This window comes from Oxyura jamaicensis, chromosome 1 (genome assembly GCF_011077185.1).
Source record: "Oxyura jamaicensis isolate SHBP4307 breed ruddy duck chromosome 1, BPBGC_Ojam_1.0, whole genome shotgun sequence".
NCBI lineage: Eukaryota > Metazoa > Chordata > Aves > Anseriformes > Anatidae > Oxyura > Oxyura jamaicensis.
Window position 1 is genome coordinate 98,016,943 of NC_048893.1, and position 72,089 is coordinate 98,089,031.

Genomic DNA, 72,089 nt, shown 5'->3' on the forward strand with positions numbered 1-72,089 from the left:
TTCCCTTGCTGGAGCCTTAAATATGCCCCAGCTGGAACCAAATCTGAAGGTCACCTATGTGTTGGAACCTGTCAAGTTACCCACAAAGTCTAGTCTGGCTGTTTCACACTCCAGAGTGTGAAAAGTCCCCAGTTTGTATGCAAAGGGGCAGTGTTTGGGGGCCCACTCGGCAGCTTCCTAGTTCCTGTGTCTCCATGGGCAAGATCGGCGGCCTGCTGATCCTCAGCCATCTGGCAGCTACGTGGCAGGAGCTCAGCCACCCGCAGCCGGGTGGAAGAAAATCTGTTAGTAACTCAGAGGTGCTGTGGTACCTCCCTGTAGGTCGTATAAATGGCTTGAAGGAGTATGTCCCTAAATTAATTTCTCTGCTGCAAGTCATTGCACCAGCCACCAGCTGCAGGAGTGGCTTTATGAAAAGTTGTAATGGCAATCAAATCCAGCATGTACTGGGAAAGGTGACCTATGCATAAGTCTTTAATTTGAATTCTTTTTTCAGTTTGTGGTAATGTATTTATTTATTACAAGAGATGCTAGCAGTACAGTGAAACAAAATGAATTCTATTTCTAATATATCTTCAGAGTCCCAATAGGGTAGATTTTGAATCACAAAATAAAGAAAGGATATGTATATATAATGTATAATGGTATACTCTGTTTTCCCCCCCTGTGGATGAGATTTATGGTAGGAAAGCAAATGCTAGCTTGCTGGAAAAAGTGACCAGCCATGCACTGGATAGCACCTATTCAACTGAGGGGGAAATAGCTTTCCTTTTAACTAAAACTTCCTCTTTTATTTGTGTTAAACATATGCATTAACTCAGTAGATTCTGTGCAGCAGGTTATAAATTATATATGAAATAAAATAAAAAAGAATCCATGCACAGTGCACACAGAGAATACAAAAAACTGTGCAATTACTGCTGAGCTTTTATGCTTGCTGTAATATCAACTCAGATGAAACCAAAAATCCTCGCTGCCCTTTTTCTTCAAAAGTAAATGGGGCATGGCTTTGTTGTTGTTGTTTTTCCCCAGTCCAGGAGGCTTCTTTGTTTTTCTAAAATACAATTTATCATTGCAGATCTTCAGAAAGGCAATTAAAAGCTGAAGGCAGAAGCTTTGTTCAGCGCCAGGGGTTCAGGTGACCTGAATTCTGTTCCTGAGTTGACCGGTCATATTCCGCATTATCTGTGGGGCATACGACTTTGTGTCTGTTTTATCTTGAAAAAGTCTGCAGGGTCTCTGTCTTTTTGCTTTTTGGTGTGTGTCATCTGTCACAGTGACAGTAGCAGTCCTCTGGAGATGTTTGTTCACCACCTTGCAGGTAAGAATGGTGAGATACAGTCTTCAAATGAAATATTTCAATGGGAAGGTGTTACCTTGAAAAGAGCCTGTAAAACTACTTGTTTATTTCAGCTCAGGAAATGGCGGTGACTGTTCACTTCAGAATCAGGATGTTTTCTTCCTCAGTATTAGACCTGCATTCATGTAGTTAGTGGCAGCACGGGGCATTCAGTGGGCGCAGATTTCCCTGCTTCCTTCTTCTGTACCTGCAGACCTCTGGCTTCACAGAAAGCGTCCCTGATCTGGAGGGCAGAACCCAGCATGCTGACACTTGACGGCTGTGCAGTCTTGGTGACTATTAGGCTGCCTTCAGCTTTGGCTATTGAATTGTGAGTTTTTTTGGAAGGTTTCTTATCAAAAGCAATGCAAAGATAGTAGAGGTTGTGTGGCAGAGCTCTGGGACAGATGCGTATCTCCCAGGCAAAGAAACGCTGTTGATAAGTTTGTTGACATCTGTGACCAAGGTGACAGGATTTTAGAGGAAGAGCAGTGAGGTATTTCTCTTGAAACTCAAACATTCTGGTTCAGCTTCTCACTTTAAAGCTGTGTCTTCCATTAACACTACAGTATTTACATTTACTGCCTTGTCAGCACGTACCACTCTGGGAAGAGCAGCTGGACTGCTCCTTCCTGCGTGCTTATGGCTGGCACGTCCCAACTTTGATTTAATGACCGCCTAGACTCAGACTAGAACTTGACTGATGATCCTTTATGGCAAAAGATATGATCAGCTTCCAGTGGTATTGGTAAAAAAGTCATAATTGGCCCGACAGCAATTCTCAACCATTGCAAATGATGAGTATTGATATGGCTGGATTAAACAGGAATCTTCCAAAACTTATAACTGTATCAAATTTCGTTATGTTTGGGATGCAGTGATACTGTCTTTCTGTTGGTTTACATTTGTCACAAACTATTTCAAACAGAAACTTTTATGTGATAGGGTTGGGGGCAGGGAAAAACATTTCAAACATTTTGTTTGATAATGCTTGTCTTGGTCGCAGTAGCTATTGAGAGATACCTAACATCGTATAGCTGCGTACCAAACGCTACATGATGAATGTGACTTCACTGACTTCCATTCTGCATCCCAATTTCAAAAGGCAGCAATTGCAGAAAGGGACTGTAGCTGTAATCTCAGTGATCCAATGGAAATGATTTATTTATAAGGCCAGATACCATGCCTTACCATCTGGCATTTAACTGAATACACTGAGTACAGTCAAGATTGATCTGTGTTCACAAGAATTTTATATAGTGGGCGGGCTAGGAAACGGGGAAAGTCTGCAGTACAGGAGTTGAGCACAGTGCTAGAGGAACCTCCTTGTTGAGAGGCTCACTGAATGGAAGGCAAAGTAGGTAGAAAGTGGTTTACAGTTACTGCTACAAAGGGTTTTGTTTGTTGTTTTTACAACCTTTCTCCTCAGAGCTCCCTCAAGGAAGCTGAGCAAGAAATGGCACTTCTGATGGCTGCCAGGAGGTTTGGTTGCAAACCTCAGAACTTGCAAGTGAGGGAGCTCTTCGTTGATTAACATTTTTTCTTGACCCACCTCATTCGGCGTGGCTGTGGCAGGAACTGTGCTGCAATTCTCAAAATCCCTTTCTTGGCTGTTCAGCATCAGTTCCTTTTCCACAGCGCCAGTGTTTGTCAAAGCAGCATATATCTGCCTTAGATTCCCAAAAAAATTAACAGCCCTGGTCATTCCCTTCTCAGCCTTAGTTCTCAACATTTGTTGTGCCACCTGCAGTAAAAGTATTTTTTCCTTCCCTTTCTTTATGGACAGACTATGCTGTAGTACCTAGGGGAGTCTCTCCATTTCTCCCAGAGAAATAACTGGACCAGCCTGAGTATAAACAAAAGATGAAGTAAAAGAAATAAATAAAATCTGAAAGGTGTGTATGCTACTGTAGGTTACACAGAGACTAGACTGGGGGAGGGAGTTTAATTTCATGGGAGTGTAAAAGGATATCAGAGAAATTCACTCAAGTGCCAAGTAGAAGAATAAATATTTTCAAAGACCAGAAGTCTGACTGCACCAAAGCTAGAGTTATATTAGTTTTCTCACCCTTTATTGTTCATTCCTTCTCCATGCCAGGGTTTGTGACTGTATGGCTGTTGAGTGAAGGCAGTATTGTGTTGCAGGAAAACAATAACCATATGGTAAACTGGAAATGAATATAATACTGATTTTACTGATACGTTGATCGGTCACTGATTGTAACGGTTTATAGTCACCATATGATTTGACCTTGTATTACGATTTTTTGGCAGAAGCTAACATGCTGAGAATCCTTATTTGGATATTACATGTTGAAAATGCTGAATAATACTACAGATATTAGTTGCTGGGGTTAGCCTAATTAAATGTAAAACATTATTTGCATAAATTTTTAGTTTTTTGTTCACTATTGCAATACTTTGATTGTAGCTGTTGTCATGTGTAAATGAACTCTGCTGAGTATGAAAATAAGGAAAAAGAGGAACAGACCGGTCACGTTATCATGTCATATCTATGAGGTTTAGCAAGAATACAGTATGGATCACAGACATAAACAGTGTAGACTTGGTCATGTACAAAGCTATTCCAGCTCCAAATTACCACTGGTAGCTACAAGCCAGAGATCAGCTGGAGATCAGCTGTCTTCCCTCTGCCTTAATTTTTTCTTATTACAGTATCTTTTCTCTCTAAAGATTTTCCAAGTTGGAATACCTATTTCAGAATTTGGGAAACAGAAATGTGTGTTTTAAAACTAGCGATAAAACACAGAGTGGCACGGCTGCTGTTATGTCCAAAAAGGTAAATGCTGTCTTCTTCAAACAGAGGGGCCACTTCTGAGCTGCCTAGAGAGAACAGTCACTGCTCTGTGCTAACATCTGAACCATGCCTGAGCTCTGCTGGGGAGAATCTTTGCTGCTCTGGGCCGCCAGGTACCATTAACTTACTAGCATGGATGGTTACTTGCTGGGGTAGAGGTCCCTGTCCTAGCAGCATTCTGCTTACTGACATAGATATGGCTTTCCCACTTAGAGATGCTCAGGGGACAGGTCTGACTGTCGGAACTCTGTGAGGATGAAGGCTTCTTGATGTCTACAGTAGGATATCATGCCTCTGTATGAATACCCATGTCAAAATTTATCTGGAATTCATTGGTGATACTAGAACAGAGAAGTCATAAGCTCAAACCTGCTCGAAAAGCTCTGCCCTGGTTTTGTGGTGAGTTGCTTTCTCACCTTGTATTCCTAAGAGGTGGGCGTGATGTAGTGGGGCTGTGCCACACCTCTCACATCTCTTGCTTCTCCGCGAGACTTCTGCACTAGACTGGCAGCCAAAGCAGGCACTAGTTCTTCTGGCTTTATGCTAACAGGCAGCGTGGTTTTCCCTGCTGGGTAATCAAATAGCGCCTTGGGCTGGAGAATAACAGAGTATCTGGCTTTTTTGCTTACCCCCAATTCTTCACAGCAAGTGTCTGTGAAATAATGGAAAGTATTATGGAGCAATTTGATTTCATGATTTGTTCATACTGATGGCAAAGTGTTCCCTAATTATATAATAAACATCTGTTCTGCTTGATTAAGTATCCTCAGAACAGACCATTTCAGAGAGTCTTCTTTCACTTGTTTAACCAATACAAACATCTTAATCTAGTGTTTTTTAGTGGTCCCTGCAATCTGTGCTGACCTTCGTTTGGCAAAACTGAAATGACAGCAAGGAAAATAAATTATTGAAAAGAAAAGGTAGCTTATAAAGCCTTTAAACTATCCATTGAGCTGAAGCACAATAGCTCAGTAAGAGGATTTAGAGGCTACCATGTAGTCTTGTGGAAAATTCTTGTGCTTTTGAAAAACTCAGATTCGATCTGTGTACTTCCCTGAGATCAGTAACCATAGCTAGAACGGCAGCAAGTTTCTAGCTCTGAATGCCCCAAAAGGAGAAGGGGTCAATTCTTTGAGTTTTGGGCTTTCTTCTTTCAAAGACTGGAGCTGTGAGGGGAAGGAAAAAAATACAGGAACTGTTTACAACATTGAAATGCAGCACACACTGTTAGATCAATGCACTGCAATGTTAAGGTTCTTTTATATGGAAGCCTACAACAGCCCTGCTAGGACGCGTTACTGATGCAGCAGGGTTGGGGTATTTATTCTTTTATGTGCTTCACCAGGAAAGTCCTAAGTGTCCTGAAAGCAAAGGGCAATCAATAACTCATCAGACGTAACGTAAAATGGAACTAATGTTCAATCAATTAGCTACCATAACCATTACATGAAAGTACTAAATTGAAATAAAAATGGTTGAGGTGATTAAGCAGCCTTTTAAAAGCACTTGAGGTGGGGAACTACTCTGTTTTAACTGGTGGCATATTCTGACAAGAAGCTCCTGTCAATATTTGCCAGAGATGCATGGCTTCAGATATTAAGCTGGTATATTTCCACAAATAGTTTCTCAGTATATCAGCTCTAGCATATTGAGTTCATTTCAATACCAGAATTAAGAATTTGTCATCTTCATGTATACACGCCTTGGTTCCTGAATCTGTTGCTGACATACCTACATGTATGAGAAACACAATGAAGATAGAAGGTATAGTAAGATCTATTCCTTCAAAATAATTCTTATTCTGTATATTAGCATCAATTTGCAATGTGCTTAGCCTGTGCAATACCTATGAGAATCATTTGAAGGTTTTTTTGGTTATAGCTGAGGGATATATTGGTCCTTTTTCTTTTCTGTTAAGCATCACAACTGAGGGATTTTAAATATACCAACCAGTTTAACTCATTTTGTCGTTGTCCCTACCCCTTTTCTTTTGAAGAAAGATCTCATAGAATCTCCAGAACAAAGAGAGAATTCGAGCACATTGTTTACTTTGTCTGTTGGACAGTTTCTGGCCAAATGCTATTTTCAGTTATGATCTAAATCTGGGATAACAAAGATTTTTATTGCTTCTGTATAATGACGTTTACTGAAAGGTTATTATGGTTGTTCAAAAATATTCTGTCCAATTGTTTAGCAGAAAATCAACAGTTTTCAAAGTCTGGGGTTTGAGGTGCCTTTTTTTCCATAGTAACTCTTTTGTGAGTAGCTTTGATATTCATTATCAAAAAATTACAATGATAAACCTGAATATTTTCCTTTTACGTTGAAATGCTTTGGTTTGTTTGAGCTGCCATAAAGACCTGTGACAGCCATGAGGCAGTTGCCTTGTAACACAGATTAGTTGCTGAACTTCATACACTTGAGGGAGACAAAACAAACAAACAAACAAGCATCTTCCCTCCCTCAGAAATACCAGTTAAACCTCTGGTATGAGTAAGAATCCTGATCTAGCCAGGCTAGGGTAGAGAACAGGCCACGGCATTTCCAGGTCCCATCATTTGAGGAGTGGACCTTGCTTTCTACAACTGGAAATCACATGACAAAATGCAGCTCCTTTGGTCGTGTTGCAAATGGTACCTTAGGCCAGCCAAGTCCACCATCAATGGAAAGTTTCTATTAAATATTACCTTGCAATTTCCATTTCTAATTAAGTTCATGATTTACTGCGGCTACACTGCCATTAATGTAATTACATTTCAGTGTACAAGAATTATGGTAAATAACAAGCATGGAAGACTAAGGGCATGCATCCCATCCCTGTTAGCATTATTTTTGTTCCGCAGTGATGTTGCGCCATTGTAGGCAGTTTCTGTCTCAAGACAGATAACAAGGATGAGAATTAACTCCAGGTCAGCAATTCAGGAGGTCCTCAAGGTGTTGCGTTGGAAGGGGAGAGAACTAGGTTCCAGTTTGTAGTTCACAGGGAGGAAATGGAAGGCAGTGGTAACCACTGTTGCTGCATTTTCTCTTTCTGACTGAACACCTGTGTTGTCCACATGGAAGCAAACCCAGAGAAGACTGGGAGCATCTCTGCACCTTTAAGCAGCTGCTTAAAGGCCATTGCTAGGACTTGAGTGAGAGCTGCCTACCCCTAGGGCAGTCAGGGCATCAAACGGAGATCTTTCACTTGTTCAGTGAAGGCTGTGTACTAGATAAGATGTCAAGACAAATCTTGGTCCCTGTCAGCGTGTACATAGGTACCTTGTATCTGAGGTGTCTGTTTTGTCTGGTGGACTGCAGAAGGAGCCTATATCCTGTAATATTGCTAGGGTTGGATAGCTTTCTAAAAGGTCTCCTGCTTCTCAGCCAGAAAACACGTTTTCCTGTGTTATGCAGAAAGGAAGATTGAATAACGGCAATGATCTTAAAAGGTACTTAAAAAAATTACCTTGTATTGAAGGAGGCGGAGGGTTTTTCAGAGGGGCTATCAAAATAGAAACCTTCTTACATGTATTTATTACTGCAGAGAAAAGAAGGTGTCAAATAGCCAGGAAGCTCTGATAACTGTATTTTATTTTTAGAAAGCTAGCATCTGAACTATTCTACTTTTTTTTTTTTTTTTTTTCTCCTCCTAGGCTTAAATAAATATTTTTGCCCAGTGAACCTTCTTTTCTCAGGCTATCTTTCCTGAAACGCTGCATATCCCAGAATGTAGATTGGGATTATATTTATGTAAAAAGGGCAAGGCATGATGTGTGGGCATATGGCTACTGTTTCATATATGGAATATTACCCTCAGCAGCGTTAACATTCCAGCTGCAAAGATCATTCATGCATATGCATAGTCCTCCAGGAACAGTAAAGGTAGGATTATTGTGTGTGTCTGAAAGTCTTAATTAAGAGATTTCAGCAGGGCGAATGGTAGGTAAAACTTATTACAAGCATCACTTCAGTAGTACATCTGTGAAAAGCTAGGTTATGCAGGAGGTGGACTGTATAATTACAATGGTCTAAAGACTTATGAAAAATGTTATCCAGTATTTATTGAATAGAGATACATAACTTGCATTTTTTGTGCAAGGTGAATAAAGAGCTGTATTTGGACCTCAACCTGCCTGATGAATATGGACTTTTTATTCTTCTGATACACATGAATGAATGGAGTCAACAGCAGAAAATGTGAGCTTTTTTAACAGGAGAAGTGCAGGAAGGCATTTAATTAAATTAAAGCTCAGGAAATGTTAAATCTTTGAAAAGAAATACTTTTTCTAGGCTCCATGTAACTTGTTTTCATCACTTCTTGAATGCATTTTGTATATAGGTGTATAACCAAGCTATGGCACATAGCTAATCAACAGATATGTTATCTACTTTGCAATATGTGCTAACTGCAGTAACTTCTCAACTGGGAAGCCTACTCTGTGCTTGGGGCAGTGTGGTGGCATCTGTAGCCTGCAAAGGGCTGACCATAATTAGGGTCCTGTGGTGTTACTGCTGTCCTTGCTGATGCAAGCAAGTTTGGGGCAGCCTTCAGAGGGCAGAAGTGCTTGAACAAGACCAGAATTTTTCTTAGTGCAACCGTTGCCTGGCATGCTCCTGTTCTGTGTTTTTTTTTTTTTTTTTTTTTTCCCCTTGCTGTGACTTTTTCTGTGGTTTATGTTATGTCTTCCTAGATTATCCCTATGGAGTTAAACATTCCTGAAAGCATGTGCTGAAAGCATCATGTCTTCTGTTGCCTCTGCCTATAGCAAAGGAGTAAAGGAATACCAAGAAACAACAAAGTATCCTGATTCCCTGCCTTTGTGCAGAAAAGGGAGAAACCTATCATTCATTGCAGAGCTGGTCATGCTTGTCTGGTTTAGCATGCTGTGCTCTCCTCTGCTCTCATATAGTAACCAGGTAGATTTGCTTTCTCTCTGTGGTTCAGTTCCTGAAGATGGGCACCAAGTGCCACATCTTACTACAGTACAGCAGCATGCCACATCTGCTAGCACAAGGGACATGACACTGAGATGAGGTTTTGATTCGTGCCAATCTCCAGTTAAGTTCAGGTGTTTCTTGCATAGCCAGTGCTTCTAAGGCACGTCCTGTGGCCTTTGTTTTGGAGTTTCTCCACAGAGGTATTGACTGCCCTCTGCCTACCTGTCTTCCTCAAAGGGATTATGACTTGAAGCAAGTCATGAAAGACATTGCAACAGGAGCAGCAAGGTAAGCAAGGTCCTTTTCTCTAGCTCTGCCTGAGCCAGGCAGAGAAAACCTGTCTGCCACATGGGCTATCAGAAGGGCTAATAAACCTCACCTCTCAGCTACCAAGGATAGCTTGCCAAGCTGCTTATGAGACTAGTTCTGTATTCTTACCTATTTCAGTCTCTTTTGTGAAGATGATGCGTCCAAGGTGATGGGAAGCCTGCAGTTGTGTGGGCATGCTGGATGTTTCATTGTCTTGCTCTTCATATGGGACTCTTGAACTGGAAGACCAAATTCTCTCCTTTTGGTAGGTACTGACTTTTCTTTCTCTTACTTCTCTTCCTTACTCAGCAATCTAAGGTGTTATTTTGTAATGAAGGTCCTACTAAGAACCTTTCCAAACATCACATTCCAGAGGCAGGATGACTTCTCCAGTATATGTCCTACACATTATTCGTGTGCTTTGACTGCTATTTCAGTGCTATGTGCAGATAATCCAAGGGCATATTAACGATATGAGAGTAGGATAGTATATATGGGACAGACTATCCATATAGCTATGGGACACGTATCTATGGATTCGTGGTGCATATATGAGGGTGTTCTCCCATGTGCTGGAAGGCTTTCCCACCTCCTAAAGGTTTTCTACCTTAACGCAAGTGAAGATGGCTCTGCCTGCTGCATCTCCCTTTAGGCAGTGCAGACCCCTCTGGAACTGTTCCGGAGAGCATGGGCAGGGACGTTGCAACAACGTCTGCTTCTGAGTACACTACGTAGGTCTCTTTCATGAAGGCATTTGTGCACCTCTTTACTGCAAATCAGCTTCCTTTTGGTAAAGGTGGTCTGAAGTGTTTTTCACCTTTTGAAACAGTTTTCCTATTCTTCTTCTAGCATGTTTTTAGAAATCTCTACTTATCGATGCTCAGTTTGTTGCTTTGCCTTATTTTAATGGAATGGTATTCCACATGTAGCAGTACACAGTTGATTGCTACATTTATCTAGGCTTCGTTTTTGCAGTGGTCCGTTGACGCACCCAAGAGTTCCAAGTATCATGTATTTGTGAAAGCATTAGGTCAAGATAAATTGTTTTGAAATGCTGTACAAATAATGATCCTGAAAACTGTATTTCTCTGGGTTTATCTGTGCGTGTGACAGCTGTGCTAAAATAATCTGAGAGTAGTCCTCTGAGTGAAGTTACTGCTCTCAACATTCCTGACAAACAAAACAATTTCTTTCTTTAGTAGCAACATACTCCTGTTTTATTGTGTCTCATTCTTGGCAGCAGGAATGGGTTTTGAGGGCATGACACCTCAATGAGATCCTGTAGCGCATATGACATTGTGACAAATGGCTACATTGCCGCATAGAATATGACAGAGACAGTGGCACTGTTCCATGGCCAGCACTGCATTAAGAAATAAAAATAAAATCTTTTGCTGGAAGCAAACAGCATAGTCTTTAGGGACAGACCTAGAAATCTTCAGGGGAGCTCTCAATTTTTGAAAGTCATATGCAGCTCTTTCCATACTACCGTGCTTGATCCTACACTTAGAGGAAATCTCAGTTTCTGCAAAAAACATTTTTCTTTATGTTGGTACAGTTGATTTTAGGTTGCCTGTTACAAGTGTAACAAAGAGGATCATTACTGATGACGTTACAAAACAAGAGTCTGTGCTGACATTTGTGGCATATCACTGCCAATAGGCATATATAAAGATTTACTGTTTATAGCAGTGTTAAGCTATGATGCTGTGCCTCCAACTCATGGGAGCTATATATTTTATTCTTTAATGTTCATTAGTGTTGTAGGAGGCTCAGATTTTAAAAGGGTTTGCCTAGGTAGGTTGTCAGTTGGTGATGAATGTAATTGGTGCAGTGAATCTTTCTGACAGCTCACAATCATAATTACTTTCAGAACATCAACAGAAGAGCTGTAATGCATGGTTCATAGCATTTAGCTGGTGGTTTGTGCACTGGTGGGCTGTTTTGCAGGTATATCTACCACACCAAAGTAGTTTTCTGTTTTCTCACATTCTGTGGCATTCTACCTCTGTTCAAATTACATGTTCCCAAAGATACAGAAATCACTAGGATTACCTGAATGTTCCTAATATCTACAGTTTGCTGAAAACAGAATCACAAAATCATAGAATTGCTGAATGGTTTGGGTTGGAAGGGACCTTGAGGACTACCCAGTTCCAACCCCCTGCCATGGGCAGGGACACCTCCCACCAGACCAGGTTGCCCAAGGCCACATCCAGCCTGGCCTTGAGCACCTCCAGGGATGGGGCATCCACAGCTTCTCTGGGCAACCTGTGCTAGTGCCTCACCACCCTCTGAGTGAAGAATTTCTTCCTTATATCTAATCTAAACCTACCTTCTTTTAGTTTAAAGCCATTGCTCCCTGTCCTGTCACTACCCTCCCTGACAAAGAGTCCCTCCCCAGCTTCCCTGTAGACCCCCTTTAGTTACTGGAAGGCCGCTGTAATGTCTCCCTGGAGCTGTCTCTTCACCATTCTGAACAACCCCAACTCCCTCAGCTTCTTCCCATAGGAGAGGTGCTCCAGCCCTCTGATTGTCCTGTGGCCCTCCGTTGAACCTGCTCCAACAGGTCCATGTCCTTCTTGTGCTGGGGGCCCCAGAGCTGAACGCAGCACTCCAGGTGGGGTCTCACAAGAGTGGAGTAGAGAGGGAGAATCTCCTGCCTTGACTTGCTGGCCATGCTTCTTTTGTTGCAGCACAGGATACAGCTGGCTTTCTGGGTTGCAACCAAACAGTGTTGGCTCATGTTGAGCTTCTCATCAACAAACAGCCCCAGGTCTTTGTCTTCAGGGCTGCTATCAATGTGTTCTCTGCCCAGCTCATATTTGGGCTTGGGATTGCCCCAGCCCAGATGCAGGATCTTGCACTTGGCCTTATTGAACCTCATGAGGTATGCACAGGCCCATCTCTCAGGCCTGTCCAGGTCCCTCTGGATGGCATCCCTTCTCTCCAGCATGTTGACCTCACCACACAGCTTGGTGTCATTGGTAAACTTGCTGAGGGTGCACTCAATTTAACTGTCCCTGTCATTGACAAAGATGTTAAATAGTGCTGGTCCCAATATTGTCCCTCGTGAGGAACATCACTTGTTACTGACCTCCAACTGGACATTGAGCCATTAACTGCAACTCTTTGCATGCGACCATCCAGCCAATCTGAAGGAACTCTTGAAGTTCAAGAATGGAAAATGCAAAGTCCTTCATCTGTGGAGGAACAACCCAGGCACCAGTGTGGGCTGGGGGCTGACCTGCTGGAAAGCAGCTTTGCAGAAAAGGACCCGTAGAGAAGGTATGAAGACGACAGAGCCAACCTATTTTCAGTGTGACCAGTGACAGGATGAGAAGCAATGGATACAAACAGAAACACTGGAGATTCTGTATCCAAAATGTCAGGAAACGGGTATATTACTGTGAAGGTTATGGAGCACTGGCGCAGGTTCTGCAGCGGGGTGTGGTGGCCTTGGAGATGGTCAGAGGCCCTCTGCACATGGTCCTAGGCAGCCTGCTCTAGGTGGCCCTACCTGAAGCAGTGGGGTTGGACCAGGTGACCTCCAGAGGTCCCTTGCAACCTCAGCCAGTCAGTTCAGGAAAACACTTCCCAATTCTGTGGCAGCAGTGCACTCAGCACCCTGTGCCCACGTTTGGTCCCCCACAAAGTGATGCGCAGACACTCTACAGCATTTGATCACACAAGCACTTTATTGGCATCAATGTATATGATGAAGCTCCTGGAGGGAATCTCTTGGGAACTCTTTCCAAGAGTTTGGGTGGTCACTGCCTGGAAGAAGTTGAGCAGTCCAGCTGTCTGGGAGGCCGGGGACACCACCATCCATCTCCTCAGGTACCCTCTCGTTGCCTTTCCTCTCAAGGAAGTGGTCGAGGCGTTTCTTCTCCAGGCAGCAGCAGAGGCGCCGCAGGAGGTCATCCAGGCGCAGGGGACAATCTTTCCTGCGCCAGGCTTGCCAGGGCTGTGGCTGTCAGGTGGTGAATCACAGCTGTCTTCAGGGCAGGGGGGAAAGCCTTCGCTCACCAGCATACGGGCGCGGGTCTGCAGATGTTTGAGGTGGAAGCTGTGGGGTTGGGCATGCCTGGCCGTGTGCCCGACAGACTGCATCTCTGCCACAGCGCAGCTCTTGGGCGGCGCCGTGCTGCTGGTGAAGCTGGCCGTGGCTACTCCAGGCTGAGGAAGGTGTCCGAGTTGTCTAGCCGCACCCCAAGCGTGATCTCAATGGAGAGGGTGCTCTCGGAGGCGTTGGCCAGCCTGAGCTTGCAGGAGCGGCGGGAGGGCAGCACCGTCAGGCGGCAGTGGCGTGACTGCGGCAGGAGCTCCCAGGCTGCTTTCACTGAGTTCTGGAACCAGCGGGTGGTTTCCTCCATGTCCAGGTAGGAGCCGGTGCAGAGGGTGCGCAGCAGGCTGGGCTCCTGTCTTCTCCTCAGCTCGTCCTCGGGGTGGTGGAGGAAGCACAGCATGTCCCCCATCAGCTGCTCCCTCGCGCAGGCGCACTCCAGCTCCACGCGCAGGCCGGGGTTCTTCGCTGGCGTCTCCCCCTCGGCGCCCAGCTCCGGGTGGAAGGCGTGCCCGGGGGGAGGCCTCAGGGGCACGAGCAGGCGGTACAGGACGTTGTCCCCCCGGGCACTCCAGCCTTCGTGGAGGCAGCCCACGCTGATGGCTGGCTGCAGCCGTGGCTTGAAGAGAGATTTCCCGGAGAGTCTTCGGCAGGCCCCAAGAAGCTCGTCCACCAGCTCCTCCACCACCTTGCACTTGTCGTCCATGTACGGCGCTGGCCACTGGGTACGATCGGCCCAAACCCTGCCCAGATCCCAGGTGTCATTGGTGTCGCTGCTCCCTTCTACACCATCCTTATCCTTCTTCTTCCTTGCAGAGCTGCCCTGCTTGCTGCTGCTGCCTGGCACACGTCTCCTTTTCCTGAGCCACCGGCAGAGCCCGAAGAGCAGGACAAGCAGGTCAATAAAGGTCCAGAGCTGCCACTGCTGCAAGGCAGTGAAGAGCAGGGCTCCCAGGGCCACCCCGCTCTGCTCCTGGCTCCTCTCCTCCATGTCGTGCAGCAGCTGAGCCATGCCTTCAATCAGCTGCTCCGCATGCTGCTGCATTCTCTCATTTACATCCGCATCCGTATCCACATGATCATCCACGAACCACGGCTTCTGGGCAATGCCCAGCACGGCCAGGGCGAGGAAGATCAGCCGAGCCATGGCTTGCAGGAGGTGCGAACTGCACTCACCGACAGCCGAGGCCACAGTGTGGTGGCACTGCCTGCTGCTGGCCCTGATGACAGCTCCCCCGCTGTGACTCGTCCTTTGTGATGTCACAGGCACCACAGCCCCATCACGGCAATCCCTCTCCCTCTGCCTCTTATCCTCTCCTCTCTCCGAAAACATTGAAGAGAACCGGCCCTAAAACAGAGCCCCGGGGAACCCCACTGGTGACTGACCATCAGCATGATGTATTCTCACTTGCCATAACCTTTTGAACGTGACTGTTGAGGCAGTTGCTCACCTGTTGTACTATGTACTTTGCTATCTGTATGCTGGATGTTCTATCCAGATAGATACTGAGAGCAGCAGTATTGATTTTTTTTATTTTTTTATTTTTTTTTCTGGAATCTAAAAATGATTACATCAATTGGAGAGATTAGCCAGGTGACTTCCGTAGGTCCCTTCCAGCCTCAAGCTGTCTTTGGTTCTGTGATGTTGCTTCTTGGGGCCTCTGGAGGGGAATTGATGAGGAAAATAGGATAGCATTCATCATTTTGATACCCTGCTTTTGTCTTACGTGTACAAGGTTATCTTCCTTAAAATATCTCTATGCTTTTTTGTTGATATTGTTGTTTGTTTTTGTTATGTTGTTCTATGTCACTGAGTTAACACTCAAACTCAGTGGTACTTGGGCTGTGTACACAGACTCAGATGGCTCACGAAGCATAAAAAAGGTAGATAGATGTAAAAAGATACGTTTTTTTGCTTTTTCTCTAAGTATTTGCTGTTGGTGTTCTATTTATTTTTTTATTTTTTCCTGCAGTTTGTTTACTGAAACATGCCAAGGTATGTGGATTGTGTGTGTTGTCCCCCAGATATACTAGAAAATGTAACTTTTAGAATTTGGAACGTGATGCACTTTCGTGGACGTTAAAATGTCTGGTCATTCAGTACCGCCACCATTCCTTACTTACGTAGACGTGACACCCACACAAATAGAATGTCTAGTGCGGAATGCCTTTGGTGTACTTTGTACTCCCAGTCGTGAAGATCCAGACCAAAGGAATTCATTTATTGCTTATTGCTGTATTTATTACTTAGTATTACATGTTTTTTTGTTGAACACACAGTCTTCACTTGATAGAATATAGAACACCTTTCACAAACGCTACAATGATGAGATCTTTGCTCAGTACTCAAGTATGCGAACATCATAACAATTCTCAAGGAATTTCTAGCTAGGCAGCTCTCCAGTTTTCTGTGAGGAAACATCCAATCAAGTAGTAGCTGCTTTGCATTCAGGAATATACCAAGTCGTATCTGATTTTCTGTAAAATTTGGGTTTCATAGGTTACTGCTCTACACCAAGTTTTCCCCTCTGTTGTTGAATGAGCACAGTACTCTGTCGTTTTCTTTTGATTTGCCAATATTTTCTACTGTTGAAAAAATGTACAGACATGTAACGTATCACTTTTACTGAGCTGATGTGATTTCACATCTGGAAATAGCATGTAAAATTATCATTTGGTTTAATATGAACTAGAAAATAAAATATCTTTTTTGCTTTCGTATAAGAGTGATTAAATCCACATATAGTTTTGGACAAATAGGACCCTTTTGTTATGGAATTCCAATAGGAACAGAGGTGGCAGTTCTGGGCTAGCTGAACCTTTGGAGCACCAACCTTCAGAGCTACCCCTCTATTTTCCGTCGGTCCCACCACTCTATGAAATGTCCACTTGTCTTGGATTCATGGACATCCTGTGAAGCAGCAACAGCTGCTCAGTATGCATAATCTGTTCTTCAGGAATTGTGATCACCAGTTTATGAATACCGTACCCAAGAACAGCCTGTTCAAGACCAACCTACCATGTCTTCAAAATAAAAGGAACAAAGGTTGTCACAAAGAAGGTGCATTGGGACAACAGAAACCACCCTCCAACTCTTAACGGCTGTAGTCTTCGCTAAAAGCAAAGCAGGACACAGAGAAAATACAAGACTCTATGAAAACGCTGGATGTGTAACGGACACAAAGTATGATAGGCGGTTCGCAGACCCTTCACAATGAGTTTGTTAGTTCTAGTCTGCTGAGTTTTGCATTGAGGCAGAGGCATGGCATATGACTTTTAATACTCAAAGCGACATGGTATTAAGATGATAACAGTGCACAATGCTGACTTAAAAGGTATTTCAGTAGGGATAGCAGGCACCTGTGAGCAGATTTCTAAGTGGTATAATTTGTTGTGGCTCTAATGCATTTTAGCTCTGTTGATTTACATATGTCTAGAATCTAGTCTAATGGGAATTTCTTGATGCTCAGTGCTATCGGTCTGACACCTGCCAAAATGTCAGTGTGAGAAGGGACCGTAAAAATACTGTTCCTTGATAGGAATGAATGTATCTTTAAGGTCAGTCATCTGTGTTAGCCGGTTTTCATTTTTCTAGAACTTTTAAATATCTGTTTCACCACCAGGATAAATGGCTGAGCATTAACTGCTGCAAATGAATGGAAGACTATAGGAATTGAGTATAATCATACATTTATTTCTTAATTTACCATTAGTATAGAACCAATCTTTTATTGAAGAAGACTGTGCCGGCAATTGAGTGCTATATATTTGACATGTGGAAGTAAAATCTGTATTCCTGAGAATGCAGTCCTATGATGATTTTTATCATCAGTATTCCTGAGAATGCAGTCCTATGATGATTTTTATAATCATTTTAAAATCCCTCACAGAGGGAAGCAATTAATTATCCTTACTTTATAGCTGAAGAGTGGGATGTTTAGAAAGGTGAAGTGAATTTTTCAAGCAAGTCAGTGATGGGAAATAAAATCCTGTTAAAATGACAATGATATTTTACGACAAATGCCATTTTATAAAAGGACAAAATTCCATCCCCTTCAGGGAGGCCAAAAATTTCCTTAGGAGTCTTTGATACAACCCGTGCATCTAGTTCAGCATTTCACTCACAAGGATAGGTGATCACATTTTTCCTAGCATGGAGCACATCTTTTAATAATAATCCCATAACTTCCTTAGGACCGCAACCAGTAATTTCATTAAAAACCAGGGTTAGAATCTGAGTTAGCTTGTTAGCTGTAAGAACAGAAGACATTTAGACCCCACAACCTCAGGGCTCCAGAGCTGACCTCTGATTGATGAGTAGCTGTTTGAGAGTCTTTGAAATTTACTGCTTTGCAGTAGCTTAACAACCTGTGATTCGGGTATTCTTAAGGATTTCCAAGCAGTTCTTGATCTCCACTCATGAATGTGTTTTTTTTTTCCTGGTAAAGTGGTTGTTGACTGTGCCACAGGGATAATTTCCGTGTACACTTTAGCCTGTAAGCATCCATAGTCACATAAGAAGGATGTACAAATGTTGAGCTGTAGATAGTCCTAAACTTCAGTGTCTGTACAAGATAAGACCTGGAAAAGGTGGGACAGTTTAGTCAGCGTGACTGACAATGAGGGCAATGTACTCTTTACATTTTTCAAATGAGTTTGCCAGTCCTTGCAAAATTTTCACACAATGAGGAAGGCTTTCATGGAAATTTACAGGGTAATCTTGGAGGTATATACTAAAGGACTTCTCCCAGGCATCAAGGCAGCACAAGAGGGATAATGCAAGATATCAAATGACTTGCTTGGGAATTACTAACGTTAGCTGCTTGTTTTCTGTCTAGAGGGAGGTGACATTGGGTAGTTCATGAAAATGGTCTGTAAAGTTCTTTGGTCTTGTAAAAAAAAATATTACTATCTGCAGATTGATTATCTCATAGAGTATGGTTTTATACTTCTCTGAGTAATATCTAACTCCGAATAGCTCCAGTGGTTTCCATAATAGTGTCTGTTCAGGAGGGCTTTATGCACTGAGAGTAACTGAGTCTGTATTTTCACAGTTTTATGTGTTTTTATCCACAGTAGAATTGTCAATGAGAAGGCCTCAATTTTCAGAAATAGTGTTCACTTTTGAAACAGTGATATTCTGAGAAAAGTAATGGTGGGAATGGACATAATGAAAATGTGCCATAGTCAGCCACTTTGTTAACAAACAGAACGGTACTGTTTCTACAGTAGAATGACAAAATTAGTGAGGACAGTCGCTCATCAGGGCATAACCAATGGGTGTGTATGGGTTGCACAGCGATACCCACTGAGTATCTGCAACTGCTTCTCTTGAAAGAGAAGATTTAGCCACTGAAGGGAAATCTTCAAATTCCAAACTTTTTTTTTTTTTTTTTTTAAAAAAAAAAACAAACTACATTTATACTTAAGTTCTTTAAAAAGCTTTATTTTCCTGGGTTTTGTTGTTGCTCTTGTTGTTGTTGTTGTCGTCGTTGTTGTTCATAGAGGAGAACTGATACCAGATCAGGTAGACATGATTCTTAAATGAGTTGCTTTTTATACTGATAGGGTTTATGTATCGCTACAGCTTTGCATATTTTTTTTTTTCTCTTTAAAAATGCACTGTTAAGTTGCATACCTAGTCATCAGAAAGGCAGTACAAACAATCTCTTACCTATGGTTTTGATATACTTCAGATATCTTACTTATGCTGTACATTTATTAAATGTATTTTCTAATATGTTCTGTATACAGTGTATCACATGAAGTGTTTTCACTCGAGATTGAGTCAGTTTTCAGGTTTTGGTGACTTGTAACGTGTTTGTTATATCCTATTAGAATCGTTTTTTATTATTTAATATGGTAGTGATCAAGCTTCATGTGTTTGAATTGGTCTTGGCACTAATCATCATTAGTACTAAATTAATCTTACTAATTGTTGGAAAAAAATATTACTTTTTTGCAATGATTTTGGGTGTGTCTTTTTGTTGGCTGTTTTTCTTGTTTTTCTATGAGTGGATAAATTCTATCAGTGGCTATGATGTAAATTAAAATAAATGACACTGTGATCAGTGGTTATTACATGGAGGGGAGGAGCGAATTTCACCCTGCTGCTCTGCGATTAAGAAACTACAATTACAGGAAGGAGGCTGTTCAGACTGATTTTAATTTGATGCTGATTTTCTTTGGACTTGGCAGATACATATTGATTTGCTTTTATTTTATTTTCATGTCTTTTAAATATATAAGGAATACCATCTGATGTGATCATTTTTTAATAATTCAGAGTAGTATGATATGTAGGTCAGAAGCAAAAAAAAACAAAATCACAAATGTTTGGAAGAACTTTACAAACAATCTGATTACGGCATAGTTCCAGCCATTTCCTCCAGGACTCTTCATCAGCAGCATTCATGGAATATGTAAACACTTCACCTTAAGTAGGGAGGAAGCAATAATCCCTGGTCAATTGGTCCACAGTCATTGCACTAGCAACAGCTGGTGGTGCATAACTATCATCCTTACTGAGAATTGTAGTAGGCACAGAACACAATGCTTGCCAACTGTTGTGCGTATTCCTTTGTTAACATATAAAATAACCATCTTCAGTTCTAGTAATATATCTGTGTTTTAAGCTGTGTCTTTAATTAGAAAAAAAAAAGAGAAAAGAGAAAAGGTTAAGGTCAGTAAATGCTCTGGCAACTCAATTTTAAAGGGAGACATAAAATTATTGTTTAAGATGTGGGAGTGAGTAGCAAACCAGAAACGATGCAGTGATACATGGAAGTGGGAAAGTATGAGCGAGAGGAAAAACCCCTGGTGGTACCTGCAGAGCTGGAAGGAAAGAAAGGGGAAAAGTGAGATAAAATACTATTTACAACAATCAAAATATCTTCTATTACAGAAAATAAAATAATAATTATAAAACCAGTTAATTGTTAATTACAACCAAACTATCCAAATAATTGTCAAAGATGAGGGGCGCTCTTTATCCAGGCGAAAACATCTCATGCCATCTGAGATCATCAGGGCCCTGGGTACTGTTAATGGCCCTGACCAGCCTCACCTGGTCCCCACAACCCTACCCTGGAGCCCCTGTCAGCTCAGGCCCTGGTCTTTCCCTATTAATGCTCTCCTTGTGTACATCCTTCTCCTTGTTTTCTCCTGGGTGAGCCTTGGCCATGACTCTTGCCTTTGTCAGGACTTCCCTGGGACCTGCTGCTGCCAGGGCCTGGCTCTCTGCCTTGCACAGGTACTTTGGGGCTGTGTCCTGGGGGATGATTCTGCTTGTGCTGGGAGTGTGCCTGGCTCCTCCTTCCTCAAGGAGCAGTCCTGTTCTCGCTGCTTCCTGGTAGAGCTGTTGAGTTTCTGCTTTCCCAATGTGGCTGTCTTGGATATGGCTTAGATTCCCAGAGATTTTTTGCTTTGAGGCTGGTAACGGTTGTGACTGAATGCTTACTGTGTCCCTTAGGCAATAATTTGGTATTTGAACATGCATATTAGTAGAAAGTTTACTTGTTATTTTATGTTTATGGCTTTGTGCAGATGTCCTGTTTCTTGTCTTATTGTTGGATCTGTGTTGTGTCTTTTGTTGTTGTGTTGTTTTTGTATTTGATTGATTCAGAACAAACAGAGGAAAATGTGACTTTTTCCACTGAAATAACGGAAGACGTTTAAACAGATGTAAAATGTAGTTAAGGACAATCTTTGTATAAGATACCACTCTGGACTTCAATCACTCAGCTTTCAGTTTTAAACATTTAGTGGTCAGGCTTTTATTTTTTGTTCAGGAGATTACACCTTCAAGTAATATATCGGTGCATTTGTACAAGCCAGTTTGTTTATTTATTTATTTTTTTGTCTTAATCAGAAGAAGTGGAACAAAGGCGAGTTTGTAATTCACTTCCAGTTGATAATGCTTCGTGGGCAATGAATGTAACAGGCAGGACTTAGACACCTGCAGTTGTACTTTTGCATCATTCACTGAAACAATTTCTGTAACTGGACTAACGTGAGATGGAAATCGGTTAATATGCTGAGCTTCCCCCTGTTGTTGTTACAGTCTTTAGCCTTCTTGCTTCTCTTAACTTCTTTTGCTAGGGTGTATATATTGTTCGCGTGGCGGTGACAAATGGAATTTCTAAAGCATTTTCATGTTTGATTGGGTGTAGGAGAGTCGTTATCAGTAGGAAAAGTGCAATTACACGTACACTTTTATCACTTTCTGTGAACTGGTAAAATATCTTGGAAGAAATCAATATTTCCCTCTTTCTATAATTACACTTAATAGGTTGCTTTTCTTAGTTGTCTGTGGTCCTCGTGAGACTCAAGTGAAAATGTTTATTTTTTTTCCAGCAGTAAAGTCCCCTTCAAGTATGACATTCTAGCACAAGTCTGTTTCCTGAAGAGAGAGGGGGCAAAAAAGCCTTGCGTTGGTTCTTCTTACTAGTGTCAGCTAGCATTTACTGTCCTGGGTTTTGTCACTATCTCTAACATAAGTCCAGCCTCTTTGAAAAGTTGTTCATTTGCAGGCATCCCTCACCCGTTCCAGGTAACTGGTATTACACTCATACATTTGTAAGACTTTCTATCTATTCTATATTCTGTTGGAGGCAAAGATCATCATAACTTGGTCAAACCTCCACAAATCTTGAGGAAAAGTATTCACTTTTTAAATTACACGCTAGAATAGTGTTATCATTAAGTGCCTTTTCCTTCTCCCATCTATTCCTGCAGTCTTCAAAGACAATAGTAGCATAGTACTCAAGAATAAATGCATGCTTGTATGTTTAAACTTTTTCTAATGTTTTGTCTTTAAATTCTCTTGTTTCTGTTGTCTTTCTCTATGCCCTCCACAGCTTGTCTACATTTTCAAAGTACAATGACCAAAAGGTGGATAAACTGAAGTGTCATGGGACGTGAAGATAGTAGAACAACAAGCTAATGCATTTTATACATGCCGTGACCACTTTGTAGGTCAGAATAAGATTTGCCGTCTTGTTTGCCAAAATATCATGCCACATAAATGATGCAATCTGTACAACTGACATATTTGCTCTGTACTTTGAGCGAAGTCTTATTATTAACTATTGACAAGCACTGAATCTAGAGTAGATCTCTGCGGAACCTTGTTTGATATCAAACTAAGAAATTATATCCATGTATTGCCTGTGCTTAATGTTTTTATTAGATTTTGGACCCTTTTCTCTTTCAGTAGCTGTGTCCACAGTGCCTAAAAACTTCACCATGATTATCATACAAAACGTTACAAAGAACAGTTTGTGACTTCCCACTGTTACTTGCTTAGCCTGTCAAAGTAGGAAATTCATCTGGATTAACACAGTGTTTCTTGTCATGTTGTTACTCAAGGCTTTATAAATAGGTTGTTTAATTTGTTCCAGTATCTTTCTGGATACTGAAATGAGGCTGTCAGACTTAAAAAAAAAAAAAAAAAAAAAAAAAAAAACTGGTACTCTTTCTTTTTGTCTTCCACTGGCCTATGAGATACCAATTACACCCAGAGATATGGAAAATAATCGCTAATAACTTGGTGATAGCTTTTACAACTACTGTGAGTATTTGAGGAAGCTCTGGTTACTTAAGTACTTCGATCTTATGCACATATTGCATAATCTTTCCATAAATAGGTAAATGATGGTTACAAATAAACATTTTAATTCTATTTCTAGTACTATGAATATTCCAGTACAGGAATATATGAATGAGGAAGCAGAGACTGATTATTAGAAGAGTGTAGAAATGCATTAATTTAGAATTTAAGGAGTTACTAGCTCAATTAAATCCTGTCAAGAGTTATATGTTAAGATCACATGCAAAAATACTTTTTTTTTTTTTTAAATTGAATAATCTAACTTTAAAAAGATTAAAAGATTAACTATATTTTTATATAGTTATTTCAAGTTTGGTGACAGATACAGAGTTTTGTTGGCCCAGCTTGCCTCTGTATAGCATGAAGAGTTGGACTCTCACTCAAGAAGTATGCAAGCTGTGGATTTTTAGAATCACTTTGCACAATTCAGCCTAGAAAACATTTAGAGAATGTTGTTCATCATTAACTGAGAATTAAATAACATCTTGCAATTTGTATATAATTTCTTTTACAGAATTAATTTCTGTAGGCTTTTTCCTACATTTGTAATGATTTTAAATCTAAAAGGATAAGATGCTTAGTTTGAAATTCCAACTAATTAAAGGCATTCTGTATTTTATTGATTTCTTGCCAGAAGAGAAAAATTGAAAAGCAAGAAAGATTACACTGGGGGAAGTAATAGCCCTTAGCATATTTCATAGTGTATTTGAGCGTTAGGGTTTAATTTTTATATGATTTTACTAATGTATTATATTACTACATTGCTACCAAATTTAAAAGTACCATGAGCAAAACATAGTTTGCAAACACCAAAGAAAAATCACATACAAAGTTAAATATAGGATCTCTAGTTCGTTCTTTATTCTCCTCAATCTGACATCTTTAAACACATGATGATAATCTTAAAATTTGCAGGTTGTCTCAAACTGCAAGTCACGTTTTAGACGGAAATGTTGATTATAATGAAAGGGATTCTCAAGGTGGTTTAAATTGTTTCCTTTAGAAGGTTTTTCTTGCGTTCTCTTCTGTCTTGTTAATTACTGTGTGCTAGCAGAAACCTCTTTTATAGCTGTGAAATAGAAGATGTATAATAATACTCTTGTTTAGGCAATAGTGCAATCTCCTTTATCATGTATTTATGTATACTTCAAAAATATGCTTCACGTGGCCAAGTGCAGGTTTGACTCCCTCTTCTTACAGTGAATCTATTGTAGGTCAGCCACAAGTTCTTTGTAAACTGAACCTGGCAGGGACTTTATTGAGACGATGCTAATTCTCACATCTGATAAAACATGAATGCAAAAGGAGGTTGTGCACTTCCTGCATCTGCCTTAATTGCAGGTAGAAAACTCATGCCCTATCAAGTGCAAAAAAGTTTAGGTGAAGTAAGCTAAGCTTAGAATGTCGGACTCAAGGATTGTATGCCACAGATCTCTCAAGTGATACCAACGTTTCTGTACATTTCATGTCAATTGCTCATGAGACTCTCATTCCAACCTGAAGAGAAAGGATCATTTATCTCCAGTGAGGCTTCCTAAAGTTACTTCAGGTAGGTCTGAGAACAGAATGGAAGATAACAGCCTTGTTTTCATTTCTTCATCATGGAAAGACTGAAGATCTTCAGATCTGGAGAGACTTTTTTTTTTTTTTTTGAACTTGCGCCAGTCTGAGAAGTGTTACAGTCTGCACCTGAAATTCATTGTCGTAATTTGAACCCTAGCTCATTTGGACCAGATAGTCCAATATTAGATCAACTATTTCCTCTCCTGACTATTTGAGGTGGACACTTTGTGGAATGTTTGAATTTGTTCTTTAAATTTTGTGGGATATTTGACAACTGAAGAATTTTTGGTTCCAGAAATAAAATATGAATGAAAATTGGCATCCTGTGCAAACCAACCATATTTACAAGTTTTCCATATGTAATTTTTACATAGCTTCCAAGTCTTTTGTTTCTCTGTGTTAAGCAGTGGGAGTTTCAAAGCCTTTGTATGAATGTACTGAAGTTTCATAACTTAAGCCACTGTAAGGGAATCCGCTGGAGTGCTCTGTGCCCATCTGTGTTGTGTACTGGTGGATTTTAAAACAGAAAGCTTCCTAATTAATCAGAAGATGATCTATATGGTTTGGTTTTGTTATGCATGCATATGTACTGCTGCATGGGAGAGAAGGGTCCTTACCATGGACAGAATCTGGGCAGCGTCATGTGGGTAAGTCCACTCAGGTTCCCATCCAAAGCTGCACAGAAGTGGAGTTCCCGGCTTCTGAAGGGACGAACGAAACATGCGCTATCTATATTTCTGATTTTATTCTATCTTCTTTTAAAAAAAGGCATTTTATTTTGCCATTTGTTTTTGGGCCTTTCTTACTAAGATCCAGAAAGAAGCCTGCTCAGTCTCTCTTGCCTTCTTCCCCTATCCCTGAGACAGATTGTTTGTCCCTAGCTGAAAAGGGACCAAGGTGCAGTATGGTTACAGCTGATTATCAGGTTTGTCAGACTTACCATGCAGCAATCCTGCTTGGTAGTGCAGATGCCTACTTGTTGATATGGGCTGGCAGTGTTATGTATGGATCAGTCCAGGTTGACCCGGGGAAGAAGGGACCTACCGCCTTCCTTGGGTTGCGAAATGCCGTTGATTTCTCTCCAGCTTCAGCTGTGTCCAGCCCTTCAGTGGAGCAGCAAACAACCTGGGAAGTGCCTGTCTGCTCCTGCCTGTGGAGTATTACCAAATCTCCCTTCTCTCTGCGCTTTTTGAGACCTAATATTTTTACTGTGGGGGCATAGCCTAATGATTATTGAGCTATGTTAGAGCTGATGACTGAGGTGAAACGCATGCAAATAACAAAGGAGATTATGGTCATGCACTGCAGTTTTCTGTGATGGAGCTAGAAACTGTAACTTCTACAGACCTGTAGAGAACTGAATTCAGTTCAATGTGTGGAGACTTGGTGCATAAAGAGCTTCCAAACTATTTTAAATAAGTTTCACCTCACCCAAATAACCACATCCTGTTTCTACTAAAATGAATAGCAAAGTAGTTCTAAATACATTTAGATATCTTTTCAATTTCTTAGAAGAAATGCATGGGAAAATATGATAGCTAGAACTAATTTAAGATGCCAAATTCTTGTTTCTGTTTTGCATTATTTTACATTGTATTTTTTTTTAAATTAAGCAATCAATGAAGGATTCAGCCAATATGGTGTTTCTGTAAAAACAAAAATCTCATCTGTACAATAATTAGAATATAGATAGATGTTCCAGATGGTACACATGCAAAAAGAAGGGTAGCTTTATACCAGATGGTATTATGACCATGCATAAAGCAACTGGATAATCATTGTAATATTGTGACATGTCATATTATATGAATAAATACTCTGTTTTCCTGAGGAAAAAGGTAAAATCATCAGTAAATTAAACAGCATAAGGCAGATGTGGCACTTATCCAGGAATTACAGTCCTAGAGGAACAGTAATATTGGAGCTGGAACTTAGGTTTTATTTCTTTAATTCATACTCCTTACGAAAAAGTGGTGATTCTAATTTGTGTGAATTATCATTTATGCAATTAACCTATGCATAGGCAACTTTCAAGACTTTAGAATACTATGTATTATTGAAATTGACCTATTTTTTTGCTTCCCCCAACAATACTCAACTTTGATAAACATTATAAACTTTCTATTCTCAGCATTTTTTCAAAAGGCAATAGATACAGACAATACTTTGCAATGAAATAGCATAAACAATTGCTGATAAAGCATGACATGCATTCAGGTTAAAAAAACAAGGCATGAAAGCGTTCAGGTTGCCCAGAGAAGCTGTGGATGCCCCATCCCTGGAAGTGTTCAGGGCCAGGCTGGATGGGGCTTTGAGCAACTTGGCCTAGCGGGATGGGTCCCTGCCCATGGCAGCGGGTTGGAACTGGATGGTCCTTAAGGTTGCTTCCTACCTAAACCATTCTATAAAAAATCATATGATATGATACAAGATGAATATGATGGCTTCAAAATTCACAAGAACTTTGTAGCTGTTACTTATACTGGTTACATATTCAGTAACCTAGATAGATTACCAATTATTAAACTGGCCTGCACTGAAATTAGGAAAAAACCTTGTGCTGACAGTTATAGCAATTTCTAGAGATGGTGGAAACATTTATTTGATTTTAATTTTTTTTTTTTTGCTTCAACAATATACAATGAGTTTTGCAAGCACCCAGTGCAGGAATATGCATGTATTGTGCAAATTCCATGTGCTTTCATTACAGTTTTTATTTGTATGCATATATTTAAGCATTCAAGATAAATCTCATTTCAAATCTAAGTTCATAAAGGAATAGAACCAAGCAATAGCAATTGTTCTTTTTCTCTATAGTACTAGTAGGACGAAAATGTAGTAAGCTATCTCCTGTTCAGAGATGCATTGTACTCTTATACAAGTAATGCATGTCCTTTATTTCTGAGGAAGATAGCCTCTACAGTTATCATTGTAGAGTTCAGATCTGTACACAAGAGTTCTTATTGGTGAGGTAGGAGTAGAAAGTGCTGTGCTCCAGTAGCAGATGCTGGGATACAACCCAGGCTCCTAATTCCTCTCCAAATGAGCAAGCACTTAGGCCTCTTTCTGTTTTTGAAAGGCAGCTCCTGTAGACCTGTAGACATTGCGCATTTCCATACTCTTCCTGAAGGCCACCTTCTGTGCAGGAAACTCTGCCTCTCCTAGGAGATCTCCAAAGCAATATTGCCTGTTGATGATGCATTGCCAAAGATTAGCCAGCTCCTTGTATTTGAACTGAGCTGCCTCTGGGCACTATTATGGCCAAAGGTCAAAGAAGGACATTTTGGGAATGATTTCAATGTTGTACCACTTTCTACTTGAGTATGAAGTACTTGATTTTGAATGAGCAAATTGACATATTTTGCTATGAAACAATGAGACTTGTCTTTTACAACACGAAAAAGTTTCAGTTTGGGCTGAGTCTTGTAGCAGAAGGTATGTGGAAGCACAGTCTTGGATGAGGTGGCAGAAGTGGGGGTGGCATGCATTGTTACTAACAAAACTGGTCTGGTGTTTGCATAGCTCCTTGCACAACAGACAGGATGATGTTACTTACAGAAGTGCAGAGGTATTAGTGTATGAGGTATATCCAGTGATGTAGTCTAAGGTGATCATTTTAACTGTGAAACATTTCCCGTATAAACGTAGATTCAGCCATAGCTGAGCAGCATCTCTTTAGTGAGAAGATGGATTGCTTGTTTCTTGTTTGAACTAGGTCGTGCTGGAATTTTGAGGTAAAAGGGGACCTTTATAGTATTACTACATTAGAATTAAGTTGTGGAAAAAAAAAAAAGCCACAAATGTTTGCTTGTTGAAGGATCTGTCAGTTACTGTGAGGAAATACTTCTATGTTTATTAGGTGTGTCACTGTACATTATTTGTTAATAAACCTGCAAGGAAATAGTGTATTTCTGTTGCAGGGGAGTACTGGGATGAAGGCTACTTTATTCATGGAATCCTAGCCATGTTGTCAAGGCTGTTAACAAAAAGTTTTAAAACAAAACTCAAGACTGTCATCTCCCCAAACTCTTGAAATAGCTTGCGGCAGATGTTCATGCTACGAGGAACAGCTACATCATCTAATCTGATCTCCATGTATCACAACTTTGAATAGATTGTTTCCATTGATATGAAGTCATTTCTCAGTGAGCTGTCTGTTTTCAAGTATTCTTAATTTTGCTTTCTGTATTAATGTCTTCTAAGGATAACTGCATGCAGTACACAAGTAACTTTTTGAGGCTGAAAAGTTTCTAGTATTAACCATTGTTAGGAGCTCTCATCTCACATTCTTATTTCTAGATGTCTGATCTTTGTCTGAATTGTCTATCTCACAAACTGATCCATCTTGTTCTGCCATGGCTTTTCTGTCCCTAGATACCTTATTCTTAGTTTTCAGCATCTACAGATGTTTCAGCCATGATTCTTCATCTTGACTCGATGAATGACATGACTCTAATATTGATCTGTGTAGAACAGTCTGAAACTGCATATACCCCTAGCATCAGGGAAAGGATTTTTGTTAGCGCTTTCTCTCCAGCATCTACATCCATTTTGTTTATAGCTGCAGTTTATAGCTGCATCTGCTATGCATTTCAGCAGTTAAAACACTTGTAAAGATACTATAATTTTCAGAAAGTACCACGTTTTTGTACTACCGAAGCATGGTGTTAAAGAATTAGTCCCACGTAAAGTGGAAGTAGTTCAGTCTCAGTTTTTACCCTCGGTTCTTTCATGCTGATTTTGCATTCATATCGGATATGACAGGGACACCTGGTATGTTCAGAAATAGTTTTTAAAGTCAAAATTGACCTAAAAAGGCTTAAATCATCAATACAATATGTAAATAGATCTATTTGTTAATTCATTGCACAGGAAGACATTAACATTGTAATTTTCACTACAACTAATTATAAATTTTCAACTGTTCACAAGTAGGAATGATGGATTAATGAAAATGAGACCCACCTGTCTATTATCATTTCCAGGAACCTGGGCCGGTGACTTGCCTTGTAGTATTTTTAAAAGCAGTAATTTAAGTACTTAAAAAATGCTCTAATAGTAAAATATAAAAGATTGTCTTCTATCACCTAATTTTAAATACAGATTACAATCATGACAAGTTGTCCAATGTTTTTTTCAGAAACAAAAGTGTCTAGACAATACAAAATAAACGAATTGTAGAATTACCTAAAGTGGATCATTAGAAATCCAGATTTTTGCATCAATACCACAGGTCCATAAGGTCATTCAGCGATGACTATAGTAGCGATGATTTTTACAACTTCTGAAAAATGTATTTTCTTGACAATACTCAGCATTTTATTTTAAGGTACCTTTAACACTGATGAAAATCTTGCCACAAAAGCCATTTTGTGAACTGTCAGGTGAGCAGTTAACATTTAGGGGGTGGAAAAAAATCCCAGCTTTATGTGGTTCTCAGTGAATTATGAACTTCTAAAGTCATGTTCTCTTGCAGTTACAGGTAAGTGTAGGACACAAAGGGTTATTGAACCAAAAAAGGTAAGAACAACATGGAAGAGAAGGTGTTCCAGGAACACCTGGATTTTGATTCCGGAGGTTGTATACGCACATTCTTTAGAAAATACAGCCATGTATTTTTTTACCAATTAGCAATGGACTGACTTTCCTAAAATGATATCAGTGGCATGATGGCATTGAGTTTTGTACATGGTTAAATAAGTTGTGAGCTTTAGCAGGTCTGTTAGCAGGAAGAGTTGCATTAGGAGAGCAATGCTTGATTTTTTTTATTTTTATTTTTTCATTGAGAAAGCATTGTATACAGAAGTCAAAGGTGAAAGAAGAGGGGAGGACGGAAAGATAAAGAAGGTATAGGTCTTGATTCTGCAAGTACTTCCGAAGATTTGTAATGCCTTAGGCAAATATCTTGAGGTCATCGTGGTCTATCACAGTACAGCAGTACTTGGGTGGCTGTATGGAAGTGGCTGTAAGTACAGAATATTATTGAAGCAAATGTATCTTCTCTTGAAGGTATCTGTTGGGTAACCCTTGGCATAGTCTGTAAGGCTGTGTGGTTCAGAGTTCTTTCCATACAGACGGTATGTAATGAACATCTTACAGGATTAGATAGTCCTTCAACCTGTGCACCTGCTAGAACTTAGGGCAAGCTTTTTCTTTCCTTTTGAAGTTTGTTTGGATATTTTTGGGTGGAAGAACACAGGAAAACCTGTCACATCTTCTTGACATTCTCTGTATAAGTGATGCTCTGTGATATATTGTTTTGGTGTGAATAGCTTACATTTGGCAGGAACGGTGCGTGAATGTGTATGGGTTGGGATGGTGAGGAAAAGCAACCCTTAATTACTGGCTTTTAAGATACAGGTTAATTATAGCAGGATTCTTAACTTTTATAAACAGTGTATATCTATAGGAACTATTAATTTGCCCAAAGAATTAAAAAAATATATATCTTTAAAACACTTAATTCTGAATGTGCTTTTGACACATTTGTTATTCTACAAAACAAAATCCTAGCAGTTGTGTCCAGAAGGTATGCAACGAGTAATTTTCATTATCTTTAACAAGATGCTAGTTGTTCTTTCTCTGCTTCTTCAGTTTAGTTAGAGTCCAGCTGAAAGCTTCTGGAGAGGCTCTTAGACGAGTGTATCACAAGGATTCAATCTCTTTAAAGCCTCTGGAAGAACAGAGAAGAAATCAAAAAACAGCGTGACCCTACAAAAAATACATGTATATGGAACAGAAACATGTTGTAGTGTAATATATCACACGTGAACTTCGTTAAGCCAACATTTTTTCTAACTTTCTAGAAGAGCACAAAAGAATAAGATTATTTAAAGGGGAGAATTTGGGCAGCATGTATGCAAAAGGTGGAGCTGAAGATGGACGTAACTTTATTTTTACTTGAGACATGATGTCTCATTCTACCATGATGTGCAATAACATTGAGGTTTTGATTAGGTTTTGAAACACAAGTCCTTCTTGCCAGTAAAAATAAAATAAGTCTGGATTTTGAAATACACACATGCACTTTTTATCTTAAATGATAATGCGGTTGTTCAAGTTGTAGATGAGTGAATGAGAACAAGTTTGGACTTAAAATCTATTTACTAATTATCTTATTTTAAAATATTTATAGCGTTTACATACAGCAAATGCTTTAGAGTAAATGCTTTTTCAAGTCTGCTATCCATAGTTCTTGACCTCTGCAAGCTCTTTAAAAACTGTTACTTTCTGAAGTTTTACACATGCATTCCTAAATTTTTGGGGGGAGGGGAGAGCAAAATTATTCTTTACAGGAGGCAGGAGGGGGAAAGAGAGGCAAGATAAGAAACTAGTTTAATTTTTTTTTCTTTATTTGTATGCAAACGTTTCCTTGAGCATTTGAAAAATCTTGTATCACTGATTTTTCTTTATCCAAAACATCTGGGGTTACAATCTCTCTTGAGCTATCTTACTTTGTGTAAAGGGAGAGAAGAGGAATGGAATTTGAAAAACATTGATGTAAAGAAGAAACAAAATATTTTTTTCATTCCTTAGCGTGCAAAAAGGGTATTTTCTGTGTACGTTTCCCCCTTTGTTTCTTTGTAGTCCAGTATTATTGGAACAAAATAATACTTTATCCTTTTTTTCTCTGCTGGTTGTCATTTACCATGACACTCAGGAAAACACATTAAATTCCACCTCATTACTTTTTGTTACAAAGAACAAATATTTGTTTTAACAACAGCAACAACAAAAAAGCTGGAATGACCTAGCTGTATTCCAGCAATCACGTGTAATGAATTGATTGCACTGAGAATATGTTCTGAGGACAAAATCCTCTAAAAATTTCAGTCTCGGGTCAGCAGAGCAGTCACCAACATCTTTGCCGGATTCTTGTAACTAAGAAAAAATATTGAGGGTTTCACGGGGCAACAAAAAAAATCTGTAGAATGATTTTCTTCTTTGACAAGAATCCAGCTACTCAGGGCAGGAAAGGAAACTTTTCCCTAACTGGAATGGGTCTCTGAGGCAGAGGAGTACAACTCGCAGATTTGTTTCCTGCTCGCTTAGTGCTCTTTAAGCTAACACACTACCACTTTTTTTGACGCTAAAGGAATAGGCAAGTCTTCTAGAGAAAGTAAACTTGCTGGCTTTATGCTGAATGAGCCTTCCTTGCAGTAAGTATGCGATGACTGGGTTTCCCAAGTACTTTGCACTATAACTGATTTATTACCATCATATACGGGGAGGGAAATGGTTCATTACAGTCAGAGCTAAGTATTGCCAACTACTTCTTTCTTATTCCATCTACGCTGTGGGGAGCTGCACAACCACTGCTTGCTGTAAAGGTCCGGGCAAGAGGGTCCTGTCTCCATGGAGAAAAGGCGCAACGCCTCTACCAACTTCATGGCTGCTTCTTAAGCCAATTAGTTTAATATTTTAGCAGCTCACCTCTGCATAATGGTAACTAGGCTTTATGATGAAAAATTTATGAAGGTTGAAAAACAGACGGCTTTGTGCACTCACATTTTTTATCATTGTTTTGATGTCTCCCTCTTAGTATTAAAAATAAAAAATCTGTTTATTTACACTGATGATGAATTCAGGGTGATTTTTCTGAGATACATTACATGTATATTGCTAAAACCCATGGCACTATTTATCTGAAAGGTTAAAATAAAATAAACAAACAACAAAGAGCTGTATAAATTTGGTTAGTTAGACCAGTGCATGCCTTGTTATTAGCTGATTCTTTCTCGACTTCGGAATGCATGTAGTGCATAATGAGGTGCACAGGGAAGACATGGCAACTATTCTCAAGGGGTTTATGTAAATACGAAGTATTGGCACTTTTCTCAGGAATATTGTTCCTAAGGAAATTTTTAAGAAAGTCAAGGAAATGGTGCATAAAATGTGTGTGAATCAGGTGCTAACTCTGCAATCTAAATCTTGGGGAGCAATTAAGGCATTCAGTCTCAAGGCATTTAGCTGTCACTTACTGGGACAAGAGGGCTTAAAACCAAAAAAAAACCTACACACAACAACAACAAAAAACACTAATGGCAATCTTAATTATACGTACCTAATTATGAGAATTTTCCAGAATAAAAGTGCAGAAACTGAAAGCTTCCTTAAGCTAATAATGCTGCAATTAAAATACCATAAACTAAGTTGAGAGCTAGGGAGGACCCCTGTTAGAGTCCTTCCCTAATCTCTTAAGAAAAGGGCGCAAAGTTGTAAAACTAAACATCACAACTCTGCAAGGAGGATTTTACTAAGAGGTAAATGTGTTTAATTCCATTATAGGTAAATACAACATACCTTTCTTTAATTGCAGAAAATTAGAAATGTGTGTATATATTGAGTATCCATGTATGTTTTTGCAAGGAACAAAAGTAGCAAATTACAGTATTTCCACACTAATTAGCGTAAGATCCTGCCTCAGCTGTAATCCTCATTTTAAGAATTCTGAATGGCGTTAACTCATCCATATAATCCAAAGGGTACTTAGATTGAAACTGGGATCCTGAGAGGGAATGCACCTCTCACTGTCTAGGAGAGCAGAAAATGATGTTGGGTCCTGAGAGTGCTGCGTGGAGGACATCTACTAGGCAGATGATCAGAAGAGGTGATTCTCCTACTAGTATGGCTTCACTTTGAATATTATGCACAGTTCTAGGGTCTGCAAAATGAAAATGATGTTAAAAGGTCCTTGAAAGCATCCAGAGGAGGGCAACAAGGCTGGTAAAAGGACTGGAGGGCACATGATGTGAGGAGAGGCTGAGGACACCTGCGTTGTCTGGGCTGGAGAAGAGGAGGCCAGGAGGCGACCTCGCTGCTCTCTGCAGCTTCCTGAGGAGGGGAGGCAGAGAGGGAGGTGCCGGTCTCTGCTCTCTGGGAACTGATGACAGGACACGGGAATGGCACAAAGCTGGGCCTGGAGAGGTTCAGAGTGGGCATTGGGAAAGATTTATTTCTCATGAGGGTGTTGAACGCTGGAGCAGGCTTCCTAGTGAGGTGGTTGATGCCCCGTGCCTGTCAGTGTTGAAGAGACATTTGGACCCTGCCTTCAGTGATGTGCTTTGACTTTTTATTATCCCTGAAGTGGTCAGGCAGTAGGACTTCATCTCTGAATGTCCTTTCCAATTGAACTGTTCTGTTCTTATTCACCTTAATGATGGAAGGGCGGCTGTGGAGGTTAGTCTGGCTTGCTGGGTGGGACAGGCAGCACTTGCGACAGAGTCGCCTGTGCTGTCCTGGATGTTGTCTGACAGAAGATGTATCTGGGTTTTGGGCTTTTCTTTTTTTTTCTTCCTCTGGGTGAGATAAATTGATAAAGACTGCTAGGCTGTTCAGTATGGGCCTCGTTCCATCCAGGAAGCCCAGCAGGAGTAATTAATGTGCATGGGACAGAGACAGAGAGCCCCCAGCCCATCCAGGTCAAGGCAGCCCATCGTGGCTGACTTGTCTTGGGGGCAGTGGCAGCACCTGGGGTACATAGGAGGGTGAGGATGACACCAGAGAAGAGGGAAGCAGCTTATTTTGCTGCCAGGGAAGCAGCTCATTTTGCTTTCCAAGTTTTGTTTGTTTTTGTTTGTTTTGTTTTGTTTTTGTTGTTTTTGAGGGGGTTGAGATAGTGAAGGCGAAAAATGTCTAGAATCCAGAATGCTCCTCTTGTATAAGGAGTTTGAGGTTTGGTATGCAAAGTCCCTGATTGATTGTAGCCTTTTTTGTCTGGCCTGGCAGGGTGCTGAGAAAGCATTTTAGCTCACACATTGAATTTGGAGGAAGATTCAGAGTCTTGGTGTTTGTTTGAGGGGGGGGTAGGGGTGCAGTGATTGACTGCTCCTGTAGGCATGCAGGCTGTGGGAGCATATGGCTCTGAATGTCTTAAAGTTAATTCACTGTGTCACCTCACCTCCATGGCTCCTATTGGGAAAAGCTACCAGGTCTTTACCTGGCAGTATTTAAATGTGAAACACGTAAAAGGCATTTCAGAAAATGCATAAAATACGTTTCTAGATGAACTTTAAGTCTAGTAAGATCTATTTAATAGCATATGTATCAGAGAACAAAAGACCTTCTGATAAAGACTGGTTTAAGAAACAAAATTAATACTTTTCTTAAAAGAATTGGATAAACAGTTATCTCTGCTGTGGTGGTCTGTGCCATGAAACCTTTATCGCATCAAACAGTAATGTAGGATGACATTTAAATCCTCAGCCATTCTAAATGGTGACTCTGAAAATGAAGCATTACTGATATCTTTGACAAGGAAACTACATGAGGTAAAAGGAGATGTAGCACATAGATAAGTTATTTCTACCGAGCACACTCAATCTTGTCCTTGTTTTTTATTTATTCATTTTTTAAACAGTCTACATGCTATAGAGTATGCTGTTCATTAGATCTGTCAAAAGCAGCAAATTGGGTAAATAGATGGGAAGGATTAGCAGAACACTATGAAAGGTAAAAATGGTGGTAATGCTGCAGGAAAATGGTACAACATTATCCAAAAATTGCCTTTTTCCAGTGTGCTAGAAATGTAAGAGAGACTAAAATGTGTAACAAGTAGGCTTTGAAATAAGAAAAGGTTGGGGCTATAGAGCCTTTTAGCGTGCTTCATAATTAAAATACGAAGTTTTTTTGTAAGTTGGCACATACTTGGTAACTATATATAGATCAAAGTAGTTGTTTTTTTTAAGATGATGCTTGATTTTGAATGTGCTGATGCAGAGGTGTTAGATGAGAAGGATCTTGTGTCAGGTTGATAGTGCTGACCATTAAGATAGCTGCATTTGACTCATCGTTATGAAATACGTACGGGGACCAAGTTTTCTATGTACCTAGCACACAAAACAGTGCTTGTCCTTGTTTGGCGATGTGGTGACAAAGCAAGTCATTATCACGGTAATGACTAAATCCCTACTTTTTTTCCAATTAACAAAATGAGATTTATTTCCTTTTACATAAAGGACAGTGCAGTTTCTATAGAAATACTCATTTATAAAAGAACAAACTGATCCTAGGCCTAATCCTAGTTATTTTATTCACAGAAATATGATCCTAGTACCTGCTCTGTTTCTTAATTAAGCAACACATTTAAGTATGTGCTTAAGTGATCTTTATTTATTAGCATGACTAAGCTACTTGTATACTGTTGCGAAGGCCAGCACATCCAAGAGCTCTAGGAAATAGGAATGTTATTGATGGCTTGGCACCCTGGTGAAATACTTCAAGCAGCACCTTATTTAAGATGCTGTCTGGGTAACCAAAATTCTCTGTGAGGCTCATAGCAAATTCTGTGTAGTTTGCTAGAGGGATGAAGGGAAATGGTGTAAAAATTCATGCTGATCAGAGTGGCCACATTAGGCCTTATATTGTAGAGGCGAGAGGCCTATTTCTGCCACCCTTTCCTCAGAAAGTGAGACTGTATGTACTGAGTTAGTCTGCCATGATGGGGGTCGTATTTTCTACAGTATTCATCATAAACTCTGTGGCTTGAAATACACAGATGTGACATAGTTCTTACTGAAATTTTGCTTCATTAATGGTTTCAAATGGGTCTAGGCCAAGATTTCCTAGTCAGGATATTGAATGTCACTCCTTTTATTTTAGCTGTTTTTTCTGTTGAAAACAATTTCATGTCTTTGTACCAAATACATATTTTGGAATGGAAATACCTAGCTCTACTTAGTTGAAAAAAAAAAAAAAAAGCATTGTGTTAATGGGAGAAATGATTGCTTATTGCAGAGTTGCATAGGTTTCAGGCCTCAATAACATAGTATTCAATTCAATATATTGAATATCCATGTATTTCTTCAACAGATGGTTGTAAAATCTATTGACATCAAACCATGATGATAAAAGCACAAAGGAATGGAAATATGTCAATTAAAGTAAGGTTTTATTTTCTAAGGTGTCTGCTTTTGATGTTCAAACATTATTAGTTAACGTGTTTTGAATGTAGCTGAAGAACATGCTAAACAAATTCTTTATTGTGAACATGTACAGCTGTTCTGGCGAGGAGAGTTCAGAAGCATCATTTGAGTGTACTCAAACCAAATTGTGGAGGACAGTTTCAAACGCTTTGCACAAGTCTAGGCAGATGATGTTGGATGCTCTTCCCCTATCCGCCATTGCTGTAACCCCATCGCAGAAGGCCACCGGATTTGTCAGGCATGATCTGCCCTCAGGGAGGCAATGCTGGCTGTCACCAATCACCTCCTTATTTTCCACGTGCCTTAGCATAGATTTCAGGAGAATTAACAGATTAACTTAAATGATCTTTTTATTATTATTATTATTACCAAGCTGGAATAAAATATTACTGCAGTTGCTCAAATCAGAAGCACACAAGCTGACAAATTGTGGTCAATATTAGGGGAGGTAATGCTAACAAACATGGCACTTCAATTCCTGTGGTTCATCACAGATGTGAATTTAATGGTCTCAGTCTAGTTCTTATTTGGGTATGGGTTAGTTTATGCTATAAATCATTGTTCTTGTTTTTTTAAAAAAATAACCTACTTGGAAGACAGCTCTTAGTTCTTTTTCATATTCTACAATACTTCTGATCCATCATTTATTACATTTTCAATCTATCCATGTTTGTTTAAACCACTTCATACTTGCATTCCGCAATGGATCGTGAAAAGGAATTCTGAAATTTCAAACCATTTTTTAGCTGGTACAGTGGGGAAGAGTAGAAGAAAAACATTACAACCTTTTTGAATGCTTCATGAAACAACACTCAAAAGTTTCACTCAGTTCTATACTCTTTACTATAATAATAATCCTTATGCCTTCATGCATATCATTGCAACGTGTAAAAAAATATCACTGGTACTAGATCTGTAGCTGAATGGAGAATTGTTTTATAAATATTTTGCTGAGGGATAAATCACTATAAAATGTTGGTGTGGAGAATTAAACCCAGCAGATGAAGTTTTTTCCAGTCTAGTTCTTGCTACATGGCTGTGGGGTTGATCAGGAGTTTTTATAAGGGTCACTTCTATAAGGTTAAGCCACCAGAATGATCTTGTAAGTGAGTATCTGTCAGACATCAACTTTTTTTTTTCCTGATCAGTTAGATCAGGACAACAATATTTATACCTCTGAAAAGGCACAGTGCTAACCCACAGTTACTGAAAGTTTTTTGAATTGTTATCATTTCTATGCTCTAGTTACAGAATAGATCAGAAATTGTTTTCTGATGGGTGGGGAAATTACGTGAATTATGTTCTGTAGTTTCAGTCAATACAAGTTGTGAGCTCCAAACCCTGCCAATCTCAAATCAGGAGGGCTTTACTATGCTGAAGTTGCACCAGCAATAATCTTTATGTCACAAGAAGTCACACAAAACAAAACAAAAATTCACCACCTCCTCCTTCTCCCAAATATATAAGATTGTGACTTGAAAGTTCTTCCTTGCTTAAGTGTATTCCCAGCAATACAGGAGTAAAGACCCAGCTACAGCATCAATACAAAATGCACTGGGTATGAACAGTAAAGTTTAGTTTATTCAGACTGAAAAATGGGCAGGTGTGAAGCAGCCTTCAGTAGCATGGGTGGAAAATTGTTTGGATTTTTTCTTTCAATTTTTGTGCATATATACGGATGAATATATACATATGTATATATTCATGTGCCCCTGCATATGAAAATACATTGAGTACATTGTCTCAATTCATAAAATAAGCCAAGGGAACTGAAAAAAGATTTCCACCACTTAAATTCTGTTACAAACGGTGAAATTTATCCAGCTTAACTCTCCTATAAGCCTTTCAAAATAGAGTAGATCTGAATGGAAATGACCCCCCCCCCAAAAAAAAAAAAAACAAACAATAAACCAGAATTCCAGTCTGCTGTTAGAGCAAGCTTTTGTCCTTTTGACCAAAAGACTTTCTCCAAGCTGGTAATGCTTGATGTTCAGAGGTGTTAGAGATTACTGTTGTAATTATGATGCAAACTTTTACTGAAAACCAAAACGAGATATTGATCCTGTGAAGACTTATATGCCTCATTAAAAGTTGTAAATTGTTCCTCTAAATGCCTTCAGACTGCCTGTGTTTCATAAGGCAATACAGGTGGAAAAGCTACCTACATGCTAGAATGCAATTTTCTTAGCATATTGCTTTAGATAAAACTCTGCTCCTCTCTCTGAGTTGAGGTGCTGTTGGTAGAAGAAAGGCTGTAAGTACTGAAACCGTTTGGAACTGAAGCTATGTATGTATTGTAGGAACAGCTGGAAACAGGTTATATTACATGATAAAAATAACTAAGCTTTCAGAAAAAAAAATGGAAAAAGATACTTGCTAATACAGCAAATAGACTATCTGTGAGATCTGTAGCATGTATGGATACCTTAATGCAATAGGCATGAAAGACTGGGTTTGATATCCAGGATGCCTTTCTTGCTTGCCATCTCTGACCGAAATCGCTGACTGAGTTCTCTTCTTATTTGGGCAAACTGTGACCGAATCCTGGTGATTCGGGTTCCCAACTATAAAATAGAAATGATGCTGACTTATTAATAAGGCAATTGAGGTATTACAAACAGAAAGAAATGATAACTAGATAATGTTGTTCTTTGTAACCTATTCATTTTTTGTACCTTTTAATTTTTTTGCTAGAGCGTCCCATCAGATACCCAAGAATTTATATCAGATATTTATATACCAAGATAGCCAAGTTTATATCAGATATATGAGAAAAGAAGAAACAGATGTTATTCTGAGCTTGCAGGAAATACCTGGTTCATTTTAGAACACATATTTAATTTGCTTCAAAAAATATTTGTAATGCTACGTATTTTACCGTTCGCTTCCTATTTATACTGTACTAATTTACAGAAACCTACATTTATTGTAACTTACTGGAACGCATTGGTGCGTTCCTGTGTATTGTACTGAAGTCACACCGTATTAAATGATAATATTCTTCCGATTTCAAATGATCTGTAACAGCTTGCAGATGATTTGAGGGTGAGAGATTGCATATAGTGGGTTGGAAAAGTTTCTATTAGTTGGATAATTTCTCTCCTATACTAAGTTACACTTAATTTCTTATTCTTCTCTAGAGACTTACTTTACAGCCTGGAATAAATAGGAGCTTTGTAATTGACCCCAGGACTTGACCAAGCTAAGATTCTGTTGTTTGTTTCATTTTTAAATTGGAATTATAAATAAATTATTGCTCATTCTTCTGCTAGAGAAATCCTAAAAGAACAGTTCCTAGCTTTCTTGCTATCATAATATTTCTGTGTTCTGGTAATCAAAAATAAGCATACTAATACCTGCTCTTTGGAGAGTCCCTTTCAGAGTTTGCAATTTTATTCTTTTTGACTCTGTAGCACATGAACATGGTTACAATTACCACACTATTTTTAAATAAATGCAGTCAGTGCCATCATCCAAAACATCACTAATTTCTTGCCAACTACAGCAATGTAATAAAAATGTTTTACTATTTGCATTTATTGTTAGTGTCTTTAAAAGGCCATTAAAAATAACAGTCCAAATGTTTCTGTGCTTTGTGGGATCTTTGTGTCTGTATTAAAGTGAGTAATATCATCACAGTTGTGGTAGGTTATTGGCGTTTTACTCTAACCCAAAATGTATGGCTTGTTTGAACTATTTTCTCTGCTTTGGTTGCTTCTTCATCCTATGCGGTATTGTAAATGTTTATATACAAAAGCTTCCACAAGGCTCAACTCCAGGGTTTATCAAGCATTACATTTCACTTACAAAATTGATTTTGCTCTGAACGCTAGAAAAATACGTTTAAAGTATTGCCCTGTGTAAACATGTTCTTGGTAATTACATACCATGTGAAGGTTGGTGGGTCAAATATTAAACCATTTTCTGAAGGTGCTCATCTGGACCATATATGTCTTAAACCACTTAGGTAATTCCAGTGTTCAATAATGTCTATGGTTTTACTTAACAGCTGAAGTTAAAGAAAGTAACGTACTGATTTCATGGGATATCATCTGTGTTTTAATATGTGGGTACATCATCTCCAGGAGAGAAGGATGGCTGATACCTTCTTTAAAGCTGCTGATACTACCAGGATAAGAGCTGTCATTGCCCGGTGTAGCAGCTGTACAGCTTGTCACCATTCATTTGTTGACTTCCAGAACAGTGGTGCTTTCTCTATCTGTAGCCCCAGAAATACAGCGCTGGCATGGATAGTACAAGCTTTATACTAACTCAAGCCTCTGGACTGAATTTTATCAGGCTTTCTCTGGACTTGTCTTGATCTGCCTAAAGCTCTCCATATTATTATTATTATTATTATTATTATTATTATTATTATTATTTTCTTTTTGTAGTTGGTAGTAACAGCTGGTTATTCTGCATAGAACGAAACATTTATGATCGTAGCATAACGAAGCAGCACAGAGGTCAGACATGGTATGATAACAGGGTTGAAAATGGGGACCTAGTGCAGCACGGAGGAGCTTGGGCATCACATGGTAATTGAAATACCTTATGGTGACACTGGAGCCCCCAGCGCTATAAAGAACTTGCCAGTGGTTGTGTACTGATAATTTAAAAAAAAGGGGGGGGGGGGGATGGGGATGGGGGCGGATATAGAAGCTGGACAAAACAGATCTTAGGGGTAACAAAGAACTTATCCAATAAATGTAAACACTCCGCATATAGTATATTTTGATGTAGTGTGGAATTGCAGAGGAATGAAGAAAACTAAGCGTAAAGAGTGCTAAGAAACATTTAATGAATGCACTGCTCTTCCTTCTATGGAAGAAGAGAAAAATCTCCACCAAAAACACCACATCCTTGTCTCTGAAGAACTTGGGGTGCTGTCAGCTCCCTGCTGCCCCCAGGAGTAGCCAATAATCTTAGGACTTGGAAAGACACTGGAAGGGTGCTCAGTAACAGGGGGACTGGGGTAGATAGTAGGAATTGTCTATACTAACAGGTTTTACTCGTTAACTATTATTCAGATGTTTTTCTGTAATAATCTCATTTTCTGTAATGATTAGATTTGGAAAATAATTATTTGACTAGGTGGTTAGGATTTCAGTTACACTAGCAATAAATTCTTGACTGCTCGTTCAGAGTGCTTCCTTTAGCCCATAGGTTTATGAAGGATGCAACACCCAGCTGCCTCCTATATTGTTGTGATGGCTTATAATAATTAACAAAGATAGTCAGTATATGTTGTAAAAAATAAAAAACAGCTCAAATTAGTCTTTATGTGTCATGGCATCATCAAGAAGGAAGCTAAGTTGTTCTACTGCCTTCTCAATAGCATCTTGCAGCACTGACTTCCAAACTAAAGTTTACGCATTTCAGGTGATGTTTGTTGTCTGTAAATTTTTTCACATCAAGGAAATAAACAAAAACAAACAAAAAACACTGTACTCATTTCTAAAACGCATTAACCTTCTTCAGTAGAATACTTAAATATGTGTTCCATTTATATATTCCATTTTTTTTCTGGGAACTTAGTGTGCCAGAGCTCTATCTTGAGGGATGCAGGGACACAGCGAGCACTTGACATTCAGTGAATTAGTGGGTACAGAAAGCAGAATAAAGCTGTATTACACAGGGATAACCCAGCTTAACTTATCCTTTTCATTAATATACTGCAAGTTGCAGGAGATTTATGGTGGGCAATAATAAAATGAACTCCAGTCCTAGCTTTCGTTTACTGTAGGGGGGTAAAGATACCTCTCAAACATTGAAGCACAATCTAGAAGGGATTACAGCAAAGGAAAAGAAGCAATGCACTGACTGTAAACGTTGCTATTTAATCCTACATACACAAACAGTTCTCATTCTGTGTCAAAAACTGCTCGCTAGCGTATTAGTGAGTAGCCTAATTGGAACGGTAATTCACCTGTCAGTGAAATCTGCTGAATTCTAAGGGCTTACTCTGTCAAGAACTGCAGTAACATGGATCAGTCATCATGATAGCACAAAATCAGATTGTTAACCTGATTCTTGTGGTATATCCAGATTGAAATTGCCCCTCGTTTGTTTTTAATTTTTAAATTATGCAGTGAAAAATTGCCTGTTAGAGCTGGTACTGATACTGACCCATTCAGCATGACAGTTGTCACATATATAAACGCATGTATATAGCTGTGGAAAACATGTTGATTTTGGTTTTATGGTATAAGTCTACTGAGTGATATAATAAATGAGCATAACTAAATCCACTTTTTTCACCTTGCTGGTATTTTGAGCTGGTTTCATCACCAACCACAATGCATATATACTGCACAATGTATGTATAATACCCTTTATTTGATCGTGTTTATTTTAGCTCCTGAACTACCACAATGAGGTTTTCTCTTTAATGCCTGCAATAGGAGGTATGCTATTAAACTCTAATATGATGCTGGCACTCTACCAAGTTCAACCTGCTGTATAGGAGGAAAGCTAGTTAGAAAATCAGGGGTAAAGAAGACTCTACAGAGCTACAGTTCATGTAGCTATTGAGACAATTTAGAATAGCGTGAACTTGATTTGCATAGGTATGCCAATGGGAAAAGAGATTCAGACTGGGGGATTTTATAGGGAAGGTTGTTATGTAGATGAAACAATTTTTCAAAGAATGCCTTTTAATTCTATCTTGAATTTCTTTCCACGATTTAAAAACTTCCTACCAATAAAAGATTTTTTTTCCCCTTAAGTTACAAAAGGAACACTTTGGAGTCCTAGACTTGTCTTTGTGGGCCAATTATATCTCTTCGGTGTTGTGACTTCAGTTGCTGAGAAGCTCCTATCGCTCTGGAGAGCAAGGAAGATGCCCAGTGCCTGTGTAATGGCCCGACGGAGACTGTCACTTTACTCCTGACTGTTTAAGGAGTCTTGTTCACTAACAGGCCACATGCGTAGCTGTTGCACGCAAACTGTTGGCTTTCTGCTGTGCAGTTGGCAGACTCCTGGGAGGCACTGTGGAATCCGTAGCACTGTATCCTAGACAATTATTATATGGCATGCTGCTACAAGCTCTTCTGATATACCACAAGGTAATTTGTGTTAATGAATGTCAGAATTGTAGATGCTCTGCTGCTGAGCATTTTACAGACCACACGTAGAGAATTGCAGCAATTGGCGTGCATTTGTCTCCCTTGTCAACTAAGAGTGTTATATTCTAACTTATACCTAATCCACATTTTTTTTCTTCCTGCGTAGCTGTGAACCACACAGTGCATTTAATCAGGAATATTGCTAGCAGTGAGAGCATCAAATTCTAGTCCATGTACCATTCCGTAGTACATTTGACTTTATCAGATTATGATTCTTAGCTAATTATTCCTGGGATAAAGCAAGAGGCATTTGCCCCTCTGATAATATTGCAGACAAAGTAAAATAAAAGAGGTGTTTCGTAACAACAAATACAACAATAATTAGTAAATAATTGAAATAATCAGTACTGTTTAGACCCTTTGTCTACAGGGTAATTTCATATCAGTAATTGGATTTTTTTTATTTTTTCTTGCAGTTCTCTGATATATCATTGAAGGGATTGTCTTCCTTGCTATGTATATAGAAATCCTGCAATATAGAGGAATTTGTGAACTATTGAGTTTGTAAAGGTGTTTTCCATTACAGGTTTTAGTCAAAATCTAATTCGTTTGTCTATGTCAATAGCTTTTGCCCCATGATCTTCAGGAGTTCATGGACTAGCTCTCATGGATACATGAAAAGCAATTTTAAAAAGTAAACCTGTGCGTATGAGGCCTGGATTTGTAATACAGCATCTATGCTGCCAGTGACTGTTTTAATTTGGAGACTTAAAGGAAAAGAAGGAAAAAGGTTAAACTAGCTTACTGCAGAGATGTGAAGACATGAGCTTTCCCACTGTCTAAAAGTTTGAACAACGGAAGAGATAAATACGTAACTTAGGAAGAGGTTACCAAATAGCAACCTCAGATATGTAAGCACAGAGTAAAAATCCGTCCATACTTCGGTATTAAAGTCTAATTCCAGATCAAATGCAAGTTGGAAAATATTATTTCAATTTTACAGAAGGAGACCAGACAGAGGATGATTAAGTGACTTGCCAAAAATTCACACTATGGAGCAGAACAGCAAACTGAACCGCAATGGTAAGTTCTTTAAATGCTAACTTTATAAAACACGGAGGATGTCCATCATCAAGTGTACCCAAAAAGCCCGAGCATTCATGGTGATTGATTGCATTAAACACTGCCTGCTGTGGTCACAGTGGACTTCTCTGATTTATATCACTTTAGGATCTGCTCTGTGTTCTAGAAAACATTTAGTAGAAACATGAGATTGTAAACTTCATCCCTCTTCTGGAAAAAAAAAAAAAAAAGTATTGTGAAAGTCCCCTACAGAATTATTTGTCTGCTTCTGAATAGTGTGGTGAGGTCACTCTTTACTTCAGCTTTGTAGGAATATGCCAGATATTGAAAGTCAATGGAAAAGAAAACTGTCATTTCTGAACTTGTTTCATTATGATTATTGGAAAAGATAGTGCTGATTCAATGCAAATCCTCCATTTCAGTAAAACTCATTTTTTAATGTATAACTTCTGTAAAAGATATATTCTCAAAATTACATTAAAACAAAAGTCTTAATAATTTATAATGATACCAAAAGATAATTAAGCTTTTTTTCTTAGTTCAGTTGGTCAAAATCAGTACGTTGCTGCAGAATGCTTTTATTTTGATGAAATTGTTTTCGACAAGAAGAGCTGCCATTGGAAGGCTTTTGACCATCTCATGTTGTTTCTCAGAATACCTATTGTGAAACCAAGGCACTGAGGAATAGTTTCTGACTTCTAATATTTGACATAGCTGGTATAGGAGAAGTTATTAAATGCTAGGGCTAAAGCTAGTGCTGTAGAGGCATTGTCCAATTAATATAATTATTAGGTTTTCAGGGTTGTTAGTTTTAATAGCTTCTGAAACTGCAAATCAGCTTCTGTTCTTGCTGTCATGCATATCACCAGCAGATGTAGTGTTAGTGCCATAGGCACAGGCCAGATAATCCTGAATTTGGAAAGCAAAGAATGTCATGTAATTATTTTGCAGCCTAACATAATGTGGCCTATTTGGGAGCCAAAAATATGCAAGTACATCTTTTCTGTTGATGTTTTACAATAAAATTGTCAGCCAGATAGCATTAGGGTGAGGGAGGTAAAGCTCCATGCAGAATGTATGTGCACTATAGTGACAATCCACAACACAACTTCAAGATATAACACAGAGGAGCAGAAAATAGCTCTGGGAAGTAGATACACTAAGTCAATGGCGTTAATCCACAATTGAATAATGAACAATAACTTTATCCATGCCATCAATCTTCCAGCAATACAAAGAAGGCAAAGAGCTTCCTGAAGATTAGGAATGGAAGAGGCCTTCCCTTTTAGATGAATTCCAACTGGCATTAGCACACGTGAATTCAAAAATCTTTGGAGGATGATTCCAAATACCTATCTTATTATTTACAGGCTGAGGTTATTGTCTCATTGAGTCTTTCCTTCTTGCCCCTACTCTTTATCCATACATTTACATCTACTATACCATTACCATCACTTTCCAATTTCTCAGCCTTCTCCCCAGCCTGGTTCTTATGTTCTGCTTGCTTCCAGTTTTCTCTCGCAAGGCCCAGTCTCATCACCCCACTATATACCTGCTGTATATTGTTTGTGTCTTACTGGTTTATGCATAACTAGTTCCAGAATTTTTTAGAAGTTACTTTCAAGTAAAGAGTATTTAAATAGGTGCAGAAGTTTGACTTTCTTGGATCATGTCTTGACTTCCTATGTTTCTTCCACGCTGTTTCTCTGGTTCCTATCTTGGCATCAAGGATAAATTTAAATACCTACTTTTTTTTTTTTTTTTTTTTTTTTTTAATGGAAGATTTTTGTTCTTTTATACTCAGAACCAAACTTTCAAGTCCTGTGTTGAAGAAACAGGGTAGTATAGCAGTTCTCATATAAACGATGGAGAGATTCCAGGTGAATGTCCAACACCTTTATTCTGAATCTTACCTGTTTTTTCATTTCAATTAAAAGAAACTTAAAAGCTATTGTGTAATGATGATGATGTTGATTATGCTAATGACAAGCGCTATTATATTAGTTGCCTCAGGGTTATTTTGCAATCATGAATAGGACAAAATTATAAGAAATGGCAAGAAAAATGGTTCAGGAAACAATTTTTCTGAGATGTCTTCTGAGTTCTGAAAAAAATTAAAATTTTTCTGATTAGCATGTATACTCAGGTATGGGTCAGATGTAACCCTTCTTTTTTTAAATTGAGGCTTTTCCACCTTACCATCAGTAATACAAGATGACTGATGTTGGGTGGTCATGCTAGTTTGTATCAGAGCCCAGATGACAGACTTTTTTTTTGAACTGTACTGTATGAAGAATAAGATAGGGCAATAAAAATTATAAAAAGAAAACCTAAAAATCAATTGTACGTAATAACAATTCTCCATCTTAATGAGATAAAGTCAATGCATGCATGTTGGCACAAAGTAACTTGCTACTCAGCTATCAAATTTTATTTTACATCTATGTGCTTTTAACATATTTTTGATACTCAAAACTTCTGTCAAAAAAAAAAACAACAACAATTTATTCTTACCTGTGAAGAGTGGTAGATTATACATTACAAATCAATACTAGAGTTTAGATGTTGTTACAGAACCACTCAAGCTAGACTCCTTTGGTTAATGATATCATCTGGACTCTGCAATGATTAAGAACATAGTAATCCATTCTTCCTCATTCATTACATTATAGATAATAACCACATATTTGATTACATTTGATTACATTACAAGCAATATGCTCAAGCTTATCATGTATACAAAAAGCAGAGAAAAGCTTTTTGAATGTAATTAAGGTGTGAAAGGAAGTTCTGTTTAACAAAAAAAAAAATATTTTATTCATAAGTTCTGGCATTTCTGTTAAAGAAAAGAAAGGAAAACCAACATCCTGCCAATAAAATGAAGAATAAATAAATGACAATATGCAATAAAGAAAAATAATACAGAAACAAATGGGCTTCTTTACCATTTATTTCAACTTATTTTTCATCTTAGTACAACACAGAAAGGTATTGTTCTCTGGAAAATTTTCTTGTAGCTCATGGTAAGTGGCCGACCCTGATTCACTAGCACTGCTTTGGCTTTATCTCCCAATGTTTTTCTGAAGTGTGATGTAGTAGTTTGTATCTGGTTTTCTCTACTTGTTATGCAAATTATTAACAGTTCTCCTACAACCGAGGAGGGAGCAAGTCCTGAGAGCTACACATGGCCATAGCTTCTTGATAAACAATTCCCCTGGTATTCACACATTCAAGACATCTGTCTGGCTTTGTCTGCAGTTCTCAAAGAGGCAATATCACAGTGCAGTGTCAAGGGAAAACAAAATGTGAGACTTCAAACAAAAATAACTGGAAAATGCTGGGAAATGGTTGAAACTCCTTAGTTGGTGTTAATATTTAAAAGGGTGTTCATTTATCTCAAGGCTCTGCTGCTAAATTGTGTCTACATGTAACAACAGTGTTTTTATGATCTTGTCTCTGCATTAGTCACTCTTGTCACAGGGCTTAAGGTACAACCTGCTAGAGTTCTTAGGAATCAAGAGATTTTTTTTTAAAGATTCTCTTAAATGGAGTAGTGTTGTAGTAGCTGGTATTTGGTGGCTGGGCAGGTGGGGGTTGGAGTTAGCCGTTGATGTGGGAATCTAAGGACACTGAAGTTTTCTGAGAAACAAGGCTCTCTGCTATGTTTGAACAAGGTTATTGCATTAGTTTGAGACCATTGTGCTATTGCTTCTAAAAAAAACTGATTTGACAGGGATTTACTGGCTATAATGATATTTTAACTGGAAATGAACACTGTAACGTGCCTTTCATAGAAAATACAGATCAAGTTGTGGCATCTGTCATTTGTATATGTAATACTTACATTGTATGTGTCATTATAGTATCTAAGTATTGTTCAAGGATTGAAAATAGAAGTTATGTCAAAGCCAGGAGCATTTTAACACCACAGTAGCAGTGTACTATCTCAACAAAGCTGGATGATGAAGGAGAAGAGAGTTCTTAATGAATACAGTCCATACATCATACCCAGAATCCTTAAAATGTATTTGACAGATAGTAGGAACCTGTGAAGTAGTAGAGCCCTGGTAATAATGTATTTGTATGCTGCTTCTCTTGAAGAATAAAAACGGTCAAAAATTCAAAACAGAAAGGTTTTGAGATTTAAAAAAGTTTTTACCTAATTAATATACAGGTTAACCATAATCTGTAGTAAATTTGAAAGGTTTATAGTTGTAGGAAAATATAACATATTGCAAACCTTACCCATTCCAATTCTTTGGTATATTTTCTTATTTTAATTACTTTTATGTGTGAGGGATCTGGAGTTTTATGTCAACTGCATAACTGGGTAATATATTGTTTAGTCTCAGGCAAAGAGAGCTCTTAATCGTGGAATACAGTTGTTGTTACGTGCTTGGTTTTTATTAAGAGGATTCAGTGGAGACCGAAAGCTCACTAGTATTTTAAAACGAGTAGTATTGTACCTTGCATTCCTCCTGTCTTCCCTGGTTTTTACTACAGATCTCCCAGTTCTATCCAACCTCATCTGTCTGGTATGCTCGCTAGAGTCCTCAGTGGCTGGTAGTGTATATGGAGCTATTCTGCAAATCACATATCTTAGTTTCCAAATGTTACATGTGCATATTTGAAGTAAGAGCTGTGATAGCACTGAACCCTGAAAGATCTTGTTTGTCACTGGGAGGATGTGCTTAGGGTGCAAAAGTTGCCTATCATTAATTTTTGGGACTATTTCAAAAGGAATGATTGATGGCAAGCTCAGTGTTAGCCAGAACACATTATGTATGCCACATTCAGCAATCTCCTACATGGATGTCTAGGTTTTTTGCTCCAAGGTCACACTGGTAGCCAGTCTGCTTCAGCTGATGAACAGAGTTGAGCTAACAAACCATAACAGTGTTAGACAAAAAGTCTGAAGCCAAGCTGGGAAGGACAAAGAATTTCTCAGAAATTATATATTGTTGGTAAGAGGATGGTATTTTCATCCAAGGAGTCCAAACAGTAAAAAAGTTTTAGAGTTAAGTAGGTTGAGAGGAGGATGATATTTTACATTCCTTCAGAGAGTGGGTGCATCTATATGGGCATCTGAGTTTGAATCTTTTGAAGCTAATGTATCTACTGCAAGAAGTTCATGTGATGGAACAGTCCCCCAGGGCATGAAAGCATGAACTGGGATTAGTTGAGATGAAGCCGTAGCAGCAGATGTACACCAGGAGCGCCTGGTATGTTGCAGCTGTGGATAGACATGCAGTCCACCAAAACAGAATAGGGCTAAAATAAACCCCCCTGAAACACAAATATTATTGATGTCCTATTGTCAGCACAGTTCTTTTGCTCCTCATATTTGCTTCATTTGGGCTGCACTACTCACTAACATAAACACAGCTATTAACTATTTCTGTGTGTATGATAGTAGTCAATTTCTTTGCATGTTCACTAACATGCATGCTTAATAGCTGGGAAAGACAGTTGTTACAAGTGATGAAAAATCTGACACATCTGCTTGTGTGGACAGTGCAATTACTTTTCCGAATGATTTCCAGTATTTTCTAATAGTGGGACTGGTTGAAGGTCTTCTTGCAAGCAATTCAAGAAGTTCTCAGGGTTTTGAGAATATGGTTGTGACAGGTGCCCAACCTGCCCATAGCTTTGCCTGCAGCTTCTCCTTAGAGCACGCTTTTCTCCAATTCCACTTTTAGATTGACAGCGTTAACATGAATGGCTTTTCTGGGTTGTGAGAGAATCCCTTCAGAGTCCTAAGAAAACCTTTTCCTTTCTGTCATGCAAGACTTGACTGTGCGCTGGCTCTCGGAAACCTCCTCAGCTTTTAATACATTCATGACTCCCATGTGCTAACAACTAGTTCTCACTCTGCCTGTGCTTAAATGCAACAAAGAGAAGCAGCTAGTAGAGATGTAACAGTTGTCACAGCACTTTCTAGACTTCTTCTTCAGGGAATTTCTTCCATATGCTTCTTCCACAGGGATCGTCTTCTCTGGGGGAACTTCTGGCAGCTTGCTGCTGCAGGTGAGAGTTGGCTTCTGGAGGCTTTTGCTTCTGTCAGCTCTGACACTCGGCTTCTGTTGGCAGTTAGTGGATTTGGGGACGCCTACACTTTTTTTTTCAACTGGCTGCTGCTCAGGGGCTGTCAAACACTTAGCTGGTGTGTGGGGAGCAACTATAACCCGTGGGAAGGAGTGTGGATGTGGAGTGCTGCAGTTGCTGCAGCTGTTAGTGCAAAGGGGACGAGAAACCCTGCTGAAGACTGCTCAAGACTGCTGATCTATGGTGTCAGCTTGCCACTGGGCACAGTCTCCAGCACCATCTGGAGCTGTTCTGAGGCAATTTGTTTTGATGCCTTGATCCTGAGGGAGCTCGTGGGTGAGGATGTAGCCTTCAGCTGCAGGTAGTGCCTGGTGCCCCTCCCTGGGGCTGGGCTAAGGGTGTCCCCACCTCTGGGAGGTGGGCTCTGAGATACTGAGCAGCTGGGTGAAGGAGCTGGGAGAGAAGACGAACGAACTGACTTGCATCAGGATGGATGAACAGAACATTGTCTTTAGAGAGAGAAAGCAGAAAACAGAAGCCCAAGCCCCGTGATGGTAGGCAGGAAGGAAGGACAGCTGGTGACTGTGCTTAGAGGAGGGGTGGATGAACTACTGTGGAGAGGAAGGCTGGAAATGTGTGACTTCTGGCAGCAGGAGGAAGGCTTCTTCTCTTCCCGTAGAATTGTAATTATAGAATGGGCACAGTGCCCTGGGAACAGGCAAGGAGGGACAAGAACAGTCAGGGCAGGCATCAGAGCTATCTGAGTCTGAAGCAGGGGGTCTGACTGAGGAGGAGAAAGTGGGTGCTACATATCAAGGCCAGCTTTCTATGGGGGGGTGGTTGCATGTGTCAGCTGACGTGGCTTGATATCTCAGGAGATTTGCTGCTTGACTCAGACCCAGAATATTGAAGAGAGACTGCCAAGGCTTATCCAGCTCTTAAACTACTTCATCTTGATGCTCATCCATGTGAGCATCAGTGATATTGCCAGGGAGTTAAGTGCCTTAAGAGTAACGATGTAGGTGTGAGGGCGCAGGGTATGGAGGGCCAGATGTTGTCTCCTTGATCATGACAGGAAAGGTGAAAAGTTTATGTGGAAAAAAGCACATCCACTGGTCAATAACTGTCTGTGAGGCTGGTGTCATAGGCAAGACTTTGGCTCCTTCATAACGTTCTTGCTTTAAGAGTGGGGATTGCTGGGACAGGAGTAAGAGCCACCTTGTAAAGTGGGGTAAGAGTGCCCTTGCAAGGCTTCCTAACATCGTCAGGCAGGCCTTAAGCTGGTATGTTGGGAGATGGTTTTCACAACCAGAAGAGAAATAATAGCACGGGGCAGAAAGGAAGTGTCTGGATTAGAGCATGGTAGGGATGGCCTCGCACAGTGTTCATAAAAGCAGTATGATTGCTGGTCAATCTTGAATTCCTGTGCACAAACGTGCAGCATGGGAAACAAGCAGGAGGCGTTAGAAGCCTGTGCACAGCTTCATGCTGGTGTGGTGGGACGGCTTGTAGGACTAGAGTGCTGCCGTGGACTGATGCGGTTCTTCAGCTAAGACAGACTGAGATGGTGAGGAAGCACAGTTGTGCTCTGCTGTGAGGAGATCTCAAACATCTGCCTGGGGACAAGTAATAAGCCAGTTGAGAGCCTACAGAGAAATTCAGAGGACAGACCAATGCAGATGACGTTTCACAGGCATCTGCTGCAGACCATCTGATCAGGAAGAGGAAGTAGGTGAAGCCTTCTTTAGACAGCTGAATAAAGCTCTGTGATCATAGCTCCTTGTACTCCCCTGTAACCCCCCAGTATCTGCTGCAATAGGTCTGGGCACAAGCAATCCAGGAGACTTGGGGGTGTGTTGACCGCAATTGCTCGATGTGGGTGATGGATGGGCCAACTAGGGGAGATACTCTGCTGGATGTATTAATAACAAACAAATGTTGGTCAAAGATACATAGGTCAAAGGCAGCCTTGGCAGCACTTAATATGAACTGTCCTAAGACCTGGCAAAACAAATAGTAGAGCCACAGCCATGGACTTGAAGGGAACAGGGTTCATTCTTCTTGAGGGCAGTGCTAGGCAGGGTTCTGGAGGGTTAAGGAGTGAGGAGAGCTGGTTAATCTTCTAGGACAACCTCCACAAATTACAATCAGGGTTGGTTCCAGTGTGCATTTGTAGCAGAAAGAAGGCCTGTATGGATGAACAGGCGTATCCTGACTGAGCTCCTACTCAAAAAGGAGGTACAAAGAGGTGCAAGAGGGAAAAAGCTACCCGGGAGAAATACTGATATGTTGCCTCAGCGTGTGTGGATGGGTTTAGGAAACCAGAGCTCAGATGGCATTGAAATACATGAACAATGTGAAGGGCAATCACACTGGCAGCAAAAAGGCGGCTAAGAAAAACACTGGCACATAGCGTAATGGGGGCAGTTGATCAATTCTCAGGGTCTTGAGTGCTCCAGTACGCCTTAACTGCCCTGACCAGCCTCATCTGTGACATCCCACCCCCACTGCTTGTAGGGCTAGCAGCATGGCCTTGCCCTGAGCTATACTATAGGTAGATTCCTCTTTCTAGACCTATTTGCTGCTGTCTTGCATAACAATGCAACAAATGATATGATGTCCAGATTTGTCTGCATTATAATTTGTTGCATAATTCTAGACGGTTGTATTATGGTAAGTTAAAAACTTGAACAGTGTATTTTGCATGTGCCACTGTTGAAGCTGAAGTTGGCACAATATTCTGGACACAGTAAGGAACCTCAAGTTTTTGTTTATTTAGGTCCCTATTAAAAACAGCCCATTGTCATAAGACTCTACTGTGTGCACTAGGGTTTGTTTCCTTCGATGTATTTTATTTATGGAAACCTTTTATAAAAGGTCTGGCCATTCCTGTGTCAGTATGTGTTTCTTTCTAAACTTTCTAAATTTTATATCAGTGATCAGGGAAAAAGCTTGTCATGTTAAGTCACTTTTGTGTGTTCATGTTCTCAAATGTTAGACCAAATATAAAAATAAGTAATGCACAACTTATCCAGTATATTAAAAATATTTTTTTTCCCATTTGCGTGTTGGGTATCTACATTATTGTAATCACAAACAGTAAAAAGTGCCGATAGCCTCCTGTTGAGGTGTTACTGCCATAACTGGTAGTCTTTTTTATCATGCTGTTTGTGTGATGTGGATTGTAGGTACCTAATCTTAACTTCCATTACAAGATACTCTATGGAGAAGCAAGCTCCTCAGTGGGTAAGGCAAACTGTCAATTTCAGTGGAGCAGCTCTGTGTTACACCAACTTGAGGGATGTATCTTGATTCTCAGAATTGCATATATATGCTAGTAGCATGAAATTAAAGGCATTCAGTCCCCTCACCAGCATCTGTCAGATCCTGTATGTAGCATGAGGATAAAAGAATTTTGCAAAGGTCTGTGAATGCTTCAAGCTTGCAGACTTCCCTAATTCTTAATTGGTGGAAAACAATACTAACGAGGGACTTAAGTATTTGTAGTAACACGAATCCTGTAAGAAATGATTCTGAATGCAAAGAAGTGGTCTTCTGTTCAAGTTTGGAAGTGCTACATCTATCTGGATATTCAGCAGAAAGAATTAAAATGATGGTTATATAGACAGGTGCCATAAATGTTTTAAAGTGACTGAACATCACAAGAAATGCACAAGTGCATAGAGTATCACTTTTCTAAAACAAAGAACTCCAGTTACAGACGAGGTGTTTGCTTTTTTTTTTTCTAGTTGTTTTTAGCTGGTTGGTTTTTGGTGTTTGTTTGTTTGTTTTTTTTTATCATAGTTTAAGTGTATGTTAGGGGTGCAGCTGTATTAGTAATAGTGTGTTTAAAACTTTTCATTTTTTTGATGCTTTTTCTACACCTACAAAATGTAAATAGTAGGGAAAGAATTTAAAGAAAATTTTGGCGTTAGAGCAACTACCGAAACCAAATTTGAGATGGAAAATTACAAATTTTCAAACTACCTCAAAAAAGTATCTGAAAGAGACTACTAAATAGGAATAGAGGGGCCCTTTAAAAATATTAATCACATTTGATGGAGTACAGTGCTTTTAATGAGGGGGGTTTATGATGTGATGCTCATCATAACAAGGGGCTGAGCTTGATGACCCAAAAAATTGATTTGTTCTGAATCTTAAAATGACCTTGTACATTGCCTTCACAAAAGATCACAAAGTTACTCTTCATAAATATATTTCTAGTGGAAATAAGTTATTTTGAAAGAGTATAAGTTGGGATTTATTTTATTGTATTTATTTAATTGCTACAAATTGCATTCAGTGTAGGTTTAATTCATAATTGTTATCATATTCTATTACTGCCCCTGGAAGCTCGTGTTTGTGTTAAGTCACTTTGGTTCAGTCACTACTGGCTACACCACAAAGAAATATAAATTGAGGATGATAATACTATAATACTATAGAGCTAGTAACATAACTGAAACTGAATCATGGTAGAAAATCTCATAAGAGCTCCACTTTTTTTAATTTTTCTACTCCTGAAGACGGGGCTTTTATCAGTTTCCTTCCTATTACACTTTCACCACTGACCACTTTCTGTTCATCATTGCAGAGGACTCTTATCTTGTGGCGTGTAGGTAACATTGAAAAGTATAGCATTTTATTAACTAGCATATTTATTGACTTGGTTTGATGCTAATTTGGGAGTTCCAGATGTAATTTACTCTTCCTGGGCCATAACAGTGGAAGACTTTGTCTCTTGAGGTACAGGGGGGCCGTGCTTTCCAGTCACTTGCTTTGGTGTTCTTTTCTCCATTTTCTTTCTCCTCATAGCAATCTAATAGCTGATACATCATGATGCGTAAAAAAAGGAATTATTAGTTGCATTAAAACTTGCAGTATAAATAGCACAATATAAAATGAAGATAACCCTCCAGAGGGATTCACATCCCCAAGCTTCCTAATTACTCTGACTATGAAGACATCTCCTTCAGCAGCTTCCACTGGCTTGAAGAGGTCATGGGGGAATTAGCTAGTGCTATTTTTAAAAGTCAGCAATTACAACCTCCTTCTTCATAATCATGAATTACATCATCAGCATTCTGCCCACTGCCTACACAAGAACATTTTCCAACCCGGGTGATATAATAGCTGGTAGTAAAAGAAACTTCAAATCAAAAAGGGTCAGAGGAGCTTAAAGCTATGGCTAGTTATAACGCATTAAATTTCTGCCTCTAACAGAGACTTGCTGCATATGGAATTCCAATTTGAGTTTTTAAAATTATGTTTTAACTTCAGTTTCATATAATTTAATGCCACAGTAAATCTCTACAGATGATGTCACCGCTTGTAATTTCTGGGAGCTAATATTAAGTAGATGATTTCAAGGATTTCTGGTGAAGTTTGTTTTGTCCTCTGAGTTCATTTCTGAAAGATGTGTTCTTTCTAATTAGGCTTGGCACTTTATAGCCTAGCATTCTTACTTCTACTCTTGGTAATTTGCAAGTGTTTTATGTTTTGTCTGGTCATGTGATTTACCTATAAAAATACCTATGAGGTATTCTGTTAATGTGGCACGATAGTATAAATGAAAGCTGTTTCAGTGTGTCTGAGATTTATTTTTATTTGTTGTTGAAGAATTCGCTACTACATTTTCCCTAGCCTTATTTAAAAATAATAAAATTTATTTGGAGGAAAAACAACAACAAAAAACTTTTTTTTTTTTTGTTATATTCAACACTGCTGCGTTGTTTTGTCTGTTTCTTTTCAGTGTACTGAATCTTTGTTCATAATATACTAAAGATGCACAGTCTGCTTAATATTTGTATTGCTTACAGTTCACTAAACAGAAAATATGCTTCTAAGATTTTTATTCTTTTGACAACTTCACTGGGTTCGGTTGCTTACAAGCATATGTTGAAGTACGCTGTAAAAGTTAGGCAGTCTACCTTCACTGCTTAGCAGGTTATAACAGTGAAATAAATGAACAGTGCAAATATATGAATTGAGCATTAAGCACAAGCTAAAGGTATCAACTACATCGGGTAGAACTGATTTATTTTTTTTTGTTTCCCTTCTCATTAAAGTGATACTTGCTTACCATGAATAAACCCAGTCCTGATATAGTACATTAGTCATTTTCATACAGGTCTTTATCCCTTTTTAAAAATAAGTGATAATAAAAATAAACTAATAAATAAACTCATAATAAAAATAAGCTAATTCATTCAATGCCTATAAAATTAGCTCTTCAGTCTTATGTATATCTTTAATAGAACAGAATCATTTTAGGCTTTCCCACGTGGGGGGAAAAACATATGTCCCTCTTCATAATCAAGAAATAGAAAGGAAAAAATAAAAAAACACTTCAAAACTTTATCACAAATAACAAGAAATATAAGGAAATATCTTACATTTTTTAAATGAGTCTGGGCACCATACTTCCCTGGAGCATGAATTAACCATTAGCTAAATATATATTGGTTAACTGTCGTCATCACTCAAAAAAAAAAAAGTTGTCATGACTTCATAACTTGTCCACCCTGGTAATTGTTGGAATGCTCTGATCAAGACTAGTTAATCCAGTCTTTCAGAAGATGGAGATGGTGGCTCTGTTTCTCTGGATATTTTTTTTTCCTGGTATGAGGTGGCTGAGAGAGACTCTAGACTCTAGGCAGTATGTGTTCTGTTGGATGGACATGCTCCAGGATTTGATCTGCTGCTCCCAGTCAAATTGGATTGTGACAGCACTTCTCAAGGTGAGCTGTGGCCTGTATATATATATGTGTGAGTGTGTATATATTTATACACTAGCTAGCATTTGATTTTGGGTCTCCTCTAGGAATTGTGACACTTCATGGGCATAAAACATCTTAGTTATACATGAGCAAATTTTTGCCTTTTTTCAGTTGATGGCACCTGATATGCACCATACTGCACTCTAAGTGAAAATATACTAATATATTCACTTAAGAGTGCAGTATGGTGAATATGGGAATGCTTGAGGGCAGAACACCTTCTGGAAGAATAGTTGTGGGTTGTGTAAGGCTGACCAAGTCAAAACTCATGGCGGACCGTCTCTATTGCCTTCATGGAATATTCCCTGGATCAAGTTACGATGAGGATCTCATCATGAGTGTGGCTATAAATGGTAACTAACAACATGTACTAAGCCTGTAATGATCAGAGACCCATGGTCAGGCAGTGTAGTGGGGAGCTAAACTGTTTGAGAGCATAGATGTCCCCATAGAGCTTTGGGAGTCTTCTACCTGTGAGCAAGAACAGATTTCTAGATGCCTAAGGAAGACCACGTCTCAAAGTAAAGTACGACCGTAGGTGGCTTTTGAGTTAGTTAAGTGAGGATTTTAATTTCTTTATTACAACATGCTCTGTGCATAAATTGTATTAAAACTATATTTTTAGGTACCGAAAGCTAGATCTACTATTAAATAGAACTTAACTGCAGCCTTTAGTCCTTGAACTGAAAAAAAAAATAAAAGAAAAGAAAAAAACACCCTGAAAGCTTTTGAATCTATTTAAAGATTCTAAATACAGCTTACTCAGCTCATAATTTGGTCGTGTGATACAAAGCATAACAAAACCAGTGTCTGTCAGTGTGACACCAAAATTCCATGTGTACTCCAGATCAGAAACCCATCATTTCAGGAGTTCAGTGCAGCACTCAAAAGAGAGTTTCATCTTTTTAGCATTGAGATACATCTCAGAAAGATCTTCAGGTGAAACAGTATTTCTTAGACTGCTGCTCTGCTGGTAAAAATGACTTTGAATGTTTTGATTGCCTAAGTCAGATGTTACAAATAGCTGCTTGTAGACAAGGTGAAAACACAACTGTTGACAAAGATTATGTAGTACTGATATGTCACTTAACTGAGGCACTTAGGGCTGGAGATGTGGCAAGACACAGGTGAAATTTTTTCCTCGTTTTCTCTGTAAAAATTGCAAGTGAATGCATACTGTGGTGTTCATTTCTTGCTTTCCTTGGTCCTTCTTTCTCAGAAGGCTGCAAAAGCAAGTAGTCCTGACCTTTCTGGAGATACTTCTTGCTTTTTACTCTAGTAGACTTCTGCGTGGCAACGTTTATAAATGTTGGACTGACATCTTTATGCAGTGTCTCATACCCATTGCATCCATGATGTGGAAGTTCAACTGTTTATGCTCTTTTGAAAGTGTTACCTTCTCTGTCTCATATTCATTCAGTGTTTGCTGACTTCAACCGCTTTAATGCTGCACTTTCACAAATATTAGTGTATTTTGAAGACTCAAATTTGCTACATTAAAACCAAAGGTATGATTTCCAACTGGAGCTGACAATTCTTGGGATAAGTTTTATTTCTACAAACATCCCTCCCTCTTTGGATTAGTTTATAAACTATTTTTCTTAAATGAGTGTGTTTACTCAGAGTGACTTTACAAATGTTTGTGAATATATTTCAGCTTCAGAGGTTCTGCAAGTTATGTTTGATCAGATTCTTGTAATTTGTGTGTGCTCTCAACGAGCATACAACACTTAACTGTCTCCTATTTGCTTGCACTGTATCTTTTAAAACGAAGTCTCCCATGAACATACTCATAATCTGGCTTTTGGGATGCATGCCTTGTAAATTGCTTTTTTCTACATATTCAGACTTTTTTGTAGAATACCCATCAAATTTATATTTTATTTGCTAGAATATTAATGGCTATGTATACACAAACACATTAATACATCCATGTTCTTGTCATGGTTAGAGTGGCTTGAAAAGGGATAAAAGAAAACTAAGGAAATAACCTAGAAGTCTATTCATGTTGAAATTTCAGGTTATCTTCCCAGATCACATTCTTTTCCTTTTTTGGAAAAAAAAGGAAATGGTTTTATTCTCCCATATTCTCATATCCCATGGTTTTATTCTTTTGATTGAACTGGAAGCATCCAAGCAAGTTAATATCCTGTGTAACTTGACGGACAGATCATTACTAATAAATGTTATGCCAAGTCCCTTATTTTTATGTAGCAGCCATAGATGATTTCAGAAATTCAGCTGCAGCTGTCTGGACAACTTTATTGGTTATTTATCACTTTAGCACAAACGTTCCTTCTGAAGCCCACTAAAATGAGAAATGGCATAGATGATGCACCCTCAGTACTATAGGAATGGACAGGCTAGCTTTCACTGTGCGTGGGGAAAATAACTCCTCATTTTTCCCCTCTTACACTATGAACAGAGTTTCTTAAGACTGTGTTCAAGATGTGTGGCAGAAAGAAGCAGGACCTTACCAAGGCTGAATTTAAACTTCATAAAAAATAAGGTTTCCTTAATTTATTTCCCTTTTTGATGAATGACCTTCAGAGGTATTCAAGGAGAAACATGAGTTCCTCGCTCCTCGTACAAAAGAAAGAAATTGTAGAAGCTAGACTTTTTGGTGGAAGCCCAAGAGAGAGTAATGCTTGGGGCAACGAAGAATTCTGAAACAGGATTCATAGCTAGCTGCCACGTCCAGCTGGGCCACATGCCTGCTTGCACCAGGTCTGGAATTTTTAATGGAGTCAGTTGAATGTTAACCAGGAATTGGTTTTGGTCCTTTATGAAAGCGTATTGCTGTCAGTCGGGCAAGAAAGGGTACATTTGCTGCTACTCCTGTTTCGTCCTGATTATATAGAGCTAGCCTCAGAGACTAGGGGGTTGAGGGAAGGCAGCTGTAATTTATTTTTTGAGGGGGTGTTTTTGTGTTTTTTTTTGTTATTTTCTGAGGAGATTGTTTTTTTTGGATGGGTTGGAGAGTTTTTTATGGGGGGTGGGAGAGTTGGTTTTGTGATTTTCTGGGAGAGTATTTCTTTGGGGTTGCTTTTTAGGAAGGGCTGGAGGGGGTTTGGTGGAGGTAGGGGTGGTAGCTTTTGGTTTGGTTTTAAGAGGAGGGGGGCGATGCAGGAGGGGTGAACAGATGGTTCTTCAGATAGAGAGCATTTGTCTATCTGAAGAGGAGTGTGGGATTTCTGGTAGGACAATGTGGAGTTATTTTCTAGTTTTTTTTTTTATTGAAGTACCCTTTTTTTCCTCTATATTGCTCAGATACGATAAACAGCTAGGCACTTGTTAGGGAATAGGTTGGGGCAGGTCAAGTTATGAATTTCTGCAATTCTGGTATTTGCAAAGCACATTCTGCTTTGTGATCCCAGAGTAGTTCATGCAAACAAAGTGTGTAAACTCCAAGGCATTTGAAGTCCCAGCTACAAATTACTTCTGAACTTTTCAGAATCATAACTAATCACAAGTTATATTTTTTCCTCTGGAAAATTTTCATTCTGTGTATATATTTCATTCTAGAAAGCATATTAGTAACCTGCCTGCTGTGTGCATTTTGACAGAATGTGAGTTGAGCCTCTAGTAAAGGTGTTGCTTTTTCTTCTTTGCCCTGATAGTACTGGATGTGCTTTTAAAGAATCAAGTATAAGCATTTATGAATTTTCCCTGGTGTAGGTTTTTTTTTTTGTTCAGTTGTGCTGCCTTCTTCCTTCGTATAATTTTTATAATAGAACACTTTCTGTGACTGACAAGGCAAAAAGGAAAAAAAAAAAATCTACTAATTCCCTCTTGAAGCATGTTAAGGTTTTGAGACATGAGCTAAAGATAGGCTTCAAAACCACTTTGGGATACATTAATTACAATAACGACAACAAAGTCCACCACCATTTCTTCAACCATGCTTCAGCCTGTAAAGGATACCATGGCGGTTGTTACCGTGGAGTGACTGCAATGAGCTGAGCACATCAGTCCCACCTGTGCAGCTGCACCATGTGTGATGACCAAAATATGCAGCATTTGATGTAAAAAACTAAGGTTCAGCATGCACAGTGGAATGCAATCACATATGGCAGGAGTGAGCATGAATTAAGATTTTCATGAGGGTTTTACAAGAGTGCTGTGTGCTGCTGTTAATGGGTCGTGTTAAACTTTCTGCTCAGCAGACAGTCCCTAATCTTCCTTACAAGCTGTTGCACTCTGTAGCTCTCACTGAATATTACTGAAGCTATCTTCTAATGGAGTTAGAGGGCAGGTAAGAACAAACAACAGACAGCAAATTTGAATAAGCCTTTCCACAAGCATAACAAAGTTAGGTTTTATGGAGAAAACATACTGCAGATTCTCAAACACATGTTGCTTTGCGAGGAACGTAACGCGTAAGCAATGCATTCCTGAGCATATGGGTTGAGTGTCTACGGCATGTAGAGAGGAAGAGAAATGCTATTTTTGCTATCAGCCTTGGAATAAGTAGACTGTGTGAGACTTTGTTTCCTCATCTCTCATGCATACCCTTACATGCCTTTATAGCTGCACTGTCAATTTTAGATTTTGTTACTAAATTTTTTTACTCATTTTGACTAGCATGAGTTCATAGTGACTTTAAGGTAATGAGCTGTACAGATACGTGATTCTTAGAAGGTGGGTACTTAAATACTAATCAAGTGTCCAACACTATTAAAATCTTCCTGTGCAGCCCATGAACTCTAAAGGCAGGTGTAAGGAATGGTATTTTGAGGTATTGTGGAAGAAAATACACAGTACCCAATACATTGAGGTAGCAGAATACAGCTGGATCTGAAGCAATCTTGACTTGAGAGTTGCATGTTTAGACCTAGAGCTTGTGGTAACGGTCTTCCAGTGTGTTGCTTTCAGCAAACCCACAGAAGCATTTTGTAGCCTCTGCAGAAGTAGAGTTCTTGGAAAAACAAAGGAGATAGGATGGATAATCTTGGGAAAATGTTTTCCTGTTGCTTTCACAAGTCCCTTATAGTTAGAGTCACAGCGGATGGATGGAGTGTCACAACCTTTACAATATCTACTCCTCTATATGGTCCAATAACCAAGGGCTGTGAATTCCCGGAGTTATTTCTGTCATATTATTTAATATGCAAGACACATGAGCTCATTAGTAGAGCTCAAAACTCTATCAAATTACCTTTAGTAAACAACCTCAGAAATACTGTTTGTCTCTCATACTTTGAAGGCACATCAGAGGGGGAAAAAAGAATGCAAAGGTCTCAAAAGCTTTAGTTTTAATTAGTCCAAAGAGCAACCTTTCTGTTGAAATGTTATTGGCTATCATGGCAATCTTATTAAATAAATTACTTTGAGTTATTTCCCATGACAAGCCTCTGATAAAGCAGCATGTTAAATATTTGTTGCCCATTGCAACTGGTTCTGTTGTGGCTAAACTGTAGAGGGAACAACAGAAGTCATGTTTTAACTTCCCGTGTTCAGATGGATTTAAGACTTTTTACAAAGATGTTATGGCCTACCGGTTCTCAATGAAAATCCCAGCTTTTTCTTACTCTTTTAAATACAAGCCCTTCTTTGTATTGCAGTGCGAAATGCTGGGAGGTGGTGGTATACATGACATCGTGTTACTCTGCGAGTGTTTTGCATGAGATGATGCTGAATTTGGGCAACTTTTTGATGGCACTTTTGCTTGCTTTGTTTCTTACAGACAAATGCAAGCCCCAATGTTTCAGAAGGTTACTCAAATGGTTGACATCACAGTTCTCTGTCAAGGGATGGCTCTTTTATTGGCTCTATAATAGCTATAATAATGTAATATATATATATAATACAGATATCTACAATGTAGCTAATTGATACATTTAAGATATTTTTTTCTACAATGTTTGCTTCAAGTTCCTCTCTTCCAGCTGGAGTTACGAAGTACGTGCCCCCATCATACAGTAGAGGTTAGTACAGAAAACAGCTTTCTGACCTGAGCTGGTATGTTCATATGGCACACTGAGGTACCCTGGAGGCTTACTGAGGTAGAGTTGCATTTCATACATCGTTTTTCATAGTATAGTTTGTTTCTTTTAAAATTCAACTATAATGATGTTCAATAGCCAGAAAGAAGGAAAAAACAAAAAAAAAACAAACAAACAAACAAAAAAAAAACATGCTGGTAATGAGGTCTTTTTGGATGATGGTAGAGCTAAATGATTTGGGACCACCCCAAAACAGTTGCTTAATTTCTCCATACCTTTCTTTTCTTTCTTCCTGTCAGTAAACCATTGTGAGAAAAGTGCTTTGAGAGATGTTTTACCCATGGCAAGTATCAGTAAAGTTTTGTGGCTTAACCCTCTGGTTCCTTTCAGTCTCCACTGGAAGTTCCAGGAGAGGAAGGTGATTGCATCCTGTCCCCTGCTGTCCCTCTGACAGCTTGTGGTGTGCCGCATGACTTTCCCCACACTGTGCAAGCTGAATGATTTCTACAGTGATTTCCTACCATAATGACTTTCTGTAGGAAGGTCTGAGCTATTGCTGAGGAATTTCAATCAATAGATTCTTCTTTCCCTCTGATTGTCTTATTTCTTCTCTTGCCCCAAAGCCCATAATTTTGGTGTTGCATTTGATGGAATTGAAGTTTGTTTTAATTCAGGAAAAAAAGTTACACTTTTCAAATAATTTAAGCCACAAGATGTGGGTTCTGGTTGGGATACTGAGACAATTATATATAAATATTTGATTAGGAAGAGAGGTTAGAATGGCAGTGGGAACATGAAATAATCTGGGGAGTAGAAATCCTTTTTTCTTTTCTGCAGTTATCATCTGTCCTTGGTAAATAAATATAAACAGCCTATAAAATTTAGCTAGTATAATGATAACAGATCCAAAATTTGTACCTCTGGGTATTTTTCTTAATTCATATTCTTGCTTTTGTGCTTGTGCTGTAGGATTGTCTCAGCCTGTATTCTCTGATCTGTACCATTCCTTGCAGCTCAAAAAAGACGATGAAAGGTTTTGAGATGCTTCTGTACTATTTTAGGAGCAGCTTCTTATTGTCCTTATTCATTCATTGAAATAATCTTCTGACACTTCAAACTCTTTTTCTGCTCCTCCTCCTTCCTTAGCTTCTCTTTAGGTATAAATCTAATAATGATCCTTTCTTAATTCTTTTTAACTTCCCCTCCCCCCTTTTTTAATCACTTTCATTAAGAGACTTTGCAACTGTACTAAACAAGAACAGGAAAACGCTGAAATACAAATAGGATCTGAGAATTTGGCACTGCTGTTAACTAAAGTTGGGTGTTTGGGCAGATACCTTAATTATAAGAATAATGTTATTCTGTGCACTTGGCGGGGGAGGAGATATGTGAAAATGGGAGTGAATAATACGGGCCCAAGTTAAGCTCTGGAAGGGCTGCAAGCACAAAGGGATCTGTTACTAAGCAGGTAATGACATGGGTTGGGTATGGTTTGGGAGAGCAGAGAGGCAGGGATAACACTGCAGCAGCAGTCAGAGGAAGTCTGAACCTAGCAATTAGATTGTCCACCAAGGAAAGGAAAGCTGTGTATTAAGTGGCCAGCTAGTTACGCCTGTTGTGGTAGGTATTTGGCCACTGAAACACGTGCTCAAACTGACATACACCCTACAATAGGGTGTCACACTTCAGTACAATACTGAAGGCGTGTTCCTAAAGGATATTATGCAGAAGTTACAAATTTAACAGCCTTAACAACTGGGCTCAGTCTTTTGTTCTATTGCTTCTTTTCCGTAATACATTTCCCCCTCAGTAGCCTGCCATGTTTTGGAACTGGTAGATTTGGAGTAGATTCTCCTCCATCTGCAGAAGCTAAAGTTGTCCTATTTTTCTTACGTATCACCCGACTGTCCTACATAAGCCCTGTTCACATGGGAGCAAGGTTTACCTCCATGAAACAAAAGCTTTGGGAGCCTCTCTTTTGCTCTTTGGAAAACTGTCAGCCTTGCATCTTGATGACTAAGCTATCTAGGCTATGAAGTCATTTTCAGTATCAAGAAATCCTTCTGGTTCAGTCTTTCCTGGGCATTAATGTTGATAGTGGCCAGTGATTTGGAGCCTTTGAATAGCAGCTAAGACATTTGCTATTTCTCTGCATCTATTTAAACACATTCTTATTATTTAAGGGTCAGCACATTTAGCAAGCTAGATAACCTTCTAATTACCACTTCTCCTCCAGAGGCAGTATAATGTCACCAGCATGTGATAATCCTATTAAAAAAAACATGGGATTTCAAATCTTGCAAGCTTAAATGTAGCATGGATATATGTTGAGTATTCCTAGCTTATTTGTGAATCTATGTTTTTTACCTTTTAAAAAAAAAAAATCAATTTTTGGAGGAAGAAAAAAGTGCAAGTTGAAAGTGATTGTAACACATGGGAATATTTTTTATTTTCTTAGAAATCGGTATTCTATTGGTGAATTTACCTTGCGAAACACTTGAATCTAGTGCAGCCAAAGGGGGAAATAAATAGGCTAACTAAAATATTACAGTTAATTCCTTCTTTTATCTTCCATCTTTCTTGTTCTGCCAGTACATAATCATACTAAGAAAGAGATCTTGGAGGGCTGAAGATGTCAAGCTCTGTTATATAATGATGTTTTATATAGCACGTTTCCATCCAAGATAATACATTGGAAATCTTTGGTGAAAGAAAGGCTTTTCAGTCAAATCAAGGCTAGCACGTGCAGGTTTTGCTAGATAGCAGAACAAGGAGGAACAAAGAAAAGCAGACTGAAACCCTGAGTCTTTTCAAATTCAGCTTTAAAATGTCTGTTTAGCAGATCAAAGCCTCACAGTTAGATTAAACCTTTTAACTCCTCCATTCCAATTCTCCTTAGAAGGTAGATCACAGGTAGCTGATGACAAAACAACAGATACCTCCACTGCATTCCTTCCGTATCGAGCAACAGCACTTACTAATTCAAGTTACTCTAAAACTGTTGCATTTTGGAAGAGGTCTGCTAAGCTTGCTAGCTAATGCTATTCAGCATTCCAGGAGACAGCCAGGTACCTGTAAAGACTTTTAACGTTCGTATATTGATATTTTTCCAATAAACTTGGTGTATTTTCTTAAGCTGCAGCATATGCTCTAAACTTTCAAACAAGGCTTATGGCTCTAGAGACTTCCCATATATACTGCTGTGCTGTCAGCTGCTGGAGGGAGTTCAGGCTCCTGCTCTGCAGTGCGTTGCTGCTGTTGGGAGCAGCCCCACCACTCCTCCTGGCGTTGAGATGTTTGCAATTTGTCTTTTCAAGCCTCTCCTTGGTAAAGATACATAAATACACACATTGCATAGCTCAATTGGTATTTCTTTTTTCCTCCTTTCATTTCTATTAATACGTCTGTGCGCATATCAAACAGGAGAGAAGCAGATCTCTCTTCTAGAGAAACAGTAGTGTTTTGTAAGTGCTCAATCTGGTGAATGTAACACGTTAAGTGATTAACTCTTTTGTAGTTAAACCTGTATTCAGGTTTCAGGTCATTTGTCTTTTCTGCTCATTCTGACAATCAACTTTTTGGTGAAACAGTGCCTTAGAAATACCCTTTTTGGTGGTAAGCCTGGATAAATTTTCCTTTTTGTGCTCTTAATTCAGCGTTTCCTGTCTTTTCTCCCCAACAGCTCAGGGATTCAGTACTGTGGTGGGAAGTTAAGTCACATCTGTGACACATGAACAAGTGCCTAGGGATGCCCCAAGGAAGTGAGAAGCAAAGCTTGAGCATCTGACTACTAGTAAAGCAAGGAGACAGCTCTTCTTCTGCAGCCCTCTAACGTACTTGAAATGAGGAGGACCAGGTGGGGTACCCACAGCAGGTTGTGGACCAGCTGTGAAGGGCTGGGGACTGAGGACAGCCCTTTACTAGGTAAAACAATCAAAGGATGACAATTTTTACTCGGTAAGTTATTGGTGGTAGTTCCCAGTTGGGTTAAGTTAATAGAGTAGAAGCCTAATTAAAAAGTTTCCTGTATCTTGCTTTCCTTTCTGCATGTTGGGGACAGGTCTTCTGGGAGCTGCATGTGGGAAAGTTGCTTGGAAACACTTCCTTCTGTGAGTATGCAGTGGTTTCAATGTAATGATGTTGCTAAAATGTTGGCTTGTGAAAACACTGAACTCTGACTTGAATGCCTTCCCGTTGTGCAATTCTAGAATGTTTTAGGTATGTTGAAATTCTCAGTTATTACCTCCTTTTTCTAATACCTTTTATGTTTTCCTGATCTGTGTAGTTTCTGAGTGATGGTTAAGGAGATGTTTCTAGCAGAGCTTATAAAGGAGGTGAGTCTTCAGTATAATGGTAAATCAGTGGAAGTTGTGAGAAAGAACTTCGAGGGGGGTGGCCTCATCTCTTTGGTCCTAGCACATGTACAGAAGCAAGCCAAACACTTCCTTGCTTTGGAATTGTCACATTTAGTTGCTAAATCAGCAAAAATATGTATCCTTAGCGTATGCACGAAGATTGAGGTGATTTGTCAAATATTTGCTGCCTTTGGTGGTTACTCTTTATCAATTTTGAAATATATGAAGTAAAGCTAGGGTTTAGCTTTCAGACTTTTCTTGAATATATACTTCTGTAACAGGGTGCCTATCCCTTCTTTCTCATTCCTCTGCAATATTATAGTTACCTTCCTATTGGAAGGCAGACAAGGAGATGCTGATCTGGTTCTGAGATGAGGGGGGCACTTCTCTGCCTTTCCTCTGGCTCACATATTTCCATGACATGCTGTTCTTCTTCCAGGCTAGCTGGTAATTCTGTGGCTTAGTCTGTTTCTTGCTGATATTTTAGTTGCTGTAAGATAAAAGGAAAATACATACAAATGCAACAGCTTTGGTGTTTTGTTCCCAAGTCTTTGTCTTGAGATTTTTTTTAACATTACTTTGATTCTCTAAATTTTTGTCTGCATCAGGTTTTCAAGATCTGTGAAGAAAAATACGATAGAATGGGATGCGACTGGATCCTCAACTTTTCTTCGCTTGAAAGGGAGAGTCACCTTATTAGGTCCAGTAATAGGAATAAACCTGAGATGACTTGTGCTACATCAACTTCATTTCCTTCCAGGGAAGGAAAATAAATTGTAACAACAAGAAAAAATTATACCATGTATGTGAAACCCTCCTTTTTCTATCTTTAGCAATGGATGAAAATCTTTTTTTCCTTAGAATCTACTGGTTTTGTTGGAAGCTTTCACACTTCACTGGCATTTCACTTTCAGAGTGCACTGTTTTTTTTGTGGTCATCTTCTTAGTCTATGGAAGAGAAAATGCAGGGGAAGGAAGGTGGGATGCTGCAAGTTATCCTGTGTTATATAAAGAAGTTCAAGAGCTTTCGTCTGGTTCTGTCAGTGGGAAATAGGAAGATAGAAAAACAGACTGGATGGGCCTTTGGTGATTGTTATGCAGTGTCACACTGATAATTCTGTCATTCTTCTAGTGCTTAAGTTCTTCCAGGTAGATCTGATAACTTTAAGATAAAAGTACAGATTTTTAGGGGGGAGTTCGGTGTACCCCTACAGAAGAGAAATCAGTAATTACCTCTTCATTGTTAATATTTCCTGAAAAGCTTCAAATTACAAGTGGCTGGTACATCATCAGTTGCTACTCCTTCAATATCAGGAATGTTCTCTTGGAGAAGGAAACTTGAAAACAAAATATTTTTCTGTTAAATGTGTGCTATCAGAGATTATCAGTTGTATGTAACATACGGCATCTTTGTCCGTCACATCTGTGCCTCCCCCCACCTTGCTTCCTCTTTACCTTTTTTTTTTTTTTCCGAAAACAAGATGATTTGTTTTTGTTACAATCACAAACAAACTCTATCAAAGATGTCTTAACATTTTGAAGGTAACCCATTTGGAAATGGAGGGCTAAGACATTCCTTATTGGGAGATCAAGTTTTAAAAGCTATTTTCTGTCCTACTCTCAAACATAGTATATTTTAAAGAATAAGAACAACTTTTTATCTTTCAACATTTGGCGAATACTGAGCTTCATCTTCTGTCCTCTGATTTCCTACTGGTCTCAAGGTAAGTAGGTCAGGTTTTTGTTTGTGTACACTCAGGCATAAATGATGTTTTCTGTACAGTGTCGAGAACAATGGCTGTCCTTTTTACTGGAAGTGGGATTGCAAAGCTCTTCAGGTTAAATCCATTGTCCCCACTGTTAACTGGTTATTATGACTGCAGAATGAAAGGCCATACTTCGGCTGTTGCTAGCTACGTAGCCAGTGTCGATAATAGCTGTAGCAATTTGCTAGACGCCTATTTGTAAGAGCTTCAGCATGCTTGTTGTATCTTAATCAGTCTAACTAGTGATAGTGTGTATGTCTACTTACTCTTCAGTTGCATTGCTGAAGAATTTAACTGGATTTAACTTCTGCATAGGATAAAAAAACATCCCACAACAACCCCACCTCAAAGAAGTAATACAGCTCTTTCACAAAACCAACTTTCCCGAGAAATCTCTGCACTCAGCATTCTCTCAAAAAAGTCAGAATGCCTCAAAACAGAGATGTTTCCATTGAAAATGTCTCTCTGTTAATTCATCTAGGTTCTCGTATGGATATCTGCTTGTTATATTCCTTCTTCATTCTGTCATACTGTAGACCAGAGTGGAACCATCACTGAAAATAAAATCATGCCATAAAAAACAGTTCCTGTAATAAAAAGGAAGTGAAAGGATTATGTAAGCACCCTATTGTGAAAATGAACAGTTGCATTTTAGACTAACGCTTCATTGATGATTTAAGGCTTTATGGACCGAACCAAGGAACTAAGGAAAATATGTTGAAATTTCCTTCGGTGATTTAAAAAAAAAAAAAAAAAAAAAAAAAAGAAGAAGAAGAAAGGTAAAAGACACAGTTCTATATCCCAACCCAACCTTTTTGTTCTAATGGAGTTAATTTCTCCTTTTGTTGCACCTTCTTCCCCTTTCTTGCACCAGTGCACAAGCATTGGGAAAACCAATAACATAAAAGAACCTGAAGCCAACGAGCTCAGTACTGTTTTGCTTGTTGTTGGATTAAGCCTTCGAATAAAGAAATTCATCAAATTGATTTCTTCAGCAATCCTTCTCCTTTTGGTTGGCACTACTGCTCTGCTCAGCAATCAAATGCTTTTTGGTCTGATAGGTCTGACACCTGCAAACAAAATTTTGCAGTCTTCTGGACAAGCCAAAAAGTAGTTCCTAACTCTGTTTGAGAACTTACCTGTATTTTAACAAACTGTTCATGATGTAATCTATCTTGAAGATTTATGCAGCAATATCTCAATTTTTAAAAAATGAGGATATTTAGACCTCAAATTTTTGTTTTTCACTTGCCTTGCTTTTTCCTTTTACCCTGTTATCATAGGAAGTGTGTCAGGTAGAAAGTATTCCATGTTGTTTTCATCAAATACCTGGCAGATATAAAATGATGGGTTTAATTCCAGACATGGGCAAGTAGCTCCTTAGAAGTTTTTAATTCCTCTCTTATTCACCATTAAAATAAGGAGCTCAGATCTGGTATTCAAAGTTCTGTTCAACACTAGGAAAAATGCAGCAAAATTTTCTGTATTCTTCTGAACTCAG

At 39.1% G+C, this 72,089-nt stretch overlaps 1 long non-coding RNA gene across 1 annotated transcript; it reads left to right on the forward strand.

Moving 5' to 3' along the window:
* Window positions 1–20,616: 20,616 nt before the first annotated feature.
* Window positions 20,617–47,877, forward strand: LOC118160822. Its single transcript, XR_004747693.1, has 3 exons — window positions 20,617–20,704; window positions 45,619–45,698; window positions 46,927–47,877. It is a non-coding gene; the product is annotated as an uncharacterized LOC118160822 (long non-coding RNA).
* Window positions 47,878–72,089: the final 24,212 nt, after the last annotated feature.